We start from the raw sequence: 72,089 nt of genomic DNA, 5'->3' as shown, positions 1-72,089 counted from the left end.
TCTGACCACAATCAAGATATGATCTGACCACAATCAAGATATGATCTGACGTTGATCGAGGAACGATCAGACCATAATCAAAGACTGATGTGTCCACAATCAGGAAACGATCTGACTGTGGCTAAGGAAAGATCCGACCCTGATCCAGGGTCGATTTGATGGTGATCCAGGAATGGTTTGACTGTGATTAAGGAATGGGGATGGGAATTGAAAACCGGGTTTCCCTGGGTTTAATCCATTAATAGTGTACAGTATATATAGACTGAATCCCAATTCTCCCCTTAACCCTCAATCTTAATCCTGTCTCAAAATGCATGTTCCAGCGCAGTGCGAGGGCTTTATCCCTCTCCATTTTAAGATGTTCCTGGAGCTCTCTTGGTATTGAGGGTTATCACTCAAAGAAAGAAGAAATCGAGCTACAAATATATACATTTCTTTGTTAATAGAGATCTAAAAATTATGAAAACTACTCCAATATCTTAGTTTAATGTTATTTTATGGATTATTTGCCTTTCTGTAGTGCAACATTTGCTTTTATTTTTACCATTGTAAGCCGGTAACCATACCGTCGCATTCTTCTTCTTTCTCCTCTGAATTGACAGACTACTCCGTTTTTGGCACATTACTGCTCTCTACAGTCTGAAATCGTAACTGCTATTACGGGGTGTCCCATTTCAAAGTCACAAGAAGGCCCTTACACTTGGTTTTGAGGGGCGAGGTTAAGACTGAGGGTTGAGGTTGAGGGTAAGATTGAGGGTTAAGGGGAGAAATGTGATTCAGCCTTAATCTTAAGAATTCCCTTATCAATGCTTTACTTCTAAACACCTTGAAAACACAATCTTGCCAGAGGCAGTCAGTGAAGAGGGCAAAAAAAGAGAAGTTGAGGAAGTAAACATGGCAGTCACAAAAAAAAAGCTAAAGCGGTCTCAAAAAAGATGCAAACAGCACAATGTACGTCTTTTGAACAGGGATTTAATGCAAGGCATGCTTCTTTTTGCACTGTAAATTTTGTACAAATTTAAATTTATTTTGATATTCCCAGAGATCTAGGATCCAGAGTTTAGCTTTATATTTATTTTAAGGTTTTATCGTATAAAGAAAATGAGCAGTAGTATTTTATTCTCCCTTAAGTTCAGAATTTAAAGATCCAGAGGGCAGTTTGTATTAACTGAGGTATTTCCAACTAAAAATATGTTTGTATAATTTAGCGTGTACTCCTCCCAAACACTTGATGTTTAACATTTTTAGTTCTCTAAACTGTTTATTACAGCAGGAGTTCAAGTGTTCTTGTCGGCAACTCTCACTGAAGGTGGCAGACATCTTTTTTAGTGTTCAGAGAGAAAGAGACTCAATAAGATTGGAGTTGTTAACGGTGAAAACCGATGTAGTCTTAGCAATCTTAGCAATTCCCATCCCTATTAAGGAATGTTTTAATCACAGTTGAGGAATGATCTGACCATAATCAAACGATCTGACCATGATCAAGGATCTGACTCTGGTTAAGGAACGATTTCACCCTGATTTATTAACACCTGACTGTGATCCAGGAATGATTTGACGGGGATCCAGGAATGGTCTGACAAAGATCTAGGAATGATCTGATGATGATCCAGGAATGATCTGGGGATTATCCGGGAATGATCTGATGATGATCCAGGAATTATCTGAGGATGATCCAGGAATGATCTGGGGATGATCCAGGAATGATCTGATGATGATCCAGGAATGGTCTGGGGATGATCCAGGAATGGTCTGGGGATGATCCAGGAATGATCTGACGGTGATCCAGGAATCTTATGGTGATCCAGGAATGATCTGACAGTGATCCAGGAATGATCTGACGATGATCCAGGAATGATCTTACAGTGGTCCAGGAATGATCTGACGATGACCCAGGAATAATCTGCCAAACCAGGAATGATCTGACGGCGATCCAAGAATTATCTAACTTTAGTCTAGAAAGGATCTATCTAAATGTTCCGACCATGAGGAGAAAACGATCCGACTGATATTAAGAAATGATCTGACCAATAAAGAATGTAAGATTTGTGATCAAAGCGTGATTTTTACTTTGATCAGGAAATAATTGGACTTTGATCGAGGAGCGATCTGATGGTGGTTAAGGAATGATCATACTTTGATCCAGGAATCATCTGACTGATTCAGGAATGACATGAGGATTTCTTCTCTGGACAGAGCAGGCATTGACTTTTACTACGCTGCTGTTTGGACACTTCAGTGTTCAGTGTGGTTACACAGATGGAGATCTGATGTGATATATTTCAACTTTGTTGATAATAAATGTTTCTCCTCCAATAAAAATGTTGATTTCAGACTCTAAAGATTATTTTTCGGCTGTTTTTGTGTCTGCATGAGAGTTAAAGTCTCAGTAATTCAGTATAAGGAAACAGGAGCCAGCTCTTCGACCATCTTGTCTGTGAACGGTCCAGCCTATCGTCATTTTGAACTGCCATCTCAGCTTCATTATTAAATACTAGCAGTCTTTCTCTTATGTTGACTGTACTTTGTTGGCACTTTCTGAAAAGTGGCTGGAACTGGTGAGGACTAAAGGTCTTCGCCACTTCCATCAACTTCTCCAAAAGTTGTCAACAGTGGCCTATGTGGCAAATATGTAGGGATGCACGATGTTGGCCGATATCTGATATGCCGATATTTACATATTCATTTTAGTGGATACCGATATTGATATCATTTAAATATGCTTTTCGGACAAGAAATTTCAGTCCTTTTGGACACACTTTAAGGTTTGAGGATGGCCAAAGAAAATAACTTTAGTCCCTTAAAAACACTTTAAAGTTTAAAGAATGAGGATAAATAAAGACAAAGACCTCAACTGACATAGGTCTGTTGGTTCAGCCTCAAACCCCGGCAACTCAGGCAAAAAAAATTGGCAGAAATTTTCATACCTGCCGATGCCAGACCGATAAGATCGTGCATCCCAGTGAATACATAGGGAGAAAGGTTCCTAGCTTCACCGAATTCAAAAACATTTCATCCTCTGGCTTCAAAGATAATGTCAATGTTGGCAATTTCTCAAGGAATTTTCCCATTGCCTTGGCAAAACCAACTTGTTAAATACAGGAAGACAAAAACCTTCAGAAGAGACCAAAAATGAATCACCATAAAAGGAAAAATAAAAATAAAAATATGTATGGATGCGGGCCTTCCGAGGACCCCAAGACAACATTGACTTCTTGCACTGCAATTCATGACCAACATTTGGGTCCCAACCCATCAGTGGGGAACCACTGGTTTAAAAGATCAGAGCCAAAAACCACAGTGTTTTTATTTTTTTTCTCTAATATTCATATTTTATTTCTTCTTTCATTTACCGTGTTGGTCACAATAATAAGGGCATCATTTCAAAATCATTCACATTTTGGACATTGGCGTAAATGTGCAGTGTCTAAATTAGATTCATAAAGGTGACTCTTCTTCATAAACCAAGGGAACAAGCTGATATTAAAATAAGATATCTTTAAGTTTTCACACAGGCAGACTTTTGTCTTATTGATCCACACCATTCATCAAATAAATCTAAACTTTTATAAAATAATCACTTCAGACGGGTTCGCCAAGCCGGCAGGAAGTTGACCGAGATAAAATAATTAACCACATGGATGTTTTAACGAGCGTGTTCTATTAAGATTTCCTGTCGGGTTAGAAATTAAACTTTGATTCTTAATAAAAGTAAAACCATATTGATGCTTGTTTGATACTACAACAACAAAACAGAGAAGTGGCTAAATTTGTTTTTTTTTCAGTTGATGGATTTACCAGGGGAGCTCCTGCCCTCTGTCTAAATAGCACAAAAACATCAGCAATCTGTGGACTCAACTGTATGATGGCATGTAGAAACATTTAAAAGACGCAAAAACTTATTAAACGCTGAAAAAAAGAAATGCCAAAACATTTTACATGGAAAACAACACAGACAAGTTGCCAATGTGTTTATGCAATTTAGTCATAGTTTGGGATTTCAGCGTTAAATATCTGACTGGAGATTTGATTTTATTTTAAGCATTGGTATGTTCGATACTGCTGGTCATTAAAAGAACAGATTGTACAGTATTAAAACGTGGCGTTGATAAAACATTGAAGACTTCCTCTGCTGCCCTCTGGTGGATAAAACAAAAACATCCAGAGAAGCAGAAACTCAGCGTGTTTGTGTAAACAAAAATCAGACACAGGATGGACGTGTCAATCATTTCTATATTCATACATAGTTCATTAAATATGAGGATAAAAAGCCCGCCCCCTTTAAACATTCAAACTTTGAGCCCTTCAGCAGGTTGACGCTGATTCTTCTGTCATAAAACGCCAGTCCGTCCTCCTTTACTGGTTCCACTGGGATCAGCAGAGGGGGGAACAGCGACCCTGAGTACACCAGAGGAGGGGGCGGGGTCTGTGCTGCAGGTAGATCCTCACAGGACGCCATGCTGCTGCGTTATTGACAATGATGTAAGCAGCATGGCGGTGCGTTCAGGCTCCGCCCACTCTCACTGTGATCGCTCCTGCGTGGTTTTAGATGAATCCTGGGAAGAGGTGCTGCAGGAGGAGGACCACCACCACCACCATGACACCACAGAAGAAGAGAACCAGCCAGACAGGAAACGACCCTACAGGGAAGAAGATGAAGAATACTGGGATTGGAAACATGAAGTGGATCAACAAGAACGTCCAAGGAAACAGTGTTGGCATCTTCAACAAAGAAACAGTACCTCGGACATCAGGGAGAACACCACCTGATCAAAAACACCACCAAGTAAGTTTACAGGAGATGGACTAAGTGCTGCTTTTCAACGTAGTCTTAGGTCTAGTCCACACGTAAGCAGGAACATTTACAAACCAAGGTTTTCCTGCAATGTTTGAGGAGTTTAGTTAAACTCCGTCAAGGTTGAAAATTTTTAGGAACTTCCTGTCCCCTGTCCTGATGTCCTTTGTTTTTGTGTGTTTATCACTCTTGAATTTCAGGCTGACATGATGGGTACAGTGGGCAAGAGGTGTGGTACACTGGACTGGTCGCCAGTCAATCGCAGAGCTGTCATAGAGACAGACAATCAGGCACACTCACACCTACGGGCATTTTAGAGTCACCAGTTAACCTAATAAGCATGCCTTCAGTGGGTATCTCGCCCAATGACAGCTGGGATAGGCTCCAGCCCCCCGCAACCACGAATGGGACAAGCGGTACAGAAAATGGATGGATGGATGGATGGATGACTGGTACGGTACTCTTTTAGTGTGTTTTCAAGGTAAAAGCCCCATTAGTTTGGTTTTTTTATGTGAGGCTACCCGTGTTTTCATACGATGATTTTATTCTGAAATATATCCAGTGCAGTTCTTCAGTTGTTGCAGTATCAAAAGTTGATTCGTTATTTTCTGCATCTGTGCTAAATTTTCCTTTCGTTTCTTTATATATACTGTGTACATGCTGTTATGTCACGGTTTGAGGGAATTTGTTTGGAGTTAGTGTCTTGGAGTGGTGGGAGTTGTTGGTAGGCGGAGAGGAGCAGGGTCATGACTGACGTCACACAGTGGGGGGCGTGGTGGCTCTGACTGATCAGCCTTATGAGGGACACCTGTGAAGGTGGAAAAGAGGCTGGAAGGAAAATGGACGCCAACATGGAGGACGCTAAAGAAAACCTCAACTAAAGGAAAAACCAAACGGATTCAGGACACTTGGGTTTATGGGTTTTTTTGCTTCGACGACACGGCACCGGATGAGGGGAGCACCACCAACAAACAACTATCGGAGCGAGCTGGCAGCAGCAAACTGGTATTGTAGCCGACTGAGAGTGAGCTAGTCGCGGCATGCTCGGCGTCTCAGCGGTAAGTCATCCACACACAAACCCCACAGACAGGGAGAGGTTTTACACACACACACTGAGGGACACACAGGCAACAAGTTCACGTCAACTACTTCACGTAGGGTGGGGCACTAGGTTACGGGCTCCCTAGCCCTAGAGTTAGGTGAATCGTAGCGGGTAGCAGCGTAACAATACAGTCATGGACAAAAATATTGGCACCCCTGGATTTTTTCCAGAAAATACACCATTTCTCCCAGAAATTTAAAAATGTTTTTGGTATACATGTTTATTTCCTTTATGTGCATTGGAACAACACAAAAAAGCAGAAGAGAAAAGCCAAACTTGACATAATTTTACACAAAACTGAAAAATGGGCTACACAAAATGACTGTCCCCCTTTTAACACTGTGGGTAAATCATTTTATTTCAAGCATGTGATGCTCATTTAAACTCACCTGTGGCAGTAACAGGTACTGGCTATCTAGAAATCACACCTGAAGCCAGTTAGAATGTCTAAAAGTTGACTCAGCCTTTGTGTTGTGTGCCTGTGTGTGTCACACCAAGCATGGAGAAGAGAAAGAGGAGCCAAGAATTGTCTGAGGACTTAAGGAGCAAAATTGTGGAAAAATATGAACAATCTCAAGATTACAAGACCATCTCCAGAGATCTTGAGATTCCTTTGTCCACTGTGTGTAATATAATCAAGAAGTTTATAACCATAGAACTGTGGCTGATCTCCCTGGACGTGGATGGAAAAGAAAAATAGACAAAAGAATGCAACGCAGGATAGTTGGAATGGTGGATGAACATCCTCAGTCAACTTCCACACAAATTCAGTCTGTCCTGCAGACTCAGGGTGCAAAAGTGTCAGCTTGGACCATACGTGGTCATCTGAATGAGATGAAGCGCTATGGCAGGAGACCGAGGACAACCCCGCTGCTGACAAAGAGACATAAAAAAGCCAGACTGGAGTTTGCAAAAATGTTCCAGAGTAAGCCTCAATCCTTCTGGGAAAACATTTTGTGGACAGATGAGACTAAGGTCATGGAAAAGCACGTCATTCTACTGTTTACAGAAAACAGAATGAGGCCTACAAAGAAAAGAACACAGTACCTACAGTCAAACATGGTGGAGATTCAAAGATGTTTTGGGGTTGTTTTGCTGCCTCTGGCACTGGGTGCCTTGACTGTGTGCAAGGAATCATGAAATCTGGAGACTATCAAAAAATTTGGGGCCGCAATGTAGGGCCTAGTGTGAGAAAGCTGGGTCTGGGTCAGAGGTCATGGGTGTTCCAGCAGGACAATGACCCAAACATACCTCAAAAAGCACCAAGAAATGGTTGGAGACAAAGCGCTGGAGAGTTCTGAGGTGGCCAGCAATGAGTCCAGATCTAAATCCCATTGAACACCTATGGAGAGATCTCAAAACTGCTGTTGCAAGAAGGCACCCTTCAAATCTGAGAGACCTGGAGCAGTTTGCAAAACAAGAGTGGTCCAAAATTCCAGTTGAGAGGTGTAAGAAGCTTGTTGATGGTTATAGGAAGTGATTGGTTTCAGTCATTTTTTTCCGAGGGTGTGCATCCAAATATTAAGTTGAGTCTGCCAATAATTTTCTCTGGCCCATTTTTTGAGTTTTGTGTAATATTATGTCAATTTTGGCTTTTTTTTCCTACTTTGTTGTGTTGTTCCAGTGCACATGAAGGAAATAAACATGTGTATACCAAAAACATTTTTAATTGCAACAATTTCTGGGAGAAATTGTGTATTTTCTGGAAAAATTCCAGGGGTGCCAATACTTTCGTCCATGACTGTATGTCTACATAAATTGAGCTGTGTGAAGTGTTAGAAATGGTAAAGTTTTTGTTAGAAGAAATATATGTTGAGTATAGTGTGGAGAGAACCAAAACTGTTAAAAATGAACTTTTATGATTCGTAGAATCATCAAAAGAGGTACGATGTATCACGGCAAAATTCATTTTGACTTTTGGACCTGAGTACATTTCAGAGCCTGTGCTTTTTTTTTTATTTTTACTTGAATGAAGTAGTTGAGCCTGTACTTCTACCTTTACCAGAGTTTTACTTTAACCTCAGTACAGAATGTGAGGACTTTGCCACCCCTGTCTGTTTTAGGTTTCCTAAAGTTTAGAGTAAAAAAGTGAAAAGATTTAAGGTGATGATGAATATGCTGGATACTTGAATAATCATGACAATAATAAAAATACTGTGATGATGATGACAGACTCACTTCTGTTGGCCACAGTATGAACCTGACAGCGGCTGTCCACCGCCACACTCAACATGGCCGCCTCGTTGTTCCCTCTGATGTGTTTGTGTTCAGGTAGGAAGGTCAGATCAGTGACCACGATCCCGTGAGACTCCTGGACGTAATACAGCCGCTTCACGGAGAAAAACAAGCAAAATCACAGTTGGACATACATGCTGTTGTCAGCAGAGGCCACAACTGATTGGTTCATTTATAAAGGTAAGGTGTACAGCTCACCTGTAAGGAGAAGGAGATGTAGATGGCCACAGATCCTGTTACAGTTCCCAGACCAAGGAATGTTCCAGAATCACTGTGAGGAAAACACACCAATTAATGTCTTTATTATTTTCCTTCACAGAATGTGGGAGAAAAGCTGATAAAAGTGACCTTCCTGGCTCATGCTCTGAGCAATCCTAGAATTCTTTGCGAGTGTTTTGCGAGTGAAAATCCTGGCACGTAGAGAGGTCAGAGACTTCAACAGATCCAGCTTATCTTAGAGTCTCTAAATATCACATATTATGTATCTTATGAACCAATCAGGTACCTGACAGCCAGGGTGGAGATGACCTCAGAGCCACAGGGCGCTGTCAGCATGGGTAGGAAGCTCCGCCCATCCCACTTAGTGATGAAACATGGCGGAGGTTTTCTGTCCCGTTTGTGAGGGATCTGAACGGTGTAGAGCCTTAGAGCGTCTTTCTGATCCTCCACCTTCCCAAACCTGAAACACAAGTTTGATATTTTTCAGACAGTTCATTACAGGATAAAGATCTGATTCATTCATTCAGATACCAAGTGGTAATTCTTAATGAGGTGTGCGGACACACAACTTTACAAGTTACATAACATTAGCTCTTTGCCTTTAATGATGTAATCCTTAAAGTTTATAAAACATTATATCCTTGCCCATAAAGATGATGTCATCCCTTTAAGTTTGTAAAACGTTCCATCCTTGCCTGTAATGATGATGTCACCTTATTAGTGATAAAATATTCTATCCTTGCCCACAAAGATGATGTCAACCTTTAAAGTTTATAAAACATTCCATCCTTGCCTGTAAAGATGATGTCATCCTTTAAAGTTTATAAAACATTCCATCCTTGCCTGTAAAGATGATGTCATCCTTTAAAGTTTATAAAACATTCTATCCTCGCCACATGCATACAGGCCAGTCCAGCCCCCGTTGTCATTCCAGTCTAACCAGATTAACCGTAACATTATAAACCTCTGATAAAGGTTGCCAACCCTGCCGTCTTGAACTTCATCATTTGTGTTTGTTTACCTGCAGGCCATGTATCGATACGTCTTCTCTGCGATGTGCGGCAGTGTTTCATACCATTTCAGACTCATGGCTAACTGGTTTCCACTCCAAACACTGCAGACAAAGTCCCGCCCCACCGTCACCAGCTGGTTCAAGAAAACACAGCATAATGATCATTAGTAATCAATCCTTTTATAATGTATTCATTGTTACTAATCAATCTACAATCATCATGTGTAGTCTACATTTGAGAAGAGTATCACCTTGTTCCCTGGACTCATATCCAGGTCTTCAATTTCTCCTTCATGAGCTTTAAAGTCAAACTTCTTCTTCAAAGACGGGAACTGTAGAAGAGTCCGGAACAGGTTCAGGTCAGTATGAGAGCATACATGCATGTAAAAAGGCTGGTTAATTATTTATTTATGTTTCAGTTTTTTTGTTAGAGACATATATTCCATGCTGTGAAAAAGTATTGTTCCCTTGCTGATTTTTTATTTTTCTGCATATTTCTCACACTTATATACTTGTGATCATCAATCTAATTTGAATATTAGACAAAGACAACCTGAGTAAAAACCAAAGTCAGTCTTTCAATGATGATTTCATTCATTAAGGGGAGAAAAGACATCTAAACCTACCGTGTCCTATGTGACAAAGTAATTGCCTCCCTTGTTTAAATCATGAATTAACTGTGATTAACCACATTTTTTATAAAGTTGAGTTCAGTTTGACTATTCACACCCAGGCCTGGTTACTGCCAGACCTGCTGAATCCAGAAATCACTTAAATAGAAGCTGTCTGACAAAGTGAAGTAGACTAAAAGATCTCAGAAAGCAACACATCATGGAGCCATCTAAAGAAATTCAAGAACAGATGAGAAATAAAGTCACTGACATCTATCAGTCTGGAATGGGTTACAAAGACATTTCAAAGGCCTTGGGACTCCAGCCAAGCACAGCGAGAGCCATTATCCACAAATAGAGAAAACTGTGAACAGTGGAGCACTCTCTCCGGAGTGGCTGACCTACCAAAATGGCTCCAAAAGTGCATGGACAACTTGTCCAGGAGGTCACAAAATAACCCAGAACAATATCTAAAGAACTGCAGGCCTCACTGGTCTCAGTTAAAGTCAGAGTTCATGACTCAACTATAAGAAAGACACTGGGCAAAAATGGTATCATGGGAGAGTTTCAGGGCCAAAACCACTGCTGACAAAAAAGAACACAAAGGCTTGTCTCACATTTGCTAAGAAACATCCTGATGATCCCCAAGACTTATGGAGAAATGTTCTGGGGACTGACCAGACAAATGTCGGACTCTCTGGAAGGTGTGCGTTTCGTTACATCTGGAGTAAAAATAACACAGCTTTTCATCAACAGATGAAATACCTACAGCCAAACGTGGTGGTGGTGGTGTGATGGTCTGGACCAGGACCTGGACCACTTGCTGTGCTTGATGGAACCATGAGTTACCCAAGCACACTTGGTTTAAAGAGCAGGACAATGATCACAAACACACAAGCAAGTCCTCCTCTGAATGAACTAAAAACATACCTAAATGCAGGTTTTGGAATGGTCTAGTCAAATTCTGGACTTAAATCAGATTGAAAACCCTCCAGTGTGGCTGAATAAAAAAACAATCCTGCCAAGAAGAATGGGCAAAAATCCTCCTCGACAATTAATTCAAATGCTTGCTTGCAGTTGCTGCTGCCAAGTATGGAACAATCAGTTCTTAGGTTTAGGAGGCAACACTTTTTCACATAAGGCCAGGTAGGTTTGGATGGTCCACTCAATTAGAACTCAACAAAGTAATTTTATTTTGCACAATCTCATAGAAAACCAGCAGGTCAAGTCTGCAGAAGATGAGTAAAGCCTTAGCACGTACAGTCTGGTATTTTCAGATGTTTTTATAATCTACTATCTCATAAAAAGAACTCTGTTCAGAGTAAGGTGCAAGTGAAACCAGAAACTGTCTCCTCCTTTCTTGGCGTGGACTGTGGTAGAGGTGTGAATCTTTCTTTTGATTTCATGAATAATCATCAGCATCACCATGACTGGAACAAATTAAAGTTTACTAATGAAATAAAGTAAAAAGGAATAAATGTCTGTTGTTACCTCCCAGACTCGGATGTGTCCATCGGTGCCTCCTGTCAGCAGCAGGCTCAGGTCCGGACTGAAGCGGACCACCTTCTGCAGCGGGTCCTGAGGGTTCAGGTCAGACTCGACTTCAGCCAGAGTGCTCACAGTGATCTGAACCGTCTCATCCTTTGTGTCTGAGCTGTCTCCTGCTGCCGCTGCTCCGTCTGCTCCTCCTTTATCTCCTTTACCTCCTCGTCTACGGGCGTTTCCTTTCTGCACACTGTTACCACCTACACAGACAACAAAGTTTGAATACACATTACAAAGAGAGGACACAAATATGACAATCATGAGCATCAGAAACAGAGGATACAAAGATTGACGGTTCATAAATGCACATTAAAGAGACAGATAACGGATTAAAAAGATGTTTGCTTCAGAAACTGAGGGGTTTAACTGAAACAGGCTAATGCTGCACAGCTAACCGGCTCTAAAGTGGCTCGTCCTCAAGAGCTGAGTCCACCCGAGTTTTACTTTACATTGGACTTTGAGCAGAAAGTTGGTACTAGCTGGGGTGTAGAGGACCTTGTGGTTAGTTTGGTAAAGGTACTAAAAAAAAACAAAAACAAAAACAAAAACAACAACAACAACAACAAAAACAAGTTTTATGAACTTTTGTGTAGGGATGGCCGGATGAAGCTTTCTTGAACTGGTTCACTATTGACGAAGCTTCCTGTGAAGCTTCATTTGCTCTACTAAGCCATCTAGTGGACAAAAGTATATAACATGTAACCTTTTTACATAGGGAGTATTAGTTTGATTTGTGCTTGTGTTATGTGGTAGACATTTATTTCACAAGGTGCGCCAAATCTTGAACCACTTCCTGAACCAGTCACATGGTACGACCAGCAGGCAAGGCTTCAGACGTCATCACAAACGTCGTCAAAACGGGCTTCAATACATGCTTTGCAAACTACCACCTGGATTACTCGGCAAGTGCGGCAAGTCCCGTCACTACTTTGTAAGAGCATGTTGATAATTCATTTTGAAAAAAAACAAAAAAAAAAAAAACAAGTATTTTTCAGTTTTAAATGTTTTTGGTGTTTTGCAATTGTTGCTGTAAATAGAATTTCATGTACAGTACTGTACACACGACAACCAGGGGGTTGTGGCAACCCTCCTACCCGCCCTAACAGTACCCAAGGGTACGTTTAAGCGCCACATCTACCCATGACTCCGCCCCAAAGCTGTGGCTTTTGTTTTGTTTTCATAAGATTATTTTCCCATGCCCTTGGTAATGTACAAAGACATCCAAAGCATGACCTGGGTTGTGTCAATCCTCCTTCCCGCCCAATGGGGCCCTCAGGTGGGCGTACTCGCCATTACACGCCTTACTTCTGCCTCAAATTTCGGCCCAAACATGCCTAAAACTTCTGCACAGTACTGTATGTGTATAAAACTGTGAAAAATGACCATTACAGATTTTAAAATGTATAGTCCTGGACCTAGTTTCTAAAGAAATTTGTATTTTTTTTATGTAATTTAAAATTCTCATGTTCAAAATCTCTGACAGCAGGATTTCATGAGAATGACCCGAGCATGTTCAACAAAGCAGCAGAGAGTCTCACCGTCTTTAGCTGCAGCTTTGCTGTCTTTTTTCTGTGAGCCATGTTTGAACTTCATCAAGCAGCACGTCCCGTCCTGACCTGCAGCAATTGTCCCATCACCCAGCGCCAGGTTCATGGTGGCCCGAGTGTCCGTGTCATGAGAGTGAAGCAGGGTGGCCGAGTACGAGTGCTCTCCGACTAGCTGCAGCTCCAGGAAGTGCTGAGACACAAACATATTCAAACATGACAGAGCTGTCACAGTGCCAGAGTTTTAAACTTTGATATGTTTCCAGTTTTAATTAAACCACATTAATAACATATGTGAAACCATGGCAACAAAAACAGTGATAGGTACCCAATGTTAGGATCTTTTTGTGTAATGATCAAAAAATTCCAGGCAAACTCCTGCACATGAGCTAAATTACAAAAAAAAAAAAAAATGCAAAAGAAACCTGCCAATTTTGTCCTGACCTGCAGAGTGCTGAGCCTTCAGGGCCCCCATAGTATTCTTTTAAATCATCCTTAAATCATTGCAAGTCCTTACCACAGCATTTTTGATACCGGTCTTCGAGGCGCCCCCTCCTCCTGCTGTGATCACCAGGCCAGTTTTAGGGTCCACTTTCACCGAGTACAGAGGGAAGGGGGCTCGGTACAAATCTGGGACCCTCCTCTTCCCCATCGTTGACGTTCAGGTCACTCACTCTTCTTCATAAATCACCTGTTCTTTGCACACCTGAAAAACAACAGAGAGTGCTTTGTTTAAAAACATAGCAAAGATTTATCCCTACTGCACAGCTCCACACTGACATAACTTTCAATGGTACCAGCCCCTGAGAGGTTATTAGGAGGAAAAATCCATCAGGGTATCTTTAAATCCCTGCAGCTACCAAAGCAACCCCAAATCAAGTCAGACTGAAACAGTTCCATCGAGAGTGACTGAATGTTTGATGTGTTTTACAGACATCCACCTACAAAATAAGTGACTACGTAAAAATTCACCCCCTTCAAGTCAGTATTTAGTAGAGTCACCTTTGGCTGCAATCACAGCATTGAGTCTGTGTGGATGGGTCTCAATCAGGCTCACACATCTGGATGCTGCTATTTCACTCCATTATTCTTTGCTGAACTGCCCAAGTATAGTAAGAATAGTCCTTTTCAAGTCCAGCCACAAATTTGCTATTGGACTGAAGTCTGGGCTTTGACTGGAACACTCCAGAACATTCACTTTGATGTCTTGAAACTAGGGCTGGGCAGTTAATCAAAAATTAGATTAAATCGCAATTATAGCCTGCTGCAATTTTCAAATTGCAGAAGTTGCAATATTTCTATGACCTGAAATTTGTGCCAAATACCAGCTTTAGACTTTTTTTTGCAGCAGAGATGTTATGCATGAAATATTATGCAATCAACCAGGTGCCATTTTTCAGAATAGTCTACAAAAAAATCCTATCTCCTTAATTTTTATACTCTTTTCTAATTAAATATAAGAATGACAAAAACCCTCCAATGCAATAATTCATATCCAATTTGCAATGCGAGTCAAAATCATCAGAATTAGACACTTTTAAAGAACTCTTCAGCCCTTGTTAAGGAATAAAGTTAAGGAATAATCGCACATCGAATCGTAATTGCAATATTGGGGGAAAAATCGCATTTAGATTATTTTCCAAAATTGTTCAGCCCTACTTGAAACCATTTCTTTGTAGCTTTGACTGGATGCTCTGGCTCAATTTCTTGCTGGAAAATAAATCTTCTCCTAAGCTGTAGTTCCCTGACAGACTTAATAAGATTGTCCTCCAGGATTTTCCTATATTTTGCCATATTCATTTTACCCTCTACCTTTACAAGCCTTCCAGGGCTGGCTGCTGAGAAGCATCCCCACAGAATGATACTGCCACCACTACACTTCACAGTGGGTATGGTGTGTTTGTGGTGGTTTGCATGGCCAAAAAGGTCCACTTTGGTCTCAGACCAAAGAACTTTCTTCCTCTTGACCACGTGCCTTTTGGTGAACTCCAGTCTGGATTGAATCTGAGTTTTCTTCAACAGTGGCTTCTTCTTTGCCACTCTCCCATAAAGCTCTGACTGGTGAAGAACCCGACCAACAGTTGTTGTCTGCAGAGTCTCTCCCATCTCAGCTGCTGAAGCTTCGAACTCCTTCAGAGTAGTCATAGGTGTCTTGGTGGCCTCTCTCACTAGTCTCCTTCTTGCACAGTCAGTTTGTGAGAACAGCCTTCACTGCACTACCATGATCCCCATTTCACTAATTGCGAGACTACTGGAACAAATTGGCTAGGCCTCTGTTGAATTAGGTCAGTCACTTTAAAGGTTGTGAATATTTATGCAGTCACTTATTTTACATGACAAATTTTCATTTAATTGACATTTCTTTGTAGAAATCTGTTTTCACTTTGACATTAAAGAGGGAAGAGAATTATATTGACCATGATAAATTAATAAAATCAATAAAAGGGTAAAACCTCCAAGGGGGTGAATATTTTTATAGACACTGCATGTAGTAGTAGAAAAGCACTGGAGTTAAAGTGCAGTATAATATAACATACCTATGTAGGTGTGTAAAGTTACACAGCTAAATCTGACTATTCTGGATCATTCTGCTGCCTGTCAGTCTCCGTGTTTTTATAATAATGGCAGTAACTGGATAATGTTTTCCATTATAAAGGCAGTAACTGTTATATATGTTGTATATTACATAAATATACCTCAGGAGATAACTGTGCAGCTAACAGGTCAACAGGAAGAGCTCTGGATTCTTACAGACTGCGACTATGTTAAATAAAGTTTATTTAAGAGCAGAAACATTCAAAATCCTCACTGTTAGAGCTCCAGCTGATGTGTCAACAATCGTATTAAATTCATTAGCACTGTTAGCATGGTTAGCATGCTGCTAGCTCCTCTGTTGTTTAAATGTAAACTTTCCTACCTGTTCACCAGTTCAGCTCCGTGTTCCGCTCTGTCGGTCAGTTTTTTAACCCCTCGATGAAGTAATGCTGTAGGTTTGGTGAATCGAAAATATACTGCAATCTAGTACAAAAACATCTCAAATAAGCTTGTGAAATAAATATTATGTAGATATTTTTAACTACATCCACACTAACACGAGAAATATTCTCTTTTCTAACCCTCATAACTAAAACAGGCTTTAAAACAAGAATGAAAACTTCTTTCAAGCAATTATTTATTGGGAAATACACCACAAATCAATTTATTGATAAGTAAGCCCTTTGTTTTTTCACCTGTCAGTCCTAAACATGCAGCTGGTTGTCATGAACATTTCTCCCATCCTTTTGTTCTGCACAGGCCTCTATTCTGGCTGTTTCAGATATTAAGGGGTTAGCACACTTGTTTAAAGAGCAACATATAAAGTAAACTCAATCATGTTATAGAGGCAATGCTTTAGTTGATCATTTTAATTCTAGATCATGCCATTTGATACCAGAGGCCCAATTAGAATTTCAAAATCTGCCTGGACATTTCTATACAGCCGCTTAACAGTCGTTTTTGATTGGTTTCATAAGTTACCAGTCGGACTTTCTTTGATAATACCACATTTAAAAGGGGGGAGGACAATAGATGTTCAGGGTCCCAAGCCTATGTTCACATGGCCCCAGAATTTCTAAATCCACCACTGTATACAAAGATCTGTTAACTTATATAATCTGTAAAATTCAAAATAATGCAAAGGGACAAAATCCAGCAAACAGTAATATCGGCTATAGACCTACAGCAGGGGTCATCGAGTACATTTACACAAGGGCCAGATTTAGTCTCGGCAGAAACTCGGGGGGGCTTGTAATGGCTTATAATGGCTGGCAAGTAGATTTCTATACAGAATGATCAAATGTTAATTCATTCTGAAATTATTTCAATATAAATTGTTTTTGGGGTGGATTTAACAAATGCAGACATTTAAGGCCAACAACATATTCTTTTACTCCTTTTCTGAATTTAACGATCTTGTAGGGGCTAGACAGGAAGCTTTGGTGGGTCTGATATTGCCCCTGGGCCACTAGTTGATCAGTGACCAACAGCTTTAATTTGACCATTAAACTTCAAGAGCAGGCCTACTGAGAACAAAACAGGTGAAGCAGGTTAAGCATCCTACCCTTTAAGGAGCATGGCTACAGTAACATTAGACACAATAGACCGAGTAAACATGCAATAAAGCTGTGTTTGATAACTCTTACATTGGAATTAGTAAGATAAAAGGTCCATTATTTTAACACTGAGTAATACGGATGTCAGAACCTGAGACTTTTCAATACAAAGAAATAGGTTTAAACCAGGGCGCAGCCTCCAACATTGAAGTAGGTCCTATTCAGAAGACCATGCTTAAAGTCCAACGAGTAAACACTAAAACTGGAAAAAGATCCCTTAGCTCTTGTGCAGCCCATACCTGGAATACTGCAGCAAACAATAAAGCTCAGCTCAAATGTTAGCATTTAATAAAACTGGTGATTACTATTTACACAACCCTTTTTAACTGTGCTCCACTAGCTGTGCTTATTCTGATACCATCAGAATCTAGCTACATTATTGTTTGTTTGTTAGTTAATTTGTTTGTTTGTTTGTTTATTGTCTTACACTTTTTTTAAATACTCCCTAAGTCAGTGTAAGTAAGAGCAAACTCTCAATGTCATCTAGAGATTAAGGTTGAATGAATGAAAAAAAAAACATCAAAGGCCAGGATGGAATGTTTAATAAACCTTACATGATGGCATCATCTGAAAAGGTAAGGCCAGAATGGTTTTAGAACTTCAACGGATGACATCACATGTAAAGGTAAGGCCAGAATGTTTTATAAACTTTAAGGTAGGACATCATATGTAGAGGAAAGGATAGAATGTTTCATTAATTTTAAGGGATGACATCATCCGTCAAGGAAGAATTAGAATGTTTTATAAGCTTTAAAGGATGGCATCATCTGTCAAGGAAAGAATAGAATGTTTTATAAGCTTTAAAGGATGACATCATCTGTCAAGGAAAGGCTAGAATGTTTTGTAAATTTTAAAGGATGACTTCATCTGTCAAGCAAAGGATAGAATGTTTCATAAATTGTAAAGGAAGGCATCTGTAAAGGACAGGATGGAATGTTTTATAAGCTTTAAAGGATGACATCATCTGTCAAGGAAAGAATAGAATGTTTTATAAGCTTTAAAGGATGGCATCATCTGTCAAGGAAAGGCTAGAATGTTTTGTAAATTTTAAAGGATGACTTCATCTGTCAAGCAAAGGATAGAATGTTTCATAAATTGTAAAGGAAGGCATCTTTAAAGGACAGGTAGGAATGTTTTGTATACTTTAAATGATGAAACAGTCTATTAAAGAAAAGCTAGCATGTTTCATTAACTTTAAATGTTGTTGTCATCCTAAAGGCAAGGATGTAATGTTGGTGAAGCTGGAGATGGGTGCTCTTTCCTTCTTTTTTGCCTATTAGTAGGCCAAAGTTGTAAACTTTGGACACAATGTTGCCAATAAAGGCCATTGAACAAAAAGTAAAAATGTTATAACATGTTATAATGTTCTGGTTGGACCAGTGCAAACACCAGCCAACTGTCTGCAGGCAATGTCCCTGAATTTGCTAAGAAGTGCCCTTGGGTTTGATCTGTCTCTTAGTAAACCTCTGTATCCTCCCAGCACACGTCCATTTCATTCTCTGAGCTATATCTAGATGTAGAGCGAGGAAGAGGGTCATTGTTGCCAAATGTGAAAATACTTTTTTTTTGTTTTTCCATTGATCTAAAGTTTGAGACAGGGTTTTTAATGTCAGAGTCACCATGGATTGGCTTTAACATACAGCTTCAGTAACCATGGCTGACATCATCAGACTCTATTTAACACTCTACAGTCCATGAATAAAACACCAAAAACATGCAGGGCTGATATTTCAGAATTGCAACTTTTTAAAAACGTTCCAACCATCTCCACACCGCGTCAATGAAACATAAAATCAAATTATCTTTATTTGAAACCAGCAGGATTCATGAATTTCCTGTAATTCCTGCGATAGTATCACATGGAGCGTCAAAGTGTTTCTAAGAAATAACCGCGGTGGTCTGGTATCCTAGTGGGATTAAAATAATTCTCCTCTTCATTTTGTTAACAGGTCCAAAAAAAAGAAAGACTCGTGATGATTTCTAGGAAACTGCCAATGAACAGATTAATATCACGCTTTATGGAAATGTTCATTAATCAAAGAAGAGAGAATAAAAAGAAGCAGATGAACTGAGCGTGATCCAAGCCCGAGGGATCAAACAGGTCGTTATTATGCCTACAGATGTAGTAGTGGTAGTGACAATATTGTCATATCTGATTAACTTTATATAAACCAGAGAACACTTTATTTTATGAACATAAACACTGGCTGAGTGGTGAAGGAGAGCAGGACTGGTAGTCTTTGTTTTTAAGAGGTCGGGAGGACGAGGATAAAGAGGTTTGTGATTGGTGAGGATGATGAGGAAGATGGAAATGAGGATGATGATGATGATGATAGTGGTGATGATAATGAGGATGATGATGATGATGAAGATAATGATGATGATGTTTTTTTTTTTTTTTAATTTTCATAGCAAATACTCCAAACATTATTATCAAAGGGCTTAAACTTCAGCGGACATTCTGAACAATCATCTCTAAAATTCTGTTAAAATGATGATCAGTAAGACTCTTTCTGATTGGTCACTGACTATCTGAACATCTTCTGAGTTCTGAGAGACATTTCAATGATACCTGATGAAATCAAATCTGATATCTTTTATTCAAGTGTGTTATTATCATTTCAATTTCCTGTTCCATCCCTTCAGACTGAATCTAAAGTTCATGAAAGAATTCAACACACCATGTAGTCAGGAAATTATACTGACCAGTTGCCATGGGTGATGGCTCTGACCAATCACAATCAAGAATTATTAAACATATGTTTTATATAATGTTCGACCTTTATGAGATGTGCAGTTTTAACCCTTGGCGCCTGTAACCAAATTCCTTGATGATGTAGGATTCTAGCTGCTCAACGGTCCTGGGTCTTCTTTGCTGGATTTTCCTTCTCTGATGCTCCAAATGTTTTCTATTGGTGCAAGGTCTGGACTGCAGGCAGACCAGTTCAGGACCCGGACTCTTCTACAGTGAAGCCATGCTGTTGTGATGGATGTGGTATGTGGTTTCAGCATTGACTTGCTGCAGTAGTCAAAGCCTTTCCTGAGAAAGATGTTGTCTGGGTGGGAGCATATTTTTTTCTAAAAACTCTCTCTACTTTTCAGCATTGATAGTTCCTTTCCAGATGTTAGAGCTGCCCACGCCATAGGCACTAATGCACCCCCATACCATCAGAGATGCAGGCTTTAGAACTGAGCCAGGAGAACAGATTAGAGAACCTCTGCCCATGTTTACTTCTGAGGGACTCTGCCTCTCTAAAATGCTCCTTTGACACACAGTCTCTCCTCTCACCTGTTGAAAAATTAACCTAATTAGTTGAAAATTCTCACCACTTACTTTTCTAGCCTTTTATTGCCCTGTCCCTACTTTTTTGGAACTGGGGTTATACATATTTGTCATGATGACTCTAAACCTTTAAACGTCTCTGCTGTCCAATCACAGGGAACCATCAGTTGCCATGGTAACCAGTGAGCACAGAGGCAGCCATCTTTGTTTACAGACTGATTATTAACAGAGCTGACCCTCTTCTTCTTCTCTTAGTGGCTACGTCACATCCTGACGTCCTGAGAGCCGAGGGAGGCAGGGCTGAGGGGGTAGGGGGTTAAAGGGGGGGGACTGTGGACACGGAGAAGAGGAACGTCAAGATAGACCGGAAACAGCAGCGTTAATATGAAAACGTGACGGTGTTGACCTTCAAAATAAAAGCATGGTAATTAATGTGTCATAAAATCCACCTTTACTCCTTTTAAAACAATCAGTAAAAAGGAAGAGCTCTAATGAAAACGTTTTATTATCAGATGGTTTAAAATAACACAAGACACCAGCTGACTCCTCAGTGAAGTTCACAGGCACAAATCTGTTATTCTCAGCCAATCAGTATTCTTCACCATCAGGGATGTTAAAAAAAAAGTTTTTGAGTTGATTTTTTTGTTTTTACCGAAAATATTAATAATCATTTTTAAAAATGTTTGTTAACAGCTTTAACAGATTCTCACATTTATGAGCCTTTAGACCAAAAATTTCAAATCCAGATTTCCCCTCAAAAAGCAGAGCAGAAATATGGAAATAATTCAGTGGTTACCACCGCAAAAAAGACACCTGAGTGAGGTGTTTGCTGGGCTCAACATTATCCTTTATGCTCACCAGCCACGGTGGCTAGACGTTTTTCAAAGTGACTTGCCACTCTAAAGTTTCACTGGTCATAATTTTCAAACATATGATTCAGGTTGACAATAGAAGCTAAAATTTACTTGAATTGGGTTTGCAATCCTTTAAAGTTAGAAATACAGTGTTCATTTACATTTCAACATTGTTTTTTCCTCACACACCCTGGAAAAAAATACCAAAGAAGTTTGTCGGCAAAAATCAAGCCCTTTGCATTTATTTGGGGGAAATATCACTCTTTGGGAGCTAAATAGCCTGATTTTTATGTATTTTTGTAATTACGTATTTTTTCAGCGGTATAATATTGTGTCGATTAAGTGAAATATTTTGTTTTGTGGTTTAAATATTTTTGTTTATTTCTATCGTCAGATAAACTCCTTGTGTTAAGAATGTTTTTTTGTGAAATAAACTATTTTTTTTTGCATTTTGCAGCAAGAAAAATATTGTTTTGCAGGGGGTAGAATTTGTTTTTTGATGTGGGCTTAATACTTTGTTGTATTTTTGCTTTAGAAAAACACACTATTATAAATATAGTTTGTTTCTCATTCAGTTGAATATTTATGTTGTGGGTGAAATATTTTGGTGTATTTTAACTAACATTTTTTGTCCTTTTTTGCGGGATCTAAAATATTTTTGTCACACTTTTTTGTTGAGAGTGAAAGTTTTATTCATTTTTACATTATGCAGTTAATGAAATATTTTGCAGAATGTATAAGGTTGTTCATTTATTCTTTTATAACGTGTATTTATTTATGTGTTCATTTGTTTATTCTCTTATGATTGTCTCTCTCTCTATTTTTTCATTCAATGACACATTTCACATCCAGTGATTTATTTTTAGATCTTAAAATATTTGTGCATAGTTCCTGCAGGGCCGCCGTACATTATTTTCCCTTTTTCCTGAAAAAGACTGAAAGCCATTTATTCTGAAAGGTACCGGAAGTCCCACCGTTATTACGACGTGTGAATTGACGGTGAACGTGTTCCGTTTCTCCTGCGGAAAACACCGAGAACCACACACACCGGGAGCTCGGAGCGTGTGGGTTCTGATTCTTCTGAAAGAAAAATCGATTAACCGATGATTTTATCCTGAAAGTGATTGACTGTTGTTCGTGTTTTCCCTGGACTGAGGACAAACGCGGAGCTGTGATTGGACAGAGCTGAGAGAGGAGACGACATCTGTCTGAACACGGTGAGAACATCAGGGGGGATTATTTACCTGTTTGACACACCTGGAGAAGAGAGAGAGGGGGCTGCAGGGCAGATGATCGGATTAATAATCCGATTAGAGCCAGAGTAAACAGATTAGAGCTCAGAGGGGCAAACAGCCGTTAAAGTGCCCGGTCATTGATCCTCCATCAGCAGATCTGAACGGCTCTGATCGGGGTTTAACACCAGACCTGATCACATGTAAACCGGATCATACATGAGCCTGTATGAGAGAGAACAACCTGTAGGCCTGCAAACATCCTCTCTCTCTCCTCCATGTCTCTGCTCAGCCTCAGGATTGTTCCAGTTTCAGCCTCAAACCTTCAACCAAACACCGGCCATCCTCAAACAGCGTTAAATCACATTTATCTGCGAATTTAGAGCCAAATACTGACGGATTTAGTCATCTTCTGTTGTCTGCTTCAAGACCAAACGCATAATTTAACTCTTATCTCATTTAGAGCAACCAGAAAAAATCCTTATGAGAGAAGGTAAGCCCTTTAAATAAAGCTGGTCTAATGGGGTTGTCAGGTTTTAATAGATCATTTTTCAGTCTTTGTTATTTAGGGATCAATAGTTCACTGATGTATTTCCTGAGACAGATGTGGAGGCCAATGAAGCATCAGAAGCTGCAGAAGTGGAAACAGGAAGTATTCAGTGTTTAATGTCAGAGACTTCTGCTGTTTTGATTTTACTGGAAACACTCGAGGGAGGAAAACCTCAAAATGTAAAAGTTCTGTACAACAAACCAAGGCCGGCCATAGAGGAGAGGTCAGCAGTGGAATCACACTGTGAAGTTCAGCTTTAATAACCATATTTTATCTATAACCTGAATAATAACCTCTCTGATCAAAGCAACACAGAACCTAACAGTGGTTTTATTTATCTGTGCTACAGTCTAACCTCTTTCAAAATGTTAACCCCTTTACCTAAAGCAGAAATTCCTTTTTATTGGTAATGTTAACAATGTGGATGAGCACACTAATATAAACAATCAGGAAAGTAATGTTAGACTTTAAAGCAAAGCCATGATGAGCACAAACATCAGGATGCCAGACAACAAAGTAGAAGAAACTGAGACAACTTAATGGAAAAGCATTGGAGAAGTTAGGTTAAAAAAATGGGTTTAAACCAGCAACAAGTGGCCAAAACTGGAAAAAGAAAGGGCAAAAAATGGCTAAAAATGGCTAAAAGCAGTCGCAAATGAGTGAAAAGCAGTGAAATTGGTTAAAAGTGTATAAAATGCTGGCACAAGATAAAAGTAGTTTCAATAAATCATTTCATCATCAGAACCTAATAAAAACTTCACACTCTTTAGCTCCAGAATGAGGCAATTGTTAGTAAGGATGCCAGCACTAATGCTACTGATCCAACAAATGTACCGATAGCAGTGTTAATTTTGGCAGCTATTTTTGATTTTAGTCTCAGTCTCAGGTGAAATGCCTTTAAGTTTTAGTCACATGTCTATCCTTTTTAGTTTAGTGAAAACTCAAAAACATTTTAGTCTAGTTTTAGTCCATAAATCTGGTACCAAATCATGGTAGTGTGTTCTCTGCACTCTGCTAACCCTGGGGTCCCTGCTTTCTACAGATGAGAGACAGAATAGCTACAGATGCATTGATTTACCCACAGTGGAGAAATATCACAGATTTTGAATGTCCAATGAAAAATAGATTAAATTTTAGTCTAGTTTTAGTCATCTTGATGAAAACTAAACTTAGTTTTTGTCATTTTTAGTCATCACAGATCTATTATTGTAAGTGTAGTTTTTGTCATGGAAAAAAAGGCTGTCGATGAACATTTTTAGTCATAGTTTTAGTGGATGAAATTAACACTGATTGATATCAATAAATCACAACTGGATTATTATTTTACCAACTGATTTAATGCAACAAGCACCAGGACTTTGATAAAACTACATCTGTTTCCTGAGGTTTTGTCCACACAGAGACGAAAATGATATATTTCCGTTTCGTTTTTGTTGTTTGGTTTGATATGTGCATGCTGGGTAAGTGGCCTACGCTATGTGTGATGTAATTGTTTTATGAAAGATGCGGTTGGCCGCCCACATGGAGACGAAACAGTGCTTACAGATTTGTTCACTCTGGGACTGGCTTCAAAAAGAACCATTTACGGCCTCCCAAAATGCCATTTCAGTGTGGATGAAACGCTGATACATCAAAAAAACCTTTTGCGTTTACTCCTGAATTTGTCTCCGTGTGGACAGGGCCTGAAACAGAAACTCAAAGACCTGTAGACTAAAAAGCAGAGTAGGCCGGATTATTCTTGAATCTCAGGAGGTTTTGGTAGATTTTGGGTTTACCTTTCCCAGTTCATGTTGTGATGAGGTGGTTGCATGAGAAAGAAAGAGAGTTCAAATCTGTAAATTGAATATAAATGTAGTATGAAATAGGGCTGAAGAATTTCAGAAAATAATCTAATTGTGATTTTTACCCCCAGTATTGCGATTTGATACATGATTATTTCTTATCTTTCTTTTTTATTTAAATAGGGTTGAACAATTCCTTAAAAATATCCCTTTCTGATGATTTTGACTCATATTACCAATTGGATATGAATTGTTGCATCAAAGGGGTTTTGTCATTCTCATATCTAACAAGAAAATAAGTGCAAAAATTAAGAAGGTAGGATTTTTTTTGTTGACTATTCTAAAAAGTGGCACTTGAATGATTGCATGATATGTCATGGATAACATCTCTGCTGCAAAAAAAGTTAAAAACTGCTATTTTAACACAAATTTCAGGTCATAGACATATTGCACCCTCTGCAATTTTAAAATTGCAGCAGGCCATAATATGATTTTCGATTGATTGCCCAGCCCTAGTTTGAAACAATATCTGCGGTGTAAATTTCTGCTCAGGTCGTGTACTTTATGGTGTTTTTATTTCCTGACATCAGAAGAAATAGAGCAAGCCCTCTCCTCCGCCCACTTGTTCTGATTGTTCTTTGCTGCATTATCCCAACAAAAAACCAGATTAGCAATGAGCATTTACTCAACCACAGTCAAGGTGTGGAAATTAAATTGTGCCCATAAAGGAAGTTCTGGAACAATCGCTTTTCTAAATAAACAAAAAATTACAAAAAAGAAAGAGAGTTCAGTCCAAAGCTTCTAATTTAAAATAACGCTGAGAAATTCATCAGCATTAGCTCAAACTGCGATCTGTGATTTTTAAAACAGAAGGTGCAAGATTTCTTTAACCTGAAATATGTTTGTAAGACCCAAAAAGTTGATAGAAATCTTTTGATGTTATAGTACAAACATAATAAACTAACCATAAATGTAATAACTTATATATATGCAGGATTTATTCCATTTATGGAAAGTTAAAATCTCTGTAAAAATTTCCCACAAATATGACATGAAGATAGAAAAGTTGTGGTCATTGTTGTTTGTCATAGCCTTTTTAAAAACTACCAATGGGCTCAAGTCAGCGTGAGTCACGTTAAAAACCACATCCATTGCAATTTTTTGTTCGCCATGAAACAGGAAGTTGTTTCTCTAAGTCTTAAAATGAACCCTCTATGATCAGACAAGTTCATCTTGTTGGATAGATATTTGTATCTCATATTTATATTGAACTAAAAACACTCAATAGATATCCTAGATATCTGCATTTTGAATTAATTAGAGTTTATATACTCACCAGGAGGCCGCCATGTTTTGGGCGGAAGTGTGTGACATCAGTCAGAGTGCTCCTCGCCGTTCCTATGCAGTAACTGGTTTCCAGACTGTCAGTGTGTTTTTCTGCTTGCAGCTGTTGCTGCCATAATAGCATTCATACCAGACACAAGTTTTCTGTGTGTTGGTTTTGTCTCCCTGCTGTCAAAGTCATTCCTCTTAAGTTTGACCTCAATAAAACTGCTTACAAGTGACTGGATTCAGTGTATAGCGGAAGCGTACTGGTAGCTTTAAAAAAAAAAAAAAAAAAAAGCATTATGTACAAACAAAGGGAGTTTCTCCAAAGAAATGCGAAAGTGGGCTTTTGCTTTGAAAAGCGTTTTGGTACTGTGTTTTTCTTTATCTGCAACATTTTGAACTGTGTGGAAACAGAAAGCTTCATAAATAGTTTGGGAACAACTTTATTAAATGGACACATTTTAGCTTGTGGTCTTCATCTGGTTCATCAAGAAACAGATTTCAAACATTCTACAGATGTGGACGTAAATGTTTGCTACAACAAGGTAAATATGGCTCTGAATTTGGATAGACAGATAACTGCTCATGGTTGCAAGAAGAAATAGAAGAGACCTCAAATTTTAAAATTCTCCATGCATAAGAATATCTGAGTTGCAGCCCTAACATTGGCTGCCAGTCTGAAACAGCGGTTACTGCATAGGAGCGCTGTGGCACCGTGACCACACCTGCCAGTGTAGACCAAAACATAGCGGCTTCCTGGTGAGTTTTTAAACTCGATTTACTCAAAATGCAGATATCTATTGAGTTTTTTAGTTCAATATACACATGAGATGTAGAAATATCTATCCAACAAGTTGTCTGATCATGCAGGGTTCTTTTTAAAACATGGGAAGAGCTATGAATCTTAGCACAAATATTTTCCATGAGAAAGAGAGGATTGAGATGACTATTTTGGAAAACATACCTTTTTCTGCACGTAAACAAAACTCACAGGACAAGGCTGTGCTAGTCTGTCAAAGTTTGATGTCTCGCCTATGTTTCTTAAACATACAGGGTACAAACTTCCTGAGACTAAAAATAGATTTGAGTGGAAGGGGATTTAAAATTATTTCCAAATAATAAATCTGGCTAGGTGAAAAAAAAAACTTTATCATTTTCTCAGAGTGCAGATACTTTTGATACCATGTGTTTTTAAATTAAACAATATTTTTTATTTGGCTGATCAATATGAATGAATGTGGAATGAATCTGCCAACAGTTGCAGGCAACATCCTGCACAAAAGCATTGGCAATGTTTCCAGCTTGTTTGTGATTTCTGAAAACAAAACATCCCGGAAGTGGATGTCTAGAATGTCTGTTGTTTGGCTAAGTTGTAAAAATTGTAAAAACTTCTGACATGTTTCAAATGTCAAATGCATTTTTTAAAGTGTGAAGGAATTTTCTTGCAGTTTTGCATGTAAGTGAAGGTTAATTGTCCAGGATTGTGGTTCTAGGACTTTTATATTTATGTCCCTGGTATCCTGTTCTAAATCTGTAGTGATAGAGTGATCATATCAGTCTCTGATTATTTGGCCTCTGCTTGCTGTGCTCAGTATATGTTGAGTTCTGATCTCTAACTCTACTATCATAAACGGCATCTGTCTTATTAAACTTTGTTCTACGTTGCCCTCTGTAGGTGATGTGAGGAGCAGAGCTGTGCAGAGGGTCACTGCTCTGTCATGTGTGAGGACGGCTGGGGCCGCAGAAGGAGGGGTGGGCTGACGTCTGCACGGCTGGACACGGGGGGAGCCGGGTGTGAGGAGGCGTGTCCTATCTGAGCGTGTCAGGCAGCACTGATGATGCGAGCGGCTTCAGACGGAGCAGTCACAGTGATAGAGACAGGCACGGCACTCTGATTGATGTCGGTGCCCAGACGGAGACGGAGGAGCTCAGCACAGACGCAGAGGTGATGCTCAGCTGAGACTTCACGCTACACTCGCCCATACTCGTCTTAAATTTCCCATGATGCCTCGGAACAGAGCCTTCTCTGAGCCTGAGTACTCCGCAGAGTACTCGGCGGACTGCTCAGTCACACTGCCTTCTGACCCTGGGCAGGCGGTGGGCCGGACCCACGAGGTGACGGTGCGGAGCTCAGGCTGCTGCCTATGCCTACCACGCTTCATGAGGCTGACCTTCGCCCCCGAGTCTCTGGAGAACCTGTACCAGACCTACTTCAGGAGGCAGAGGCACGAGACGCTGCTGGTGCTGGTGGTGTTCGCCGCGCTCTTTGACAGCTACGTCATCGTCATGTGTGCCGTCATCTACACCTCTGATAAACTGGCCTCTGTGCTTGTGGCGTCTCTGGGGCTGGCAGCAGACATCCTCCTCTACCTGCTGTGTCGCTTTGGGCTGCTGCCAGACCGTTTGACCCGGCGGGTTGTGCCCTATGCCCTGTGGGTGCTCATCGCTGCACAGATCTTCTGCTACCTGGGTCTGAGCTACGCCCGCTTCCACCAGGCGTCGGATACAGTGGGCTGGCAGGCCTTCTTCTGCTTCTCCTTCTTCCTCACGCTGCCGCTCAGGCTCACGCCCATTGTCCTCATCACTACGGTGTCCTGCGGGGTCCACACCTTGGTGCTGGGCGTCACCATTGCTCAGCAGCAGCAGGAGGAAGTCCAAGGAGCAGCACTGGGTCGGCAGGTAAGAGACGGACAAAGAGATGGTGTGTATATGTATATAATCCAGCCATCTGATATTTTAATTTGAAAAGAATACAACCACAATGATACCTGATATACCTGGCACACACTCACCACACACACCAATATTGGGTATAAATATCAGTCTATTTCAGCTGTAAAAATCAATCTGTATCAGTTGTAAATATCAGTCTATATAAGCAGTAAATATCACTCTATATGAGCTGTAAATATCAGTCTATAACAGCTGTAAATATCAGTCTATATCAGCAGTAAATATCAGTCTGTATGAGCTGTTAATATCAGTCTATATGAGCTGTTAATATCAGTATATATCAGCAGTAAATATCAGTCTATATGAGCTGTAAATATCGATCTATATGAGCTGTAAAAATCAGTCTATATGAGCTGTAAATATCAGTCTATATCAGCTGTAGATACCTGTCTGTATCAGCAGTAAATATCAGTCTATATCAGCTGTAAATACCTGTCTATATCAGCAGTAAATATCAGTCTATATGAGCTGTAAATATCAATCTATATGAGCTGTAAATATCAGTCTATATGAGCTGTAAATATCAGTCTATTTGAGCTGTTAATATCAGTCTATTTGAGCTGTTAATATCAGTCTATATGAGCTGTAAATATCAGTCTATATGAGCTGTAGATACCTGTCTATATCAGCAGTAAATATCAGTCTATATGAGCTGTAAATATCAGTCTATATGAGCTGTACATATCAGTCTGTATGAGCTGTCAATATCAGTCTATATGAGCTGTAAATATCAGTCTATATGAGCTGTACATATCAGTCTGTATGAGCTGTCAATATCAGTCTATATCAGCTGTAAATATCAGTCTATATGAGCTGTAAATATCAGTCTATATGAGCTGTAAATATCAGTCTATATGAGCTGTAAATATCAGTCTATATGAGCTGTAAATATCAGTCTATTTGAGCTGTTAATATCAGTCTATTTGAGCTGTTAATATCAGTCTATATGAGCTGTAAATATCAGTCTATATGAGCTGCAGATACCTGTCTATATCAGCAGTAAATATCAGTCTATATGAGCTGTAAATATCAGTCTATATGAGCTGTACATATCAGTCTGTATGAGCTGTCAATATCAGTCTATATGAGCTGTAAATATCAGTCTATATGAGCTGTACATATCAGTCTGTATGAGCTGTCAACATCAGTCTATATCAGCTGTAAATATCAGTCTATACGAGCTGTAAATATCAGTCTATATGAGCTGTAAATATCAGTCTATATGAGCTGTAAATATCAGTCTATATGAGCTGTAAATATCAGTCTATATGAGCTGTAAATATCAGTCTATTTGAGCTGTAAATATCAGTCTATTTGAGCTGTTAATATCAGTCTATATGAGCTGTAAATATCAGTCTATATGAGCTGTAGATACCTGTCTATATCAGCAGTAAATATCAGTCTATTTGAGCTGTAAATATCAGTCTATATGAGCTGTACATATCAGTTTATATGAGCTGTTAATATCAGTCTATATGAGCTGTAAATATCAGTCTATATGAGCTGTACATATCAGTCTGTATGAGCTGTCAATATCAGTCTATATCAGCTGTAAATATCAGTCTATATGAGCTGTAAATATCAGTCTATATGAGCTGTAAATATCAGTCTATTTGAGCTGTAAATATCAGTCTATTTGAGCTGTTAATATCAGTCTATTTGAGCTGTTAATATCAGTCTATATGAGCTGTAAATATCAGTCTATTTGAGCTGTAAATATCAGTCTATTTGAGCTGTAAATATCAGTCTATTTGAGCTGTTAATATCAGTCTATTTGAGCTGTTAATATCAGTCTATATGAGCTGTAGATACCTGTCTATATCAGCAGTAAATATCAGTCTATATGAGCTGTTAATTACAGTCTATATCAGCTGTAAATATCAGTCTATATGAGCTGTACATATCAGTCTGTATGAGCTGTCAATATCAGTCTATATCAGCTGTAAATATCAGTCTATATGAGCTGTAAATATCAGTCTGTATGAGCTGTCAGTATCAGTCTATACGAGCTGTTAAAATCAGTTTGTATAAGCTGTAAATATCAGTCTATATGAGCTGTAAATATCAGTCTATATGAGCTGTAAATATCAGTCTATATGAGCTGTAAATATCAGTCTATATGAGCTGTAAATATCAGTCTATTTGAGCTGTAAATGTTAGTCTATATGAGCTGTAAATATCAGTCTATATGAGCTGTAAATATCAGTCTATATCAGCTTTAAATATCAGTTTATATGAGCTGTTAATATCAGTCTATATGAGCCGTTAATATCAGGTTTCATTAACTGTAAATTACATCTACATGGATATATACAGTGCTTAACAAATTTATTAAACCACCTGTCATATTTGTCTCAGAGACCATCCAGCATCATGAAGTGCTTTATTGCGGACTCTTTCATTTTCAGTGAGCTCTCCACGTTTCACCATTTTGAACAGGAATGAGGGATTTCAGACTGAATTCACCCTAATTTGAGCTGGCTCACTGGGCTTCTCTGAGACGTCAGAAATGAATCAAGCATAACATTCAACCACTAAAACTAATTGGTCTGTTCAGGAATGCAAGTAAATGACTGTAATTTAACATATTAATCAATAAATAATATTGTGCTTTACTAGTTTTTCAGTTTTTTTGTAAATCAGTAAATTTGAAAATTTATGGATAACAATAATAATTATATTATAGTATTAAAAATATCATTTGGGTTAAAGAGCTTCTACATACTGATGTATTAACTATTGCAGAAACATAAAACATGCTTTTGGTAATTACCAGTGCTGTTAATTTAGGGCAGCTGTGGCATAAACCTTACTTTGGTTAGGGTAAGGGTGGTCTAATACATTTGTTAAGCACTGTATATGTATTTAAAAACTTCATTTTGCATTTGTTTGGGTTGTCTTTGTGAGGAGTTAAAATTGGTTTGATGATTTGAATCATTCAAATGTGATAATATGCAAGGAATCAGAATCAGAAAGGGGGCACATACTTTATCAAGGCACTGTATATGAGCTGTAAATATCAGAATATATATTAGCTGAAAATATCAGCTGTAAATATCAGAATATATCAGCTGTAAATATCAGAATATGTTAGCTGTAAATATCAGAATATATTAGCTGTAATATCAGAATATATCAGCTGTAATATCAGAATATATCAGCTGTAAATATCAGAATATATTAGCTGTAAATATCAGAATATATTAGCTGTAAATATCAGAATATATTAGCTGTAATATCAGAGTATATCAGCTGTAATATCAGAATATATCAGCTGTAAATATCAGAATATATTAGCTGTAAATATCAGAATATATAAGCTGTAATATCAGAATATATCAGCTGTAAATATCAGAATATATTAGCTGTAAATATCAGAATATATAAGCTGTAATATCAGAATATATTAGCTGTAATATCAGAATATATCAGCTGTAAATATCAGAATATATTAGCTGTAAATATCAGAATATATCAGCTGTAAATATCAGAATGTATTAGCTGTAAATATCAGAATATATTAGCTGTAAATATCAGAATATATAAGCTGTAATATCAGAATATATTAGCTGTAATATCAGAATATATCAGCTGTAAATATCAGAATATATTAGCTGTAAATATCAGAATATATCAGCTGTAAATATCAGAATGTATTAGCAGTAAATATCAGAATATATTAGCTGTAAATATCAGAATATATCAGCTGTAATATCAGAATATATCAGCTATATCAGAATACATTAGCTGTAAATATCAGAATAAGTCAGCTGTAAATATCAGAATATATTAGCTGTAAATATCAGAATAAGTCAGCTGTAAATATCAGAATATATTAGCTGTAAATATCAGAATAAGTCAGCTGTAAATATCAGAATGTATCAGCTGTAAATCTTGTCCTGTCTACCATACACATGACTGCAGGTTTTTGGGTCCACTATCAAGGTTCAAGGCTCTCAAAGCCCCCAAATGTCTTTTCGTCAGTGTGGTGGATTACTGTGTAGTAAAATGGATTAGTAAATCCAAATATATAAGAAAAAGGGTTATGTCACTAATGTGTTTTTATTTACTGACCATGTTTAATCAGATAAAGAACAATAATGCCCCTCTTTCATTAAAAATTGATCACCCCCCCCCCCCCACCCCACCCCATGTTTTCTTCCAGCTGATGGCTAACATGGTGATCTACGTATGCTCCATCACGGTCGGCATCATGTCGTACTACATGGCTGACAGAAAACATCGGAAAGCATTCCTGGAGGCCAGACAGTCTCTGGAGGTCAAACTGAACCTGGAGGAGCAGAGCCAGCAGCAGGTCAGACACATGACAATGATAACAGGACAGTACAACATTATCCACTCAACAACATTATAACAGAACATTAACAGAGCATTTATTATATTGATTCATCGCACTCAGAGTGAAAAATGTAATCTCTGTATTTCTTTTTTGTTGATGATTAGAGTTAACAAACACCCAAAATTCAGTTTCTCATACAATTAGAATATTACATAAGACCAGTTAAAAGGATTTATTAAACAGAAATGTTGACCTTCTGAAAACTATGTTCATATTTATATATGACTTATTAATCAGTTGGAGCTCCTGTTTATGAATTCCTGCATCTCTGCCATGCCATGAAGGCGATCAGTCCGTGGTCCTGCTGGGGTATTATGAAGCCCAGGTTGCTCTGATAGCAGCCTTCAGCACGTCTGCGTTGTTGAGTCTGGTGTCTCTCATCCTCCAGAGATATTCTACGGGGTTCAGGTCAGACCAGTTGGCTGGCCAATCAGACACAGTAATACCATGGTCAGTTAACCAGTTTCTGGTAGTTCTGGCTTGACTATAAACAGGTGAAAAGGGAATCAGTCCATAAAGCTTCTCAGCAGATGGAAGCATGAAGTGTTCTTAAATCTACTGGATGGCCAACAGCGTTGACTCTGGACTTGATAAAGACCAGTGGACCAGCAGCAGCTGACCTTCCTCCAGACTCTGGGACCTGGATTTGCAAATGAAGTGCTTAATTTAGTTTAATCTGAAAACAGGACTTTGGACCACTGAGACCACAAAGGTCCAGGTCTTTTTCTCCTCAGTCCAGGTGGGATGATGATGTTGTCTGTGGTTTGATATGACCATTCGCGGCCATTCGAGGCCATTAGGGGCCACATGGTAGGGTCTGTAGCATCAGTGTTGTCACTAGATGGAGCCTAATGTATGAAGGGTGGGTCAGCTAGTAGTGATGCGGTTTGGGCTGTGATGGCCATGAGCTTTTTAGAAAAAAAATACTGAAACCTCAAAACAGATTCCTACAAAGTAATGTCAATTAAATGAAAATATGTAAAGTGAAATAGGTGACCGACACTGCAACTTTTACTCCATTCTTCTTTGCTGAACTGCTCAAGCTCTGTCAGACTGCATGGGGATTGGGCATGAACAGCCCTTTTCAAGTCCATCCACGAATTTTTCTGTTGGATTGAGGTCTGGGCTTTGACCCAACTACTCCAGAACATTCTCCTTGTTGTCTTTAAACCATTTCTATGTAGCTTTCTCTGGATGCGTTGGCTCATTGTCTTCCTGGAAAATAAATCTTCTCCCAAGCTGTAGTTCTTTAGCAGATTGAAGAAGATTATCCTCCAGGATTTTGCTATATTCTGCTGCTTTCATTTTACCCTCTACCTTTACAAGCCTTCCAGGGTTGGCTGCAGAGAGCCATCCCAACAGCATGATGCTGCTACCACTGCGCTTCCAAGTGGGGATGCCAAAAAGCATCATTTTGGTCTCAATAGACCAAAGAACTTTCTTCCTTTTGATCATGGAGTCTCCCACATGCCTTTTGGTGAACTCTTGTCCAGACTGAATTTGAGTTTTCTTCAACAGTGTCTTTCTCTTTGCCACTCTCCCATAAAGCTTTGACTGCTGAAGAACCCGGCCTGCATTTGTTGTCTACAGAGTCTCAGCTGCTGAAGCTTGGAACACCTTCAGAGTAGTCATAGGTGTCTTGGTGGCCTCTCTCACTAGTCTCCTTCTTGCATACCCACTCAGTTTGTGAGGAGGACCTGAGGGGGTCAATATAAAAATAATAATATGGTTTAGGGGTCTGCTCTGAGGTCGTCCTCTCAGTAGGATGTGAATATCTGATATTGGCGTGAAAATAATCAGAGGAGTGAGTCTGGTTTGACTGGCTGTCCTCATTGAGTCTTCACATCAGTCATATCAGTGTGTTTAAACTCGTTCTGTTTCACCCTCTCTCTCTCTCACCTGTGGCCATGGGGTTTCTCCATCACAACTAAAACAGGAACAGATGGTTAACCTAGAGGGCGAGCGAGCAGGACTCACACAGGAAACATAGAGAGAGAGAGAGAGAGAGTGGTGTTTGTGTGATATAAACCAGGAGTAGGGCAAACTCTCAGCATGCTGCTGATGATGTAGCAGCAGTGCATGCTGGGAGATCAGGGCTTGCTGACCAATCAACCGGCATTCAGCAGAGTGGCTGCCGGTTGCCGTGGTAACCGTCCTCCTGAGATGGTGTCAGCTGTAATCAGAGCGCCGTCAGGCTCTGATAAGAGCGTCTGTCACCCTTCTGCTGTAGATCTCTCTGTTCTGACTCCTGTGTGCCTCCGTTTTTCTCCAAAGTTATGAGCAATAAAGTGTTTTTATTGTAAATATAAAGACAAAACTGATCAGTAGACTACAGCCAGTCCACAGAAATGTTAGGGCCCCTGAACAGCCCAGTGGTTGGGCACTCTTTAAGTCTGATTTATTCATATCAAAGCATTGTGCTGGATCAGTCATGGTGATGCTAGACTATTGGCTAAGAATTCATGTTCTGTCATTCTCTATTTAAGTAACATGCCAGAATAATAAAGACTTTTTAAACTTTTGGTAAAGACAGATACATTGGGTAATTGATGGCATTTTTTAAATTTGTTTACCCCATCACCAGAAAACAAAGTGTGTTCTTATTAATAATACTGTCTTTAAGATGCTCTTGAGTCCCATGTTATTTCATTATTAAAATCATAAATAAGCCCTTTTATTAAACAAACTGTATCTGTTTCCACCTCAGGAGCGCCTCCTGCTGTCCATCCTGCCAAAGCACATTGCTGATGAAATGCTGCAGGACATGAAGAAAGAGCAGAGTCAGAAAGAGATGCAGCAGTTTAACACCATGTATATGTACCGCCACGAGAACGTAAGGTAACTCATCCTAATGGTTCGCCATAAAAAAAGTAAGGTAACTCAGTCTCACATTCTGCCATAAGAAAGTAAGGTAGCGTAGCCTCATGTTCAGCCATAAGAAAGTAAGGTAACTCAGCCTCATGTAGCGCCATGAGAAAGTAAGGTGACTCAGCCTCTTGTTCAGCCATAAGAAAATGTAAGCTAACTCAGCCTCTTGTTCAGCCATAAGAAAGTAAGGTGACTCAGCCTCTTGTTCAGCCATAAGAAAGTAAGGTAACTCAGCCTAATGTTCCGCCATAATAACATAAAGTAACTCAGCTTTATGTTCTGCCATAATAACATAAGGTAACTCAGCTTTATGTTCCTCCATAAGAAAGTAAGGTAACTCAGCCTCATGTTCCGCCATAAGAAAGTAAGGTAACTCAATTTCACGTTGTGCCATAGAAAGTGAGGTAACTCAGCTTCATGTTCTGCCATAAGAAAGTAGGGCTTCATGTAACTCTATGAAACGAAGTAATGTTCTATCACTGTGTTTTATGTAAAATACCTGCAGGACTCTGTTCCTGTAACTTTGGCTTACTTCATTGTTTTTCTTTCTTCTTCTGTGATTTTCCATGCAGCATCCTGTTTGCAGACATTGTGGGTTTCACACAGCTGTCCTCGTCCTGCAGCGCTCAGGAACTCGTCAAACTGCTGAACGAACTCTTTGCTCGCTTTGACAAACTAGCTGCTGTGAGTCTCCATCTCCCTGTCTCACTTCACATCATGTAATTATACATGATAAAATATAAAACAGAGACATTTGGATTTTTCAATTTGATCTAAATCATTTTGACTTCCATGCTTTATCACAGAGCCTACAGTAATACTTAAAGAAGAGCTCATCCCATTTTAAGACCCACCATTTTCTACCAACCATTTGTTTCTGCATGTTTTTAACTAATAATCAGTTTGTTGTAGATTTCTGTGTTTGTTGTTGAGCCCTGCTAGAGGACAGTGAAGCCCTTTGCTGGATAGTTTCCCTTCCCATTAGTGTAATTTCAGTCACAAAGAGCAGACGTTTAGATTATAAAACAATAAAGAAATGATTCTTTATTTCCTCGACCAGCTGGATCCCTCAGGTGTATGATGCTGCAGGTATCACCTGTCTCTCTCCGTCTCTGATAGAAATACCACCAGCTGAGGATAAAGATCCTGGGCGACTGTTACTACTGTATCTGCGGTCTGCCTGACTACCGGGAGGATCACGCTGCCTGCTCCATCATGATGGGCCTCGCCATGGTGGAGGCCATCTCGTGAGTACAGGATGGGGTGGGGATGGGAAGCGGTGTGTTTTGATGCGTTAGCCTGGTTATTGATCGCTCTGATGGGCTCTGTTATCGACTCTAGACTCACTGACCAGAGCCGGATTAATAAGGTCAGAGCGTTGATGATGAAACATTTTGGATGGACTCCAACAAATGGCACAGACACGTGAATCTACATCTAGTCTGTTATAAATGACCCAGAGTAGTAAATACATCAGATTTAAGCCCTTTGATATGGTTCAAGTAAAAATTTAACCATATTTAAAGCCTGTTTGATTTAATAGTTCTAGAGTAACAGTATTGGGCAATTTATTTTTTTCTTTATCTGTAGTTGCTAAAATTTCATTCCACCCCTGTACCCTGTTAAGAGCAGAGTTGTTTTTCTTATTTCCTTTATTGAAGGGTTTTTATTTATTTATATCATGATTTTGCTTTGTTTGGCATAAGACATCTAGTGGTTTGTGTGAGATTAGTATGCATATAATTCTCTGAAAAAATGTGAGGCTCATAGAGCAGGGTTCATCAACTCCATTTTTACAAGGGCCAGCTTTTTCTTGACTGATGCTGTGAAAGTCAGATATTAAATTAACTAAAATAAAATCTACATGTTCGTCTAAATAAGACATTTTTACCTTCTAAAATTAATGGAACTTTAAGCCTTCAACAGTGAGATCAGTCCCTATCATCTATACTGCAGCCAGCCACAAGGGGGCAGTTGACATATTTTAGCTACATACACTATACATTGCCAAAAGTATTCGCTCACCTGCCTTGACTCTCATATGAACTTAAGTGACTGTTCTCCTGGCAACTGCCAATCCCCGACTGATCTATTAGATTGACAGAGTGTAAGCGCAATTGGTCACTCCAGAGAACACGTCTCCACTGCTCTGAAGTCCAGTGGCGGCATGCTTTACACCACTGCATCTGACGCTTTGCATTTCACTTGGTGATGTATGGCTTGGATGCAGCTGCTCGGCCATGGAAACCCATTCCATCAAGCTCTCTACGCACTGTTCTTGAGCTAATCTGAAGGCCACATGAAGCTTGGAGGTCTGTAGCGATTGACTCTGCAGAAAGTTGGCGACCTCTGTGCACTATGCACCTCAACATCCGCTGACCCCGCTCCATCATTTTACGTGGCCTACCACTTGGTGGCTGAGTTGCTGTCATTCCCAATGGCTTCCACTTTGTTATAATACCACTGACAGTTGACTGTGGAATATTTAGGAGCCAGGAAATTTCATCACTGGACTTGTTGCACAGGTGGCATCCTATCACAGTACCACGCTGGAATTCACTGAGCTCCTGAGAGCGACCCATTCTTTCCCAAATGTTTGTAGAAACAGTCTGCATGCCTAGATGCTTGATTTCATACACCTGTGGACATGGAAGTGATTGCAACACCTGATTTCAATTATTTGGACGGGTGAGTGAATACTTTTGGCAATATAGTGTATTTCTGGAGCCCTTTTGATTTCTAACACTGAGTATGCTGTGTTATGATTGGCATAAAAACACATGCAGGTCTGTGAAAAGTCTCATAAGAAGGAAATTGCACTCTCAAGAGCCTAATTTGGAAAACTATTGCAAAAACTGCAATTTTCATCAAGATAACTGTAATAAATATGTTTACCATGACAAATTTCAGAAATACTAGTGTCCTTCTTGTCTGAAAAAGCCGCTAGATTGAAGGGTTTCTCTAGACTTCAGGAACAAAAGTTCAACGATAGCATGCAATATTTTTTGCCCTCTCCAATTTTCTGGATTTATTTATCTCCTGCGTGCCAGATGGGAAACTGTGGGGGGCCTGATGTAGCCCCCGGGCTTCTAGTTGATTGTCACTGTCATGGAGGTTTAAAAAATGGCCCCAAGTAAATGCCTCAATAGTGCCATCTTTGGTCCTTTTACAGCTTACTGTCAAAAGGCAGTTCTATCAAGATAGATTAAATCTGGTGAGCAGCTGTGGCTTGGGGAGATCTACAAAACACCCAGTGGGACCATGTCTCTGTCTCCAACAGGAATTTGCCATTTTGAATTAATTTGTCAGTAAGTGGTAAAAACCCAAAAAGGAGGACCCAAACGCAAAGGCACTAAAGCAAAAATCAAGTGTTTCATTTACAAAAAAGGTAAAATTCAAATAAACTCATCCAAAATTCAAAAAGTTCTAACAAAAATCTTATGAAAAAAAAATAATTACCGGAGACACAAGGAGTTAGAAGGCACGGAAGACAAAGCGCAGATATCACAAACTGGGGTACACAAGCTGAGGATACACAGACAAACTGACCAAGACACACAGACACTAAATAGACAGGGTTATCAGACACAAGGGCTGCATTCACACTGCAGTTAAAAGTGACCTGAATCTGATTTTTTTGCTCACATGTGACTCGTATCTGTTTTTTGTCTGACAGTGTGAACAGTGTGAGTCACACTGAATCTGACCTTTTCGAATCAGATACAGGCCACTTTCTAAATCAGATATGTATCTGATCTTTTGAAAGTTGACTGCAGTGGGAACAAGCAAACAAAAACAATCAGATCTGAGAAAAGATCAGAATTGAGCATTAAGGGCTGCGGTGTGAATGTAGCCAAGGACACAGGTGTGACAAATGAGACACAGGTGAAGGCGATCGGGGTGGAGGGAAAAACACAAGGGCAGGAAGAAAACCACACAAGATCATACAAAAGGAAGGCAAACTACAAAATAAAACAGGAAACACTGACCAGGAGAACAAGGAAACACAAACACATGGAGGGACAAGGATTACAAAATAACACATTATTAGATACTAGACTGGGAAACACTCAAAGACTATGGAACACTAGAGGAAGAAACAAACACAAAGAGTACAGGAAATCTAAGTAACACAGAATATAACCCAATAAATCTCAAAACCATGAAAAAATTTGCCAAAACTAGGGTGTTTTGGTCCTGTTCCAGGGGTCATATTTGTTCAAACTTCTGGGGATTTCATCTCAACTTGTACTTTGGCGTAGAGCTAGAAGAGATCTTAATTTTGAAAACCTACTGAAAACTTTGTTATTAGTCAAAAGGCGTGGTGAGCCCACTAATTTGCACACTTTTAGGAAAAAAACGGGAGTTGTTTAAATTCAATCTCCAGAAATCTTAGGTAAACTCCTCCACAAAGTCTGAACTTTATAAAAACACTGTCAGCATTTCCAGACAAAATTTACTCTCAAAGCCACTATAATAAGTTCACATTATTTAGCTAACTGTTGGGACAGAAGCTGCACAACTAAGATCAACAGTGACATGGAAGTTTAAGGTAGCATAGCATAATAATGTGATGAACCTAAACGACTCCATAACAATCAGTATCCTCACAGAAATGCTTGAGATTGATGTAAGAGATTCTCCCATCTCTGACATGGATAAATATTAACTTTATGGGAGAATTATTCACAGTCAACCACAGCATGGTGCAGAATGGCTACAAGACACAGGGTTCAACACGCATGTCTGCAGGGGCTCCACCAGGGAGCGCTAGTGTTACGCAAAAGACCAGTCCCAGTGGAAGCTCATTAAAACGCATTATGACCAATACTAACCAGGATGTTAGGATTAATCACATTAATCAGGATTAATAAAGGTCCACAGTTCGTGCACTGTTTTTAATCTCATTAATCTGTCTTTGGTTAATCCACATCAGCTTCTCCCTGCAGCCACAGTGATGTAAAATACTTCCACCACTGCTCCTTAGTGCCTCATTTATCTTTAAAAACTCACACAGCTCAGTGGACGAGTCAGGCGCCATCAAACATTTACCTTTTTACTGTTCACTTATTTCCTTTCAGATCAGAACAAGTTCCTTTCTCTCTGGTTATATTTGAGTCAATCATCCACCTTAAGTTCCTTTTTGTCCTTCAAATTAAAGTAAGTCCAAATAGAAGTTCAGACTTTTACAGTTCTCTAAGTTCCTCTAAGATCCAGAGCAAGTTCCTTTTTCTGTGGTTAGCCTTCAGATGGTCTAAAATCGACTGATAGGATCAGGATGTTCGTGTCTGAAAAAGGCAGCAAATATAGATAATAATAGAATAATATACATACGTGCCCCCCCTCCACTTTTCCTGCATTAGCTTAGACATGATCATAAATATGAAGTATTCATGTATGTTTAGGAATTTAAGCCTTTAAATGCCAGTTTAAGTGCAAAACCCTGATGATTATAATGTCAAAAACACAAAAATGAAATATTTTTCTCATACTTATTTATTTTAAGATTTTATTCAACTGTATTAATAGCCCCCCTCAAAAAAGCACATCATGCCAAATATGGTAAGATGTCTGACATTTGGTAACAAACAGGAAAAACTGTAAATCTGAAGCACTGACTCCGGAGTGAAAACCTAATGTCATAAATGCATGTTTTTACTGTAATAGCTTTAGGATTAAATATTGTGGTTTTAATGGGTTTGATGGGACATCATTGGTCACCCACAGCCTATCATGTTTCTTTCCTTGTGCACCTGCCACAGGTACGTCCGAGAGAAGACTCAGACAGATGTCGACATGCGTGTTGGAGTCCACAGTGGGACGGTGCTGGGCGGAGTTCTGGGTCAGAAACGGTGGCAGTACGACGTCTGGTCCACTGACGTTACCGTGGCTAACAAGATGGAGGCCGGAGGGATACCGGGGTGAGTACAGAGAACTGAGCATGCTCAGTAAAAACACCACATTTCATCTGCATGGGCATGCTCTTTGAGGTTATTGTTGTTTGAGCTCTGATTGGCTCTGAGATGGTCTCAGGCAAGGCTGCCCATAAGGGGGGTAAAGGGGAGAGGAAGCACCCATGGAGGTCAGAGAAATCTTGGTCCATTGTAAAGCTGAGCTGATAGTCATGTTTTATTTTTAACATGAACAATTACCACTCTTATCAGAGCAACAAAAATCCTCCAAATTGATTTGATTATTTATGCTGTAGTACAATAACCGACACACCAGATGGATGTGTTTTACACACCCTTCTGGTAAACCTCTCATAGACAGCATTTGGGAAAGGCCAGAGCCTTTGAAAAAAACTCAGAGGTTGATTGGATCAATGTTCTGTCTGTCACATCTTTACAGGCCAATCAAAGCAACAGAACACCTGACTTGGCCTCTAGCGTGGAGTAAACTCCATAGAGAGCTGCATAACGTGAACCATGGCGACTGTAGACATGTCAGTCAACTTTTGTCATTTTTGAAAGGAAAACAACTCACTGCTGTTTTTTGTTCTTTTAACGAAGAAATGTCGTCAAGTTCTGATAAAATTGGCACTTTAGCAGCGTCTACACTAATGTCTTCCATCATAATTACACCGGCCCCTTGTTGCTGCTTGCTTACGTCACGACTCTGCCGTGCCCGAAAGTACTGCTCCTCAATGCTGATTGGTCCTGTCACTTTCTAACCAGGCCCAAACAGTTCAGACGCGACCTTTGCAAGATGGAATCGCCAATGAGGAATACAGAAACGGGAGAATCCATCTGCTTTGCAAGGTTACCATCAACTGGTTCAAAGTGGCAGAAAAAGCAACAATGAAGTTGCAAAAATAGGTGCAGAAATATGGTAAAAAAAAAAAAAACAGGCAAAAATGGGCAAAATTACAACAACATCAGCAACATGTATGACACTACACTGATCAGAAACTAGGAATGCACTGATATAAAAGGTCAAAGGTCACTTTTTGAGACAAAGTACATGGACTGACATTTAGTTCTACACAAGTGTAAATCTGAATGCTCAGGGTGCTGTCACACCTACGCTGTTTGTTCGGTTAATGAAAATTAACTGGAGTCTGTGCGGTTTGCTGGTGCTGGTGTGAAAGCTGTCCATCGAACCCGGTACAGGAACGGTTGGAACCAGTTTATCTCTGCTTTAATTTGGACTCTGGTGTGGTTTGTCTGTAGTAAGAACATGAACCAATCTCTGTCTAACCTGACTGTGACTTTCCAGACAGGAGAGGTGTCCTTTTCATACCTCAGTGTGAAGTGCTGCTAGGCCTACTAAAAAGATGAGTCCTTCTGTTTTTATGACTCTTTGTCAGACAAATTTCTACAAATCTAACACGACTCAGGCTTCTTCATGTCATGTAGACTGAGTCCCAACACTGTTGAATGTTTGAGTCTCATGCTAAGACTGTATTGCAGCTTACTTTAATTTGGGAAAGACTGGGACTCTGGTACAGGCTGTTTGCAGTCATGTGATCTCAATGATGCATAAAAGTTAGATGGAGGGCAGGAAGTGTAGAACAGCTTTTATAAATCAGTGATAACCTTAGTCCGTTAAAGCTGAAGGTGGCGCTGCACGCTGCAGTTATCATCAGAGCATTTCTTTATCCATCGGCTATGATCCCCACACTTCACAAAAAAGTGATTTTTACCACAGGTTAACTGATTCACCTGGAGAGGAGGTGATCCAGATCACTAATGACTTAGTCCTGCAGACCTCCTACTACAGGTCTAGACAGATGAAGAGAGTTCGGAGTCTAAAGGAGTCTAGGACTGAGCTTAGAGGCTAGCTGAGCCTCTTTAACAGCTTTTCTCCCTTGTTTGGTTATGAACATGCTTTTAAAGGAAACAGTGATATACTATTAAGATAATAAACTTTCTTAAGTATTGATTAGACTGGGATGACAATATGAGACTAGACAGGCCAGCGTGGAAAAGGCAAGGATGGAATGTTTAATTAGCTTTAAAGGATGACATCATCTTCAATGGCAAGGATGACATGTTCTAGAAACTAAACCCTCACTTCTCGCCAGTTCCATCCTCTTTTCTAAGAGTCGCCAACAAAGGACAGTCACATGAGAGATTTGGTATATGTGTGCATGAGAGAAGTGTTGTTCATGAATGAATGACCCTGTTCTAAGAGCAGGCTCTTTTATATGACCAACAGTAGCTAGCTCCTGTTTGAGTCCAGTTTCCTTTTCCTCCATCCTCTGCTGTAATTTGCTCCACCTGTAAAGAGCCAAACTGTTACCAAATGAAGCGCAAACAGCTCTACTGAGCTTAGCCAAATGATCTGGACGGACATGTAACACGGTAACACAGGTAATATCAGAGTTTCATGTGCTAAACCATGACAGAACTGGACTGAACTGGTGCTAAACCATGACAGAACTGGACTGAACTGGACTGGACCGCCTGTTGGAAACGGCTCTTACAGGAACAGTTGTCCAGACTTCAGACCAAGACTCCTTTCAAGACTCAAAAGTATCTGAAGGTTGGCTTTTCTTTTCTCGCAACTTTAACGGTTGGAGCAGATGTGAAGAGCCCAAAACGTTACCTTTTGATAGTGCTTCATTCTACAGTAATCCCTTTATACTGTGCTGTGTCATGACTTCAAACAACCTTTCAGTTTCAGTATCAGGTGCACCTTTACTGTAGACTGGCCAGTCATGACACTTTGGTTGACAGTTTTTGTCTTTGTCTGTCAGACGTGTGCACATCTCTCAGAGCACCATGGAGTGTCTTCACGGAGAGTTTGACCTGGAGCCAGGAGAGGGAGGAGAGCGCTGCGACTACCTCAAAGAGCGAGGCATCGAGACGTACCTGGTGATTGTTCCTAAAGGAGCTGTGGGAAAGAACGGCATCAACGGCGTGGTGAGACATGCTCTTACTGGGATATTTAGACAGCTTTTCTCATTTCTGAAGCTCTATCTGACCATCACATCATCATCAGTATAATATCCTACTGAGACCTGGGTTTTTGTTTCTAACACATTTTTAGTCTCTCCTTTCTATTTTGGATCAGTAAGACCTGATCAGTCTTAAAGCTCAGCCTGGTCTTTGAACAGGGAGTAGTCTAGATCAAAAATGATGTCCACAAGTTTCCTGAAGGTTCTGTTTCTGCTGAAAATCCAGACCTGGATCGGTTTTAGAGCAGATCTTTAGGCTGAGTGTTGTTGGGGGTCTTCAGTCATTGAGAGAGGGATGGGGGACTCATTTTGATGATGGACCACAAAGACTGGTTCAGGACAATCATGAACAACATTTCCACTAAAAGGGCAGAATTTAGTGGGAATGTTCCTTTAAAATCAACAAAGATTCAACAAACTTTAAAGAAACTACCTGACTTTACTTTATTATTTCATTATTATTTTCTTAATAGGTACCCACGCCGATGAAATCAGCAGGGGGTTATGAACAAGATACCTTGAGAATGGAAAGTCGGATCTTCACCAAACTTTCAGGGAATATTGGGATAGTGACAGGGAAGAAACGATTAGATTTTGGTGATGATCCGTGCACCTGTTCAGTTTTTCTCGCACTTCGAATTTTGAACACCATAGTAATTAATGGGAGCGTGAGTTCCTCGGTGGCGCTGCTTAGGTGTGGGTCTGCCATCTCAGACGGCCATTCTAGTTCTTCAAAATATTTTAAGTGTCCTATAAAGTACCCCAAAATGTCCTTAAATATTCCCTAGATGTTTCTGTGAAACTTTATCAGAAAGCCAAAACATTGGAACAATTTGCTGTGAAATCCTCATGAATTTTCATGGTAGACCATGGGAATGGTGTTTGGACATTTTTATGAATTTGGTCAGAAATGTCAAGTGTTTTCATGGAAATTTTGGAGATATGTTTGATAATTTTGGAAAATTTTATTGGATGTTTTGAGGGAAATTTGTTTTGGAATTTCTTGGCATTTTCGTGTAAACTTGGGAATTTTTTTTTAAATAGCTTTTTAAGATTTTTTTTTTTCTGAATTTTTTCAGGGGGTTTGCTTTGAAGTTTTTAGGTATTTTTGGTGTTCTTTGTCATTATTTTAGAATAAAACTTATTCAGGGAACTTGTTTGAATATTTTGGGGAATTTTTGTCATTCTCATGGTATTTTGGGGATGTATTTTTAAATTCGGGTGAATTTGATGACATTTTTGGGGGACTGCATGAAAATTTTCAGGAATTTACTTGTACAGTCGCTAGAAAAGTATGTGAACCCTTTGAGATTTCTTGGATTTCTGCATAAATTGGTCATCAAATGTGTTCCGATCTTCATCTAAGTCACAACAATAGACAAACACAGTCTGCTTAAACTAATACTGCACAAAAAATGATATGTTTTCATGTTTTTATTGATCAAACCATTTAAACATTCACAGTGCAGGGTGGAAAGTATGTGTATTTAAAAAAAAATTCCCAATTTTACACGAAAATGCCAAGAAATTCCAAAACAAATTTCCCTCAAAACATCCAATAAAATTTTCCAAAATTATCAAACATATCTCCAAAATTTCCATGAAAACACTTGAAATTTCTGACCAAATGCATAAAAATGTCCAAACACCATTCCCATGGTCTAACATGAAAATTCATGAGGATTTCACAGCAAATTCTTCCAACATTTCAAGCAAGTTACCTTAAATTTAATGGACATTCTGGACAAATAGGTCTGAAATTCTAATTGCAGTAATTTTTACTATTTCATAGAAAAACCAGCATATTACATCCTCATTTTTACGCTGGGACTTAGGAGGATATAGACATTGTTTAGGAGGGATGGAGCCATTGTAAAAGACTCAGAGGATTATTGGACAAACATTCTGTCTGTCACATGATGTAGGACAAACACATGATGTAGGCGTGTGCCTTATGAAGAGTAAACTGAATGTCATAAGCTCTACAGGCTGCCGTTGTTCAACTTTAAGCTTTGAAGGTGGATCCGCCTGATGATGGATCCCGCCAATCCCTCAGCTCAGCTGGGTTCTCGTTGGTGTGTTCAGGTCTGTAACGTTTTTCTCTGCTTCCTGTTTGTTTGTTTTCATCAGAAGCTGTCGGTGACATCATCCAATGGGAACTCTCCTCTGCTGATCAACACCACTGAGTGTAACGGCAGCGTGAACACGGCCTGCACCACGCCGGAGGAACCTGAGGAGCTTGACACAAAGGTGACGATACAGACAGTCATCACTGAGGTGTAAGGAGTCAGTACTGTTGGTTCTGAGATCATGACTTGTTATTCATGATTTTTCGCTCAGGCTTTTCTTCGGTCTCTCCATTCAAACTTGTTTTTGTGCTCTAAACTGCCTCCTTTTTCTTAGATTTTTTTCTGTGTTCTGAATGTCGGCCTGATTAAACCACCTCTCGCTCAGAGAGTCCCAACATTCTGCCACATAAACATAAAGGACGTAGTTTAGAGCAGTGTCTCTCAACCATTATTCCTTGGAGCCCCCCTCCCCACACACGTATCTAAGAAAAGCTGAGCCCCCCCAGGACCCAAGAGAGAAAGAAAACTGACACACCGCCACCAAAAATCAGTATAGATTTTAATTGTTTCACTGATAAAACCCTAATAATAGGCTTATGCATGCTTTTCTTAACAAAAGACCTTTGTATAAACTACTTAATAACTGCTTTATCCTGGTTTTAGTCAATATTTGCAAATCTAATTTTGCCAGCCTCAGAGCAGACAAAGCCTTGCACTCCCTCTAGGATCTTTGGCAGCCCCCAGGGGGGTCCCAGACCCCAGGTTGGGAACCAGTGGTTTAGAGCACAAAAGCAGGTTTGGATGAAAAAACTTCAAAATCAGGAAGAGAGCTGAGAGCTCAGATTGTTTAAATGCACTCTTGAGTTTTGCAACAATATTGGCTCCATAGGGTTATTCCATGGGCTGAATATCAAGATGGATGTACTCCCAGTGACAGCAACCAGTTGCTTGTGAAGTGCACTTTAGAGGCCTTGTGGTGGCTGTCCCCATATTGGAAACAAGAAGAGAAACAGGCAGAGACCCTCTGAGCTAGTTCCTGGGCTGGTTTGGAGTCAGGACTTCTTGTAGAAACAAGGACAGCTGCTTGTCCAGAGATGGACTTTGGCATTAGGAAAAGATAGGTAATCACATGGTGCCCCTAGTAGTCTGGGGCCCTATGAAGGCATAAGTGATGCAACTCTTTCTCCTGCACCAGCCATGTTATAGACTGTTGGAAAGAGGAGACTCTCAACATTCTGAAAAAGTCCAACAGTAATGGCTCATAGATCCAGAGCAACAGAAATTAGCCCTGATGTGTGAGGAAAACACACCGTCTCTGTCACGTTTTCGTCCAAATATTAGTTCAAATCTCAGTAATCCTGGTGTCTAGATAAAGGTAAGGGACCAAGGATTTTTGGGGGTGGGTCCTGATGTTAGGCTTTACTTGAATTTCTGAAACTTTGTCATGTTAAGCTTGCATGTTATCAGTTAGCTGCTCTTTTAGACTGCAGTGATAGGGAGGCAGAGAAGTGCAAAAACATCATCAACATGTCAGTGAAACTGTTCCACGTAGCGCCCCCTACAGAGGACTTATATTTGCAGCACTGAGTTTGTGTGTTTTTACCAGCTTCCTCTCTGTGTCTGCAGCATGTTTAATGTTAATACCGCTGCTTCTGATTTTTGCACAATGTTTTTTCCATTTGCAGGATATTTGTTTCATTGCAGCATGTTTCAGTTGTATCATTTTTTGGCCTTTTCTTTGCAATTTGCAGCATTTCAGAACATGTTGTGCATTTGTTGTAATGATCATTTTTTCAACTGATGCCTGTGGTTTGTTCTTCTCTGCCACCATAGAATGATCTAGTATAAGAACTATTAACATTCTCCTCTGTGATCTCCAGGTGGTGAACCCGTCCTTCCCCAACCCTCGGCGGCGGCTTCGTCTTAGAGATCTGGCTGAGAGAGTGATTGATGCTCAGGAGAACGAACAGGAGCTGAACAAGCTGCTGAACGAGGCGCTGCTGGAAAGAGAGACGGTGCAGGCGTAAGAGACACTGTCACTGCCTCAAACATGGACCCTGTTTATTTTTTACATTGATAATTCTCTTTGGTCATTCGGATACAAAGGGAGTGCTCTTTAGTCCCTGTGTCCGTACTCTGCATTAGCAATCAGTGCTGACCTGATATCAGGACTCCCTGTCCCTCCTCCTATTCCAACATCAGCCTGTTCATTATTTCTGTGGCTCTCCTACCGTGGCTTGGTTTCCCTGCATGCTGATGAGAATGGGGGACAATTAGCCACCAGCTGAGAGGCTAGTGGTGCTTTTTTAACAGCTTTTCTCCCTTCTAAACATGTTTTACTGGAAATGTTGATATACTATGAAGAAAATAATCCTTGAGGGGACTGGTTAGATTGGAATGACAACTTGTGGCCTGGACTGGCCCGCATGCAAAAGACTAGGATGGAATGTTTAGGCCTGACTAGGCCAGTGGTTCCCAGTGTGGGGGTCCTGAGACACTGATGGGGGGTCACGGGATGCATTCCGTAAAAACAAACAGAATTCTGTAAGGACTTTAAGTGGTAAATTATATCCATTACTATATTAAAAAACATAGTTAAAATGAGTTCAATTTTAAGAGAAGTTATGTGAGTTTTTTGCTTAAATGTAAGTATAATGTATAAAATCTATACTGTAAATTAATGCTCCCTGAGGTCTTCCTCTTCATGAAGTAAAAAGTAGTTGTGAGTTTTCATCACAACCAAAAAAATGGTAACAATTCTGGACAAGTTGGTTCCCAAAATACACAGCAGGGAGGAAGAAGCACAACACTGAATCCTACGCAGGAGAAGGGAAAGTCTGGGTGGGCGTGTCCTAGCTGCCGGTGGGCTTGTGCAAGCGTAGTGTCAGGGCGGGGGTTGTTTACCTCCCCATCTCAGGCTGGTCCAGTAAGGAGAGAGCGTAGCAACCTGACGTCAGGTTGTTCCAAATTGCGTGATGTTTGTGAGACAAGCTGTTTAGGAAACAGGAAATGATCTATGGGATATAAAGTGTTGTGTGGACTATAACTGTGTAATCTGTGTAACTCTAGGTAGTTTCTCCTCCTGTCTTTGTGTTCAGTCTGAAGGGGAAACACACCAACAGGCTCTCTCTGAGGTTTGTCGACCCAGAGCTGGAGACTCGGTACTCCGTGGAGAAGGAGAAGCAGAGCGGAGCGGCGTTCTGCTGCTCCTGTGTGGTTCTGCTCTTCACCGCAGCCATGGAGGCGCTCATCGACCCCTGGTTAGAGAATATTTCAGAATTTCCTCCGTTGACCAACAGATTTTTCCTGAAGACAAAGAAAAAATGAGTAGACCTTACTCATAAATACAGTATCAGGCTGTAGTGTTTATAAAGACGGTGCTTGTGTGCGTGTGGAGGTGGGTTTTGGTGAACCTCTTGATGTGAGGTTTCAGAGTTTCTTCTTCTTTCTCTGTGTGGTTTGTTACAGGCTGATTGCAAACTACATCACGTTTGTAGTGGGAGAGGTTCTGCTGCTCGTCCTGACCATCTGCTCTCTGGCTGCCATCTTCCCCAGAGTGAGTTAACACCAGTTTTTAGTGTTTACGTGTGGTGTTTGATCATGGTCACAACGCCGTTTCACAGATGTGCCATTTAAGGGTTTTAGGGTATTGAAATTACAAAAAGTGTTTAAAAAATCTATTTAAACAGTTTAAAATGTTGTTTTCAGAGAGATTTGTTGAAAGACTTTATTCCACACACAAAATCATAACCGATATGGACAAAAGTATTCAGCCACCTGACCATTACACCAGCAGGGACTGTGATGACACTGTACTCTAATCCATGTACTTTAATATGGATATGGTCCCCCTTTTGCAGCTATAATGGCTTCCACTCTTCTTGGAAGGCTTTCCACAGGATCTTAGAGTGTTTCCATGGGAATGTGTGTCCATTCATTCTGCAGAGCAATTATGAGGTCAGGCACTAATGTTGGATTAGAGGTGATGTGAGGCTTGCATGCAGCTGCTTGGCCATAGTAACCCATTCATGAAGCTTGTGCTGCAGTTTTAGTGTTTACATTAATGCCAGTGGAAGTTCAGAACTCTGGATGGAATCAGCAGAGCGTTGGAGACTTTTAAAGACCATGAGCCTTAGCAGTTGTTGACCCTGTGCTGTGATTTTACCTGGCCTCCCACTTTGTTGTTCCTAAACTCTTCCACCTTCTAACAGTATCCCAAACAGCTGACTGTGGAATATCCTGCAGGGATAATATTTCACCAACTGTCTCAAAGGTCACATATTATGAAAAATGCATTGTTTCAGGCTTTTCTAGAAAAAATATTTCCTGTCCACCATTCCCCCAAGAATCAGACCCTCTCCTCTTTCTCCACCCTTCAGAAAACATGTGCCGAAAAAAGCTGTTCTCAGATTTTCCCCTCATGATGTCATGTGGGGAGTTAGCCCCGCCCCCAGGTTCGGTTGGCCCCCCAGCTTGTAAGAAGGTTCCGCCCTCCTCTCCTTATCCTGCTCTCAGCTGCAATCAGGAAAGCCACATCCATTTCCTGAAAGGGGTGTGGTCAGGGGCGGAGTCAGACAGCTTATTAACGTTTAAAGCCACAGACACAGAAACAGCTCATTCTGAGCAGGTCTGAAACAGAGGGGTTGTTAGACATGCAAGAATCCAATACTGGAGTGTTTTTCCAGCAACAAACTCCACAGGCATAATTTGGGGACGTCTGAGACCAATATAAAATTGTCTTAAAGGGGTATTATATGTAACCTTTAATGCAATGGTGGCATCCATCACAGCATCATGCTTGAGGTCACTGAGCTCTTCAGAACGATCCATTTAGGATCAGAGATGTTTGTAAATGAAGACCACATGGCTAGGTGAGGATTTTATACACCTGTGGGTCTGACTGAACACCTGGATTTCTTAACTAACAGGTGTGGCCAAATACTTTTGTCCATATAGGGATTTATTACATTTTGTGACTTTCAAAAAACCCTCTTTTTCATTGATCCGTGTGTCGAATTCCCAGTCCAAAATTTATCATTACACTAATTATAATACACATTCTGCAAACAGTTGAACATTTTATTTAATGATATAAAAAGCAAAAAAATCTTGACTTTATTACTATGATAAATAATGCATCTAATTGTGAGAAAACCATAATAAAATGAGATTCTATGTGGGCTTATAATGTGATTATTCCCATCTTTTTTTTTTTTTTTATTATTTATTTTCCCTCCTCTTTTTATCTTCTTGTTTTATATATCTAAAATACTGTGGTATCTTTCTTTGTAATTAGGATTGAAATATTATGGTGGGTTTTATAATAAGCCCCTGTCGAGTCTTTGACCTCACGAGCAAAGATCTGTCTATACCAGGGGTGTCAAACTCAAGGCCTGGAGGCCAAATCCGGCCTGTGGAACAGTTAAATCTGGTCTGCAAGATTATATTGTATTTCTGCTTTAACTGGCCCATCAGTCTGAGGTCTGCAGACTTCCTCAAATATAAAAATGTAAACTTATCCTTGATGATTTAAAATATCCTTGTTAATTCATACAATCTGAAAAAGTAGGGAGTCAAAATAATTAGATAAAAAGTCAGGAATATGGGAAAAGAAATTAATTGTGTTTTAATTTCATATTTTCAATTTTGCATCTCAGAATTAGGACTCAAACTTTTGGTTTTTAATTTTCATTTCATACTTAGGGCATTTAAACTCATAATTTTGACTTCTTATCTAATATTTTAAACTTTTAGATTAATAATTTTAAATTTTAAGTCATATTTTGACCTTTTAAACTAATTAAGCCTATTTTGTATTTCATATCATATTTTCAACTCCTAACTTTGACTTCATAATCCCATGGTTTGACCTTTTAGACTCCTAATTTAAAAATTTGAATTATATTTTGACTTTTAATTTCATGATTTTGACTTTCTTTCTAATATATTTGCCTTTTAAAAACATTATTTTTCAATTTCAATTTCATGCTTTTACCTTTTTGGGCTATTAAATGTACTTTTCTCAGATTTTGAGCCTTTAAACTACTTATCTTTTTGTTTATTTTTTATTTCAAAACAATTTATCATAAATGCTGAGTTTTTTTTCTTATTTTATTACTGGTGAAATGAGATTGACAGTTTATGCTTCAAAAGTTAACCCCGTTAGGCCCTCAGGTTAGACCTGAATCCAGAATCCGGCCCCTGCTGTGATTGAGTTTGACACGCCTGGTCTATGTCCTTGGGAAAGTTGTGCATATGTGTTGAATAAGAAGAGAAAATAGAAATGACAGCCTCTAAAATGTAGAGGATAACAGCTTAAGGGTTCTGTGATTGATTTTTGATCAGATATAAAGAAATTATTCTCCCATTATTGGGTGTCTAGGGTTTCTTTGTATTATTTGATTTGTCCTAAATAAAGATAAATATTTTACAGCCCTATCAAAATAAGAGCAGAGCATTTAACAGCATACTCCCACATTTCAGTGTGTGTTTAACATTAAGCAGACCTGTGGTTTCTCTCCGTCATGGAAAGTCAGATTTATTGATAACCATCAGAGCTGAGGTCACACACATCCAGCTGATCAATCGCACACTCAGTCATCAATATGTGCTGTAATATGACGCCGCCCGCGGCCTGCAGAGCGTTTCCAAGAGTCCATTAACAGAGACACGTGTCTGCTGGTCTGGCAGAGCTCTGTCACACTGCTGCAGGGTTTAAACACACGTGTTATTAATAACATTCAGAGGAGCTGTCCTAAAACCCTAGCCCTGACCTCTGACCTTTAGCTGAAGCAAACACCTGTTCACGTCAAATCATTTCTGCTGAGTCAGCTCTTTCTGCATTGACAAACCAACAAACATGCTTCCCTTTTTAAATATTCTTTATGTTTATTAGATATGACCAACACCTCACAAACCGTTAACACACCACAAACAAATGCTGTAAAACTACAGAGACTTCTAGAACTGCAGGGTGGTTTGATGCTTTTATGATCTGATGAACTATTTTTGTTGATCTGGTTTTGTCTCTTAATGTTCACATTTGTCCAAAGAAAGTAAAACCAGACAGAAAGTTCATGAATTTTCTAACATGCATGACTACAAATAACCCTCATTGCATTCTTCAATGATTGTGCTCACAACATTTGGGGTCACAGTGACCTTTGTCCTTTTGACCTATTCAGTTTTTCTTGAGTCACTCCCAACTCCCATCAGCCCCGGCTTCCAGAGTATTTGAGGTACCTGGTAAGGTCTCAGGACCTCTACCTTAATGACCTTCCACCTTTAGAGTCTGACAGATGTTTACCTCCAAAGCTGCTAGAAACTTCATTCATGTGAGTGTGTTTGTCCCAGGTGTTTCCTAAGAAGCTGGTGTCCTTCTCCACCTGGATTGACCACACCCGCTGGGCTCGTAACACCTGGGCGATGGCGGCTATCTTTATCCTCACCATGGCTGACATCATGGACATGGTGAGTCCATCCCTTCTGTTTATAACAAATACAGAGGTAGGATCCATGCAGGAAAAATCCTTTACAAGGAACAGGTTCTTTGCAGATGACGTCATGCAGCAGCAGAGAACTCCTGCTGGGGTTAAAGGGCTTTCTTGCAGATGCCTGATTAAAACAAAATTAATTGTAGTGATTCTGTAATTGGACTTTATGTCATAAGTATCATAAGAAAAGCATTCACAGTAAATTCACTGTTTATGGAACAAAAATATGAAGCATTAGAGGTAAATATTCGAGTCTGATGTTATGGTTGTGCAAAGGATTTGGCAACCTGGCATGCCAGATGGATTTGTTTCACACATCCATCTGGTAAACCACTCATAGACACTGTTTGGGAAAGGGCACATCTTTACGGGCCAATCAGAGCAACAAAACATGTGACGTCTTTGCCGATACCGAGGAGTAAACTCCATGACACGAACCATGGCGACTGTAGACATGTCAGTACACAACTTTTGTCATTTTGAAAAAAAAAAAAAAAAAACAACTCAATGCTGTTCTTTGTTCTTCTTTTGACAAAGAAATGTCTTCTGCCATATCTGCATGCGGCCTTTTGTTGCTGCTTGCTTATGTCACAACTCCGCCCCGCCAGAAAGTACTGCCCCTTGATGCTGATTGGTCCTGTCACTTTCTAACTTGGCCCAAACTGTTCAGACGGGAGCTTTGCAGGATGGATTTGCCAGTGAGAAACACAGAAACGGGCGTATCCATCTGCTTTGCAAGGTTAAGGTTTTGGTGGGCCTCAGGAGATTTTCAGGTGTCAGATTGGATCACACGTACTGAAGTTTGGGGAAGGCTGTTCTAGGGTAATCTGTATAAGTGTAAAAATATAATGTCATAAATTTTTCAACAAGTTTTAGAAATATTTAATGAATAAAGAAGGACCCAGAATGGACCCCTGTGGGACACCATCTTGCATATAAACTACATGGGTGATAAACCATTGACCTGGAAGGTTAGTATTCATCCACATTATTCGTTTTAAGACTATTTGGCTGTTTTAGAAGTCAATGCCATGTTAGTCTCTTTGACAACAGTAACGTAAGTCAGTACATTAAGGCCCCGTCCACACAGAGATGAATTCATAACTATACGCAAAAGTTTTTTGTCGTATTGGCATTTCATCCACACGGAAACTATGTTGTGGGAGGCTGTAAACACTTCGTTTTGAAATGGGGTCCTAGAGTGAACAAATCTGTCAACGCTTACCGTTTCTTCTCTGTGTGGACAGCCAACCACATCTTTCTTGAAGCGATTGCATCCTACATAGCATAGCCCACTTAAGCGGCATGCGCGGGTCAAACCAAAACCACAATGGTGGATTACAGGGTTGTGTTTGTGCTGCAGAAGCTACTGAGCTTATGATGGTTTTTACGACAAAATCTGATGCTCCTTTACCACCACTGAGAGCAGCAGCCACCAGATGTTCTTAAATCCACGGCAGAGAAAGCTAGGAGAAAGTTTAGGTCAGTTTTCTGTGATCTTCTTCTCTCTTTTGCTGCATTTCAGTGGCAGTGTTACAGTGCCACTTACAGGCTTTGCATTTATACTACAGCATTTTCAGTCGTTTTCAGTAGTTCCGTGCTTGCGGATATTTCCTGAACCGATCCCACTTTTTCAAAAACATATATCATTTTCGTTGGGGCCTTAACCCCTTGAGAGTTTCTTTAATATTCTGATGAATTGGTTCTTAAGGACAAAAAGTGTTTGCTCCCCAAAAAATGCTGTAAAAGTAATTTATATCATTTTTTTCCCACTTTAAACAAGTCAGTCTTTTAAAACTACTTCAGCCTGAAACGTATCAAACATAAATTATAGTTGTAGTTTAACAAAATCACAAAACCTCAAATGAAACACACACACACAACATCAATAGCAACACTCACTTATAATTTCAGTAGAAAAGGCATACTTGCAGAAAACATGAAAAAGTGTAAAATTTTGCAGCATGCCGTAAGTGGGGAAAAGTAGCTCCATTTGGTGGACAAATATAAAAATTTAAACTTAAAAGCTAGTAGTCCAAAATCAAATGTTAACATAAAGAAATTCACTTGTTTCAGCTAAGATAAATGTGGGATGAAAATAGGCATTTTCAGTGGTTTTCAGTGAGACATTTTTGTCCTTAGAAAGAAATGTGTTGGTTTTTGTGTTGCTTGGACATTTTAGGTTAATTTAAGGAACTGAGACAACAATTCTGATTTTTTTTATTAAAATAACCCAGTATCTGAAAATATATTTCAGTATTTTTATTCATTTAAGATCTCAGGATGTTGCTGCATTATTCCTTTTTTAAAGGTATTTTTTCAGCCTATTTATTTTAATGTATATTTTTTAAAAATGTAAAAAAGCTCCAAATTAATGAAAGAAATTCTGTTTTGTTTGCTTCAATGACTGTACAAAAATAGTACCGAACTGCGACTTCAAAACCAAAGTTTTTCTGTACCGTTACACCCTTTACTATTTTATCAACTCATGAGACTTTCTCTCTCTTTGTCCAGCTGAGCTGTCTCCCTAAAGTCCAAGACTCAGGCAGTCCTACGGTGGACCCCTCCTCGTCCTCCTCCTCGTCCCCGTCCTTGTCTCCATCATCTTCATCGCCTCCGTCATCCTCTTTGTCCTCCTCCTCATGGTCCAGCCCCAGCGGGTGCCTTGATAACCCTAAATACTACAGCTACATCGCCGTCCTGGCCTTGATGGCCACCACCATGCTGGTTCAGGTCAGTCACATGGTGAAGCTCACGCTGATGCTGCTCATCACCATAGCAACCAGCATCGTCAACATCTACAGCTGGAGGGACATCTTTGACCGCTACGACTCTGCCCGGTTCCAGGACTACAGGTAGACAGGAAACGGTATCACCTGGTGTTTTATTTAACTGTCTATCATTACCAACAGAATCTGCCAACCTGTCCTCGTGTCCCCATGTCCAGGTCGTCTCTGGTTCCCTCCAAGTTCACCATGTCAGTGATGATTGTCATCATGATGGTCAGCTTCTACTACTTCTCCAGACATGTAAGTCACTTAATTAGGAGTCAGCATACCGAAGGAGAACAGGTTTACTGCTGTGGTCATCAGAGAGTCTGCATGCTGCTTTGGGACCAGGTTTTTATTCAGATTAGGGATCATTATTCTCCTGATGCTTACAGGATGCTTACAGAGATGAACAGACTTTATGCTCTGCTCGTTGTTCCTGCAGGTGGAGAAACTGGCCCGTACCCTGTTCCTGTGGAAAATTGAGGTCCATGAGCAGAAGGAGAAGGTCTACGAGATGAGACGCTGGAATGAAGCTCTGGTGACCAACATGCTGCCCGAACACGTGGCTCGACACTTCCTGGGCTCGAAGAAGAGAGACGAGGTGAGAGAGTCGCACACATGCAACGCTGCTCTGCACTTCACTGGATGGTGAAACTAATATCAGAGATGTTCTTTAATACCAGCATGGCATTTACATCAGTTATTAAAGGATTTCAAATGAAGCCTCAAGGCTCATGTGACTTTTTTCCCAGTATGGAAAAAAATAGATCAGTGTGCTTTAAACTATTCAACGATCACTGACCATATACTCATGTCAGTAATGCCACAGAAAAGCTGAAAAGCTATGAACTGTCATGTCTTTTTTCACAAAATATGAAGAGCGCAATGTAAATGCTAGTTACCGACTGATTTCTGTCATGTAGGGCTGAATGGTTCTTACCTGTAGGTGGCACTATAACTGGTTTTTAATGTTTGCATACAGACATGTTGAGATGTTTTCTGTTATCACTGTAAAATAAGTACAATTTGAGGCAGACTTTAGCTCTTATTTTTGAATAACACTTACTTCCTGTCACATGGCAATACATCAAACTTTGAGGAGCAACAGTACCAGAGCCATGCCTCTTCAGTCAAGGAGGGTTTTCAGTAAGGTGTTTTCCACACAAGTTCAGATTGGCTTAGTCTTATTTTGTAGGAGAAGTTATTTCCAGTATGAGGCCCAGAAATGTCCAATTTAACAAGGGTTATTTAACATAAAATTCTTTATTGTGTGCCTCCTGTTGGTCTGGTGATATGGCTCAAAGAGACTCAGCCAAGCCCACCAAAAATCCCTGTAACAATCATCTTGCTGAGTTTTTCCTCTGGCCTTGAGTTTACCAATATTTGTAGCGTTACAGGGATTTTAATTTCCCTGAAAAAAAAAATGCTTCCTGTTTCATGGCAATTACTGCACTGCCATTGCTACAGCTTTATTTACCTACATTTTAGCTTCACATGATAAACCCATTTCAAGGAAGCAACCTGGAAGTAATAGGAACTGATTTTTGGAAAATCCACTTTGTTTTGGATGAACTTCCTAGCACAAGTTAATCTTTGAAGGACGCCTGGAAATGGGCCAAAATACCCCAATTTTGCCTAATTTATTCACAATGGTGAATTTCCTGTTGGAGCTAGGGTAATACTGCAGAGACTTTTTTGTAGATCATATCAAGCTGAATCTAACCACCAAATTATATAATTCTGGGACAACATCGAAGGAGAGGGCTTTATCATTGAAGCTGTTGAGGGTGTTACGGGCTAAACCTGGCTAAATAAACAACACCAGAACCTAAAGCCCTAACATCCAGTTTATTAAAGAAAAGGCAGGAGGAAATACTGAACTGGTTTTCAGTACAGGAAACACAGACTGGGTTACCTGCACACCGATGTCGTCTGGGCCTCCAGCTTAGTTTGCTCTTGAGGCGTAGCGTGGTTGGTGAGCCCAAGCTTTGCTGCAGTTCAGATTTAGTGCGGTTGGGTTTTAACTCAAAAACAAGAACAAGTTTCATTCAACTCCATGAGAATTGGTTTGCTGTTTGGTTTAAGTCCGAGCTCATGGTTTCTCCTTCTCTCAGTAGCAACGTTCCCTACCTGAGTCTTGTGACGTCATTTAAAGGTGACATGGTTGCAGCTTCACGCGCACTGCCAGCATGGTGCATTCAAGACTGACGGACATTCCAACACATCTTAACCCTATGTTTATTTCCTACATGAAAACCAAAGAGAAAAGAAAGGAAAAGAAGAGGAACTCTATCTAACATGCCTACTGTTCCTAAGAAAGGGTGCTAGAAAGTGCGGGTTTAAAATGCACAAAATGCTGCAGTTATTGCAGGTTCTGATGTTTCTGTAAAAAAATCTTTCTGTCATAACCTGCTGATCCCTCTGAGTCCCTCGACTTTGGGATTACAGTTAGTTCCTCAGTGCTCAGGCCCTGATAACAAGTTAATTTCATTATAAGAAAGGTGTGATAGTCTATACACTGTGGTCTAAAAACCGTATTTCTAAATCCAAGTTGGCCCAAACATTTTTGAAAATATAAGACGGATATTCATTAATGTTTCTGCATCTCCAGGAGCTGTACAGTCAGTCGTATGATGAGATCGGAGTCATGTTCGCCTCCATCCCAAACTTCTCTGATTTTTACACGGAGGAGAGCATCAACAATGGAGGGATCGAGTGTCTGCGCTTCCTCAACGAGATCATCTCTGACTTCGATAGCGTGAGTTACCAGACTGTTTTAGAGCTCAGCAGTTCTCAGCTGATGCTCAGTTCCAGTACCATAAGAGCTGTTCTAATCCTCTGTTGACATCAAGATCAATATTGTTAATCCAAGAACCAAGCTAACCAGCTACCTGAACACTCCTGACTATAAAACATTTGATTTTAAAGTAACAGGAAAATTGAGAAAAGGGCAAATCTGTAAGACTGTGGACTTCTTTTTTCCCATAAATAAAAGAACTGCACATCCCACAATCCATTGTAAATCTCTTAATTGTGAATGACAGATATAAAGCTTTGAAGTGTACACAGACATTCTCTCTATGGTTATCTTTATTGTAGTTTTCATATTGATAATATCATATTTCATATTGATGGAGTTGCTGCTGTCCCTAAACTCTTCCACCTTCTAATAATATCACAGGGTCAGTCTATCATGGTTATGACATCATGGTGAATAATTAATACCAGTAGGGTAAAAAATGAACAGTTTTTACTGTAGGAACCATCCTGTTGAGCTTTATTCAGCATTAAACTGTTGGCCATGTTATAATCACCTCCACTCGCTTTTGGGTCCCGTATGTCAACAACTCTGTGTATCTTTTTCAGCTGTTGGATGAGCCTCAGTTTCGCTACATCACTAAAATAAAGACGATCGGCAGCACCTACATGGCAGCCTCAGGGGTCACTGCAGACGTCTCAAATGGATACAGCTGTATGAAGGTACGTATGCGTGCCTGATCTGATCACTACAGTCACATTCCCTTGAAAAAGAGATCTTTGATCTCAGTGGGACTTATCTGGCTAAATAAAGGTTAAATAAAAAAGAAAAACATTTCAAGCCCCATGTCCTAGCAAATACCAATGAATCACTAATATGTTCTGGTTTGGAATAATCCTGGTTTTAACCCCACTGAAAACCAGAACAATGGACCATTCAGCACTAGTTTGTATTTATGCTGGTCTGTGTTTTCTCCATGACTGTTGCTGTTTTAACCCTTTAAAGCCCGATACCTCAAATAATAGCCAAAAAATTCTATTTTTTTTGGAAATGTGGAAATGAGGTGTTTATTTAACTGAAATCCAGAAAAAGAAATAAGGCCAAACAATTTCACATATACTATATTACATACTATATCATATACTCTATAATAGGTTCACAATCTGACAACTGACTGGGCAGAAAAATGTAATGTTACACTCAGACTGTGCATAATACAGTATGAATATTACAAAACCACTTCAAACACTACAACTTATAAGGTTTTCTGTCCAGGAATATTTCAACAACCTCTTGGCAACCTCCTGAGCAGGATCTTAATATGTTACCGGGGTGTGCACCAACACAGCAGTGTTCACCTTCTGCTGTCCAGCAGTATATGCACCAAAAAGTAGAAGAGAAACAGAAACAGTGCTGACTCTTCAAAGATTCTTGTCTTTCTTGACTACTACAGAGGAAAGAAATAGGGCAGTTTTTCCCCTAAGGAAGTACTTCTGTGTAAAATAAACATTACAACCCTCTAACTAGGCCTACCAGTTCCGGTAGTCAGTTATAAGAATGCCACATGGCCAATGTCCATCTGCCTTTGAAAGTGTGGACTCTCCCATTATTCTTTATTATGGTGGGTACTGTGAAACTTAGCAGCTTATTGAAAGAATAACAGTGGTTATAACCTTGACGGCTCTATTACAGGCCCACAATCTAACAACCAACTTAGCAGAAGAATACAATAATACACACAGACTGTGTGTAATACGGTATGCCTCATCAAAACTGCTGTAAACACTACAACTCAAGCTTTTGAACTTGAAATGTTTTTGTCCCTTCCAAAATATAACCATAACGAGGATATTTTCGTATGAGGCTATCTTTCGAGCTGAATGATTTGCACCAACACAGCTGAATTTACCATCTGTGGTCCAGCAGTGTATGTGCTGAATGGTAGGGAGGAAACAGAAACAGTGCTGATGCTTCAAGGATTTTGTCTTTTTTGACAGTGAAAGAGAAAGGATATAGGGCAGTTTTTCTGAGCACTGAGTGCTGTAATGGATCACTTTGTAGGGAATAACCTACCACACTGCCATCATTATCTCTTTTTCTGCAGCTGTTTGTGGCTGTAGTTTGATTTGTAGTTTTTGTTTGTCTGTGTTTAGAAGGAGGAGCAGTCGGACAGAGAGCGATGGCAGCACCTGGCTGACCTAGCAGACTTCGCTCTTGCGATGAAAGTCACTTTGATGAACATAAACTACCAGTCCTTCAACAACTTCATGCTTCGCATTGGTACGTAACCGCCCTTTTAAACTCCCTCTGCATGATATTTAATTCTGACCTTGTGAATAACATACAAAATTATTTGACACTTCATTTTAGAAATGCCAAATTTGAAAAACATAAAATTTTATCAGTCCAGAGTTAAACTGTTGAATAGGTTACTTTTATTTGTACTAAAAACAGTTGTGAAAGTTAAAAGTACAGACAAGCTTCATAATATAGGGAAGCTCCTCTTATCAGATGAACCCCTAACCAATCAGAGCAGAGTTTAAGTGCAACCCTGAAGTCTTCACTATTAACACATTAAAAGCCTGTGTCATCAGCATAAAGAGAAATGTTCTAAATATTTTAACGTTCTGGCTGCAGGTCTGAATAAAGGCGGGGTGTTGGCGGGTGTGATTGGAGCGAGGAAACCTCACTACGACATCTGGGGGAACACTGTGAACGTAGCGAGTCGTATGGAGTCCACAGGGGTGATGGGAAATATTCAGGTATACAATTGGACATAACTATGATCATTAATGATGAGTTTTTAAAGAAATAAACAAATGATGACTGGAAATAAACATTCCAGATATTCTGTTCTATAATGTTTATCTGAATCCATGATTACACCATAACCATTTCAGCTGAAAATGATCATCTTTGTGTTTTGCTGTTTGTTAACATAACTGTAGCATTTTTGCTGCCTGAAAGTTCAGAAAATGACACCATCTCCATCATTGTGTAGATTGAAAACAGTTTACAGACAATAAACAGACTTTTTGGGTGTTGTCATTTTAATAGACGGTTTCGTAAAAATTCAATCATACCGTTTCATAATCTGTGATTGTAATTTTTCTCTCTTTAATATTTTTAATAATATAATAAGAGGTTACTTTATTTGTAGCGTTCAATTAATGCTTTTTCTAACTGATATTCAAAACAAAGAACAGTCTTTGAGGTTATGCATTTTAGAAAAATGGACATAGAGAAAAGATAACAGAAACATTACATCCTTGCCTTAGAAAATGACATCCTCTTTTAAAGTTTATAGAATATTCCACCCTTGGTTTTGAAAAGGATGTTCCTTGTGGTCTAAAAGTTAATTAAAACTGTAAAACTGATGTCATTCTTCAGCGTTTATAAAAAAGACTCAGTTCTTGCCTTTGAAAATGACGTCCTACTTTACAGTTTATTAAAACATTCCATCCTTGCCTTTAGAACTGTCACCCTTCAGTCTTTGTAAAAACATTCCATCCTTGCCTTTTACTAGGTTGCCCTTCTTTGAATTATATTAAACATTTCCTCTTTTTCTATGATAATGAAATCCTCCTTGAAAATGTGTAAAACAATTCATCCTTGCCTTTGAAAATGATGCCCTTCTATTCTAAGTCTATGATTAAAACATTTAATCATAGACTTTAAAAATGACAACATCCTTTGAAGTCTATAGAACATTCCATTATTGCTTTTAAAAAGAATGTTCCTTGCAGTTTATTAAACATTCCATCCTTGACTCTGAAAATGATTTAAAGATTATAAGATAAGATCTTTAAAGATTATAGAAAAGCATGGACTTTCAAAATGAAACATCTTTTGAAGCTTAGTAGACATTTCAGCCAAATCATCTTGCTTGTTAAAGTTTATAAAATATTCCAACCTTCCCTTTAAAAGCAATATCATCCCCCCCAAAAATCTAAAACATTTCATCTTGCCTTAAAAAATTAATTTTGTCATTTAATATTTATGGAATATTTCATCCTTGCCTTTGCAAATGGCATCCTACTTTAATGTTTTCTTTTTTTAAAAGTATGTTCTGTATAGTTTACAAAAAATTACATCCTTGCCTGTAAAACTGATGTCATCGTTCAGTATTCATAAAAAATATTCCACCCTTGCCTTTAAAAATATCATCCTGAAAACATTCTATACATTTCATCTGGCCTTTGAAATTGATTTATCATCTAGAATTTATGAAATATTTCATCCTTGCCTTTGAAAATGAAATCCTTCTTTAAAGTTTACAGAATATTACATCTTTGCTTTTGAAAGGATGATCTTGGTAGTTTAGCCAACATTCCATCCTTGCCTTTAAAACTGATGTCATCCTTCAGCGTTCATAAATATATTTAATCCTTGCCTTTGATAAAATCATCTTGCCCATTAAAGTTTATAAAATATTCCGTCCTTGCTTTTTAAAATGTTGTGCTCCTTTAAAATGTATAGAACATTTCATCCTTGCCTTTAAAGATGATGCTGTCCTTTGAAACGTTTCTGTGTAATTATGGCCTAAGTCATTTGCTCAGAGCTGATTTAGTTCTCCTGCTACCTCTCATGACGGTCTGCTTATTCCTCTTCTTGTAAAGTTCATTTATGTCTTAACAACCTGAAATCTGTGTCCTGTACTCTGTGTGTGGTGCCCCCAGGTGGTAGAGGACACCTACAACATCCTGAAGGAGTACGGTTTCCGCTTTGTGAGAAGGGGGCCGATCTTTGTGAAGGGGAAAGGAGAGCTGCTGACGTACTTCTTGAAGGGACGAGACAAACAGGGTTCATTCATCAACGGCTCCTCGGTCACACTTCCACACCAAGTGGTGGACAGCTGAATAAACCCAGGCACATGTTCACTGTCCACAGAGAGGTAGATCCAGGTCCAGCTGAGCAGGGTCATGAAGACACCAGGATTCTAAATGTCAGTATGATCCCAGTAAAAATCTAACAGTATTGATACCTGTTGGATACAAAGGCAACAACTGTAGAAGTCCTCGACACTCAAAGGTAGTTGATTTATTGTTTTTTATTGTGAGACCTCTAAATTCCATAGCTGGGCACAGCTGATTAAACATGTACCTTAGTTAATCGTTGATTCCCTTTAAAATGGGCAGAACGTGTTAGAAAACAACCTGAATGGAAATTGAATGAAAGTTAAAGGTTTAGATCAGTGGTTCTCAGCTGGTCTAGTCTCAGGACTCAATACCACCTCCTGAAGGAGGACTGATGTAACCCCTGTCATGCTCTGAATGTCCTTGTATTTACCAGGGGGATTGGAAAAAAACAAGAAAAAAACAAAGCTGACCTCACAGACCTTTGACTCTTTGGGTAAGGGGTGGTAAGGGGTGGATGAGGAGAGTAAGCACGGTCCAGGGTACTGTCTGAATGGGTAGTAGGACCATGAGTCTCTGGTCCTGCTGTGGATGTCCCAGGGGTTTAAAACCACCGGCTGTCTCTGGGCATATTACCAGGGGTGGAAAGGGATGTCGTCCAGCTTGACTTTGGCCGCCATTGTGGACTCTGGCCACCCGGTGAATTCTTAGCGCCCGACATGCCTAAAACTTCTGCATATGACTGTATGTCAGCTGAGAACCTTCCGTACAGTGTCAGACATTATGCCACAGTTTTTCAGGCACACCTCCACGACCTACTTTTGGGTCCCAACCTACCAGTTGAGAACCACTGGTTTAGATAGTTTTTTTTCACAACAGAGTCCACTTTTAAAATGTTGAGAAGTCTAGAACAGATAATTAACAGCTCTGTGCCCAGCTCCGCTAAATTTCCAGACTGAACTGTTGCCATGATTTTGCACAAAGATGAAAATTATTATTGACGTTTTAGATGGTGTCCCAACTTTTTTGGAACAATTGATGTTTTTAAAGTGAAACCCTGTGATTTGATCTATCTATCACACATTAACACCAGTCTCAGTGCCATCTCTACCTGCCTGGGGAACACCTATGTGGAGCTCTGAAGCTCCGCCCTCACCTCCAGAAACCTCCATGAACCTGAACATGAAACTCTGAGGAGGATGTTAACCAATCAGAGGCCAGGGATTTGACAATGTTGGACAATGACAGGCCAGAGAGGAGGACATGATGGTCATGGACCAATCAGAGGCTAGGAAGGATGTGGGCATGCTGAATGTGGACCAATCAGAGGCCAGCACGAGTGTGTCGCTGCTGTTGTTTTTCTACAGGTGCAGTATTGATGCTGTGCTCGCTGCACCGCTGCTCTGACCGTGAAGGACGCCATGCAGAGGGGAGGGGGGATGGAGATATTTTCAGTGACTGTGGATCGAGTGAAGTGCCTCTCACAGCTCATCTCCATGTTTTAATTCATGTGATGGATCCTACAGCTCCCCCTATAGGCCAGAGCATCACCATTCTGCTGTTAAAGGAGCATTACACTTTTTTACAGCTCATGAAATGTCATCACGATACCAAAATAATAGACGTTAACATAATTCTAGGAAAAATCAGAAAATACTGATACTGGTTTGATACCCAATATTACACCCAGTAGGAGTAACTGCTTGCTCATTGTCAAACTTGCACAGACACTTTTCTGTTTGGAAGTTTTTCTGACATTTTTGGGAAAATATCGACACTGCAGAGGAGTTAGCCTGCAAGGATTCATTCTTCTTCTTCATGCCTGTTTCATAAAATAGATGTAGTCTTTTCAAAGTTTTAAGAACTTTTTAATAACCTCGCAAAGCTGGTGGATTGTCAGGATTCATGTCTGTAATCAGAAGAGTCCATCTGCCAAAGCTTCAAGCTGATTGGCTTGTTCCTGGTTAGAGAATGACTGGACCAATTGGCTTCAGTGGAAGAGAAAGAGACGATTTTTGGTTCGACATGAGAAACCTAAAATCAATAAACAGCTGTTTCCCAATGAAATTTTTTTTTAAATAGGGAAAATGTTTAAAAATCTTTCCTTGGCAGATTAAATTGGTGATCAAAAAACAGGAAACAAAAGAAACTTTATTTTCCATCTCTTTTTTGTTATAAAGGAATGATTAAAAAAAAACAGTTAATTTATTCATCTTATTTTTTGTGTTTTGATCGTAAAAGTGTTCCATTCTTTGATCTTTCTTTTTGATAAGAACACAAAAACTACAAGATTAAAAATGAAACATTTTTGTCCCTACATTATTAGTAACATTCGCTTCCTGTAAAAACCTTTAGGACCAAAGCGATGTTGGTGCCTGTTGGATGGTCTCACTGTTTATAAGGCTCTTGACCAACAGACTGTAATATGATTCACTAAAATACACATACATATTTTAGGTTAGCTTCTTTGTATAAAAGCTGATAGACTAAAAAGCTTTAAAGTTTGATTTTGTTTTGATTTATTGATGATTTTAGGAATCTTTTAAACAACTTAAAAGAAAATGCAATGATTTCCACTTGAAGACCCTGTAAAGTGAAAATAGATCTGTATTTAGGTCTGTTGTATGACAGGTCTCTGTGTTATGAACCTCCAGGTTAAATTTCAGTCAAATAAAACATCTCTCTGTTTATAAAATTAGGATTCAAAATCATGAAAAATGAGGCAGTAAGCTCTGCTCCAGGATGGTGTGGGTGTGTCTGTTGAATGAGCTGAAGCCACGCCCACTCAGGAGAAATATGATCCTCTCAAATTAAAAAAATGCTACAGTCTGAACTGCGCACTCACGCCATTAGCCAGTCTCTTTACCTTAGAAGAAGAGACAAAGTCCGTTTTCTGTCTCAAATCTGTTATGATGCTTTAAATGATCCATAGTCCACTGTGGCTGATAGATTTGTTGAATTTACCTCACAATGAACAAAAAAAACCCAGCATTTAACTGACTGTTAACTTTCAATAAAGGCAGTGACATCAGCTAACAACAGACCGGACTGAGATGAACCGCTCTGTGATTTTATTTTGATGGTTAGATGGGTGGAGTCATTCCCCACTGTGGGCTCATGACATCATGAGCACACATATTTGCTCCGCCCACATTAAACCCAGCCAGGAAAGAGGTGAAAAATGTTCTAACAGGGTTAATTCAGAATTCAGTCACATGTGGATCTCAGTGTTTTCACATGTTTATAGCAACCATATTCTAACATTTGTAGAGTGTTAAGACAAAAACTTTGGATTTCACGTCACAGGGTCTTTAAAGCTAAGAGGTTCAAGTTTTCAAATGTTTGTTATCGTCTCTATCTGCTGCAAAGACTGCAGAAAAGTAAACTTTGAAACTCCGAGATTTTTGGAGACAAATTTCGAACAATTTTAGGGATTTAGAGGGCATGTTTAGGCCGCTGTAGGTCTTATTGCATTTATATGAACTACCTGAATGGGCCTAAAGCAGAGTTTTTCAATGTTTTGTTGCTCAGTGACTCTTTTAAGACATATATTTTTGTTAGGTGGCTGCTGTTTGAGATCCTGAGAGTGCCTTTCTGCTCAAACACAGTGAAATCCTTATTCAGTTGACTTTGCTTACTTAGCTAGCTTAACCTACCACTACATCTGCTGTTGCTCTAATTGGCCTATAATGAGTGTGACAGACAGAATGTTCAACCAGTTGCCCTCTGAGTTTTATTTTGAAAGGTTCTGCCCTTCCCTTTCTGATACCATGGATCATTAAAATAACACATTGGTATTTTTTTTAAACATGTGGTTTCAAAAAGTGTCAGTATTGACAATCTTGATGTGCAAAAAATGCTTTAATTGGTAACAAGCGACTGAATTAAATATTTTCAACTCAAGTTAACATGTTAAACCCAATTTAACTTCATGCAACTTTGATTTAAACCAAGCTGCTTGTTTCTGACTGAAGCAGTTTTTAAAGAAGGTCTGATTTCCTTTTGGAGCCTCACTCCACAGTTGTGTTTTTATTGATGAGGGATGGAAGTTGCATGTTTTTATCACAAGCCAGAAAACCTGACACGTTAATTAAAAGCTTTTATAAAGAAGGTTAAATTCTGCACCAAAAGGGTGAAAAAGGTTATAACTTTTTATTCCTAGACCTTAAACCCTTTTAATAACCTCTTAAACACAGCAGCGGACCACCCTGCCATAATAAAGTGTAATGTTCCTTTAACTGCATTCTTTCCTAATGGAGGAGTTAACAAAGAATGTGAATAAATAGAAAGTATATTTAAGAGACAACAGAGAGTTCAAATGCAGTTTTAAATTATTCTTTTAATCCCATCGATCACTGAAATAGCAGAGATTGTTGATTAAAAACACACATTAGGAAAGTATGGAGCATCTAAACCCTCCATAAACTCTGAAAGGGTGTTTGCAATGTTTCAAACATGCCTTTATTTTTCATATTTGTGTGATTGTTGGTGTTAAAGTCTTTGTTCCTGTAGATTTATCTCACTGGCAGCAGTAAATCAGACCATAATGGCTGAGATCCTTCCACACTGACCGCTCTGATTGGTCCAGGATAATGTCCCAGCACCAATCACAGCTGCAGGCTGGATAAATCTACACCAGTGGCTCTAAACTTCAACTACTGCTAGGTCTTTAATCCACAAAATTGTGTTTTGAAACCAGCAGAGTTCTCCGTACAGAGCAGCAGACTTTTCAGCAAGTGCTTTAAATGTTTGGACGTCTGATTCTGGAGAAGTTTAAGGCTGCCAGCACTGACAGGCAGTCTGCAGGCCGTCACTGTGCATCCCATGATTGTGACATTATTACACTAAATATGAAGGCACCAGGGGATTTTCTACAACCGGGAATAGACTAATGATGATTGATTTAATGTCAGCACACAGATCGACACTGGAAGCTCCTGTTAAAGATTTATTCAGACATCTCAGTGACGTCTCCAGCTAGCATGCTCTTCCTCAGACTCACATTTATCTGTTTTTGAGTCGCTGTCTTAAATATTCGTAACTGTTTCCACCAGTGTCTCCTGTTTGCTTCAGTGTAGTTTAGTAAGCTGCTACCCACCCCTTGTTTGCAAGGCAGCAGGGTTAACTAAAACTATGACTAAAAATGTTCTTCGACAGCCTTTTTTTCCATGACAAAACTAGACTAAAACTAACAAAAATAGATCTGTGATGACTAAAACTGACAAAAAACTAAGTTAAGTTTCATTTAGATGACTAAAACTAGACTAAAATGGAATTTAGTTTTCATTGGACATTCGAAATCCATGATATTTCGCCACTGTGGGTAAATCTGTTAAAAAACAATGCTAGCTAGCATAGCTATTCTGCCTCTCAGAAAGCAGGGACCCAGGTTTAGCAGAGTGAAGGAACACACTACGATGGCTTTGTACTGGATTTAGGCAAGAGAATAAATGCTTGGACTAAAAGTAAAGACTAAAATGTGAGGACTTTTTATGGACTAAACTAGACTAAAATGTTTTGAGTTTTCGTCAACTGAAACTAGAAAGGACAGAAATGACTAAAATGTGATTAAAACTAAAAGGCATTTCATTTAAAGACTAAAACTAAGACTAAAATTAAAAGTAGCTGCCAACCTCTCAGTCCCCTCTCCTCCTAGAACAGCTTACTGTCGAACTTCATCCGTGTTTGGTCGCATGTATGCTGATGAATATTTAAGATGGCGACCATGGAAACTTTTGTATTGTGCAGAAGAGCAGTGTTAATTTTGGCAGCTATTTTTGATTTTAGTCTCAGTCTTAGACTTAAGGCAAAATGTCTTTTAGTCTCATTTTAGTCATTTCTATCCTTTTCTAGTTTTAGTCTAGTTTTAGTCCATAAAAAGTCCTCACATTTCAGTCTTGACTTTTAGTCCAAGCATTTATTTTTTTGCCTACATCTGATACCAAATCATGGTAGTGTGTTCTCTGCACTCTGTCAAACCTGGGGTCCCTGCTTTCTACAGCTGAGAGGCAGAATGGATACAGATGTATTGTTTTTTGACAGATTTACCCACAGTGGAGAAATATCATGGATTTTGAATGTCTGACAAAAACTACATTACATTTTAGTCTAGTTTTAGTCATTTTGACAAAAACTAAACTTAGTTTTTGTCAGTTTTAGTCATCACAGATCTATTTTTGTTAGTCTTAGTCTAGTTTTTGTCATGGAGAAAAAGGCTATTGACAAACATTTTTAGTCGACGAAATTAACACTGCAGAAGAGCATGTTAGTTCCAGACGTCACTGGTTGCTCAGTTAAAGTTGATCAGGAGCTTCCTGGTGAGTAGATCTTCTTTTTTCTTTTAGATGAATGGTTTTGGAATCAGCACTGAGGGATAACGGTCAGTGTAGTTTACAGCCAACAGATTTTTCATTTGAAATGATTAATCCAAAACCAAGCCGTTTCTCAAAGACTGTGTAAAAATAGGAAAACAATTAAGAAAATCTTGTCCTTGACTCTTTCAGGCGGTTCAGATTAAACTGAGAATAGAACAAATAGAAAACTATTTTAGTTTCTTGTTTGTAAGTAACAGAACACTGGTGATGTAACATTTCATTTCACGACACACAAACAGAAAAAAAAGAATGTTACATTGCCAGTGTGATTTCTATGGTCTTCCTTTTTGGATTAGAGCACAAAAACATTAAAATGAAAAATAAACCTTTTTTATTTTCTTTATTCTTAAACAAAAAACTAGAAATATTTATTTATTTATTTTCATTTTTTGATTCCCAGTTGTATGTGAGCTGCCTGAAAGCATCAGACAGTTTTATTTTCATGTATTACTTTCTTATTTTCAAACAGTTCTGGGAAAACTGTTTGTTTTTTATGTAGGATTTCTCATGTTGAGTTAAAAACCTGTTGGACCACGCTGACTGTCTGCATATTTTGGTTGTTTTCCTCCTGATTGGACGTTGATCAGCAGTGCCATACAGCAGAATAAACAGACCCCTCTTGCCCCCCCATGCAGCAGATGTACTGTATATTATAGATGTTT

The 72,089-nt window shown here is 39.4% G+C and overlaps 2 protein-coding genes across 2 annotated transcripts; one reads left to right on the top strand and one right to left on the bottom strand.

Annotated features, from left to right (window-relative positions):
- Nucleotides 1-3,967: 3,967 nt before the first annotated feature.
- Nucleotides 3,968-16,012, bottom strand: preb (prolactin regulatory element binding). The gene is made up of 10 exons (XM_041794367.1): nucleotides 15,981-16,012; nucleotides 13,581-13,769; nucleotides 13,058-13,256; nucleotides 11,466-11,719; nucleotides 9,615-9,695; nucleotides 9,373-9,497; nucleotides 8,638-8,811; nucleotides 8,331-8,403; nucleotides 8,076-8,226; nucleotides 3,968-4,640 (listed from the first exon to the last, which is right to left on the bottom strand). The coding sequence occupies exons 2-10, from the start codon at nucleotides 13,713-13,715 to the stop codon at nucleotides 4,546-4,548; spliced, it is 1,287 nt and encodes a 428-aa protein (XP_041650301.1). The 5' UTR covers nucleotides 13,716-13,769; nucleotides 15,981-16,012; the 3' UTR covers nucleotides 3,968-4,545.
- A 6,427-nt stretch (nucleotides 16,013-22,439) lies between these two features.
- On the top strand, nucleotides 22,440-67,635 carry adcy3a (adenylate cyclase 3a). Its single transcript, XM_041792571.1, has 21 exons — nucleotides 22,440-22,568; nucleotides 27,919-28,922; nucleotides 33,142-33,291; nucleotides 36,044-36,174; nucleotides 36,777-36,888; nucleotides 37,324-37,451; nucleotides 41,967-42,125; nucleotides 44,906-45,071; nucleotides 47,237-47,356; nucleotides 49,056-49,198; nucleotides 50,274-50,435; nucleotides 50,644-50,731; nucleotides 54,529-54,645; nucleotides 57,183-57,523; nucleotides 57,616-57,697; nucleotides 57,882-58,040; nucleotides 60,051-60,197; nucleotides 60,806-60,919; nucleotides 62,351-62,477; nucleotides 62,835-62,959; nucleotides 64,877-67,635. Exons 2-21 carry the CDS (start codon nucleotides 28,245-28,247, stop codon nucleotides 65,054-65,056), a joined length of 3,429 nt encoding a protein of 1,142 aa, XP_041648505.1. The 5' UTR covers nucleotides 22,440-22,568; nucleotides 27,919-28,244; the 3' UTR covers nucleotides 65,057-67,635.
- Nucleotides 67,636-72,089: the final 4,454 nt, after the last annotated feature.

The sequence above is a fragment of the Cheilinus undulatus genome, linkage group 8 (assembly GCF_018320785.1).
Source record: "Cheilinus undulatus linkage group 8, ASM1832078v1, whole genome shotgun sequence".
Classification (NCBI taxonomy): Eukaryota; Metazoa; Chordata; class Actinopteri; order Labriformes; family Labridae; genus Cheilinus; species Cheilinus undulatus.
This window is presented reverse-complemented; position numbering and strand designations above follow the sequence as displayed.

Excerpts from the sequence above, each read along its gene's own strand:
- preb (XM_041794367.1), bottom strand. The coding sequence starts at position 13,715 with ATGGGGAAGAGGAGGGTCCCAGATTTGTACCGAGCCCCCTTCCCTCTG. Across the intron at positions 9,498-9,614 it reads ATATGAGTCCAGGGAACAAG|CTGGTGACGGTGGGGCGGGA; the intron begins GTGATACTCTTC and ends TTCTTGAACCAG. Across the intron at positions 4,641-8,075 it reads TCATACTGTGGCCAACAGAA|GGTCGTTTCCTGTCTGGCTG; the intron begins GTGAGTCTGTCA and ends TCTTCCCTGTAG.
- adcy3a (XM_041792571.1), top strand. The coding sequence starts at position 28,245 with ATGATGCCTCGGAACAGAGCCTTCTCTGAGCCTGAGTACTCCGCAGAG. Across the intron at positions 45,072-47,236 it reads AGAACGGCATCAACGGCGTG|AAGCTGTCGGTGACATCATC; the intron begins GTGAGACATGCT and ends TGTTTTCATCAG. Across the intron at positions 54,646-57,182 it reads TGGCTGACATCATGGACATG|CTGAGCTGTCTCCCTAAAGT; the intron begins GTGAGTCCATCC and ends CTCTTTGTCCAG.